Raw genomic sequence first — 72,089 nt, 5'->3', positions numbered from 1 at the left:
AAATACTTTTATCTGCTAATTTTCCCCTACGGATGCGTTGATATGTTGAAAAACAAGGTTTTAGGATGAGTTAATTGGAAGGGGACCGCATACAGTTCCTTCTTGCCCTTTTTTAAAATGTGTTTTTGATTTCTACTGCTGAACGTTCTCCGCCTGAATAACACACGAACACTGTAGTTTTTGTGTACGGCTATTTACAAAGGAGCCGCTCTCGCGATTGTACGTCTTAAACGTTAGTAATGTCATCTATTCAATGATGTTCAAATTCCAAGATCTAATATTTTACACACGTTATATGTCTACATGTACATATAATGATTTCACATGCAGTTGCTTTAACTAAATATATTCTCAACTCATCAGTATGTTTTTTGTTTCGAACAAAACTTGTTTAATTATATTTTTAAATAAAGGAACATTTAAAACTTAAAAATCAGATTTCCAAGGATGGTTTCTTTCACAGTTATAAATATATTTAGTCCGAGTATTTGCTCCCATTTTTCTGACAAGAAAAAATCTGATCTTTCCTTGCTATGTGTAAGTGGCATATTTCATTACCAAGCATAGGTTGAAGGATCAGATTTTCGAATTGTACATTTATATTTATTCTGTTTTGTAAACATATCTGTTAATAAATTACGTCGCTACTCTAATATACGTGTGTATTAAGAATGTGCATACACAATTTATAATGTTCATAATATAGATAGAAAGATTTTATATAACTATGAATAGTAATTCATAACATGGTAAAATAATTTTTTGTTCAAGTGTGACATGACTCTTGAATCTATTCATGTAACACAGCCAATCTATATAATTATATAAAACGAGTTAGTTCTCATCAGCGTCGGCTATATTAATTTACGGAAGAGTGAACATATCAAAGATGGACGATTTTGTAAACTCAGTTATGGTGAAAGTCGCCAGAAACGGTCAATGTATGTTATATTTTACATATCTTCCATCAACAGGGACTCCTCCCTCGGACCTGTTGTACATAATATTTGTTTCAACTTCACGCATTATTTGTAAACTTCACCTATGACTGAATTTCCATAACATCGTCCATATTACAAGCATGAAATTAGCAGTATTTTGTATTCGTCCTAAAATTGTTACATCTTTTTAAAAAACCAAAACAAACAATAATCAGTGCATTTTTAAAAAGTAAAAAACCCGCTTTCATAACTGATATCATGGTAGTAGTAAAACAATAATCCAGTGGTGGTAACTTACATTGTGTGTCCAACACATAGTGCATGTAATGTATAAATGTGCACGATCCACCACTGGCACGCCATTCGACGATTTACATCATGGGGAATTAAAACAAATGATTATTGTGTAAATCGTATCCAGTTTACAGGAAGTGATGGTTTACTAAGATTTTAATAAGGGGGTTACCTTTTACGCTGATTTTTCCAACTGAATGTACAGGATCTCAAAGATTTGACTAGCGATGACTGAAAGACCGTTGCAGGTAGCCAAGCTGCTGAAGGCGATAAAACATGAAATCTTTACTAAAACACTGCCGTTGTGGCATTCATAAATTGTTTTCCACATGATTGGCATTGATTAGTATAATTTTATTTCATATGAAATTTTAGTGGTAGTTAGTAGAAGCTGATCATGAAAGTGCGGACACGCGAATATATGATATGAATATCCTGTAATTCAAAAAGGTAAATTCTGCATTCTTCTGCATGATGGTAGCTGGTTTAAAGCATGTGAATGTTTAGGTACACACGTATATAATATGTGACTATTCGAATCAAAATGAGCTAAAGAAACGGAGTTATTGACGTCTAAGTGGAATGCCTCCATATTCAACATCATAAATATAAAATATTTAAAACATTTGTAGAAAATATATTTTTGCCTTTCCAGGCGTGTTGAAATATCGGTATGATTTATATTTTAGTTTTAATATTTGCTGAAAATTTATATAGTCAAATTATCAGTGAAATATGACAATCTTCGGGATGAAAACTTTCCAGGAGGAAAATGAAGACACTGGCAGAAACGTTATACAATCTATTTGTGTAACTGAAAGATGTAAGATGTTTATTGAGCAAGCGTTCCATGTAGAAACAGTGTCAATATCCTATAAACTATATTTAAGAATTCACAAATATATATGTATATATGTATATAATATTCAGGAAAGTCTACAGATCTAGACTTATTTGAAGTTGAATGGTAGCTGTAAACTGCTCAAGGATATAATTTTGATCAGTCGACACGTGCATAAGATAAGATAAAATAGCATTATAAAAAAAAACAAACCAAAAAAACCAGAAACAAACAACAACAACAAAAAACAAAAACAAACTACAAATATGAACAGAGTAGTTACAAACATATAGCCATATAGATACATAAATGATGTACATTACAACAGTTTACTGTAAGCAGTGTTATCTTATGGAAGCAATATGAGGCAATATACAGAATTCATTTAAAATTGTAAATATCAGGACATATTTTACAAATAGTTTCGGGATTTCTGTTTGAAAGATTGTTAACAATTGTTCTATGAGAAATGTATTTAGGATTTGAACATCTTTAAGTGTTTTGCCTGAGTACTGTTGATGACAGATTCCTAATAAAATGCTCTTTCAAATATTCTGCGTATTGATTTCGGCTCATCTGGTGTTTTGCAAGTGTGGCCAGTTGGTCAGTGTTGGTAACTGTCCGCGAGTTTGACATCCACTTAATTCAATAAACATGTGCCACCGCAGCATCTCTCAAGTCGGCCTTGGTGAGAATGGATTCTTGCTGCCATTCGTGAGGCAGTTTGACACTACATGAATTGCTAGACATTCCAGATGCCATGGTGGGACAGTGCGGAACAGCACAAATACTGATGTGTTCACACTTATATATGAAGTGTGTACTTTGTTCATTTAATAATGACCCAGAAGAAAACGTCTTGGAACATTTTGTCTCATGGACAAATCATCACGTTTCACATATCGCCACAATAAATTAGTTGTGAAAAAATCATCAGTTTGCTAAAATGTCAAACCATGGGCATTTTGTTGGTTGTATCGTAAATGGTTTAAACAAACTGTCGCGGATATAGTTTGTTGGTGGATGTGCTTTAAACATATATTCCTATGCAAATACAGACAACGCGCATGTGTACGGAATCCTAGAAGGAACATCATAGAATGAATCGCTATGTCACACTTGGGTACAATAATATACTTATTTCAAACACCGACAATGCAAGAAATGGCCAACACATCCCGTTGTTGCACTGTCACCTTAGTTAAATTTCACACTTTTCGCTTGTTTGTGTAAGACATTTCTGATCTTGATATTGTTCAAGCTGAACAGTACTCCCCGGTGGCGGAAAATCCAAGATTGCTCTATATATAAATATATAAATAAGTTTGGCGTTTATAATCCAAAAGTGCCTTAACCCAATGTTTTGCCTTAACCGCTCCACTAAAGGGCGACAACCGACAAAGCGACGATGCCTCTGCAAGGATTCCATGCATTTGCTATATAATTATTTGTTTGTATTGTATGTTTTGTTGTGTGCAGATCGGGAACACCATTTTAACACAGTGTACTTAGGTTCAAGCGAACTGAATGTGACGGGCTAGTTTTACTTCGTTTTGGGGATAGATGAATTTCTCATGAATTTTCACCAAGACCTAAAGCAAGTCGCCAATACAAAACACTGTTCGTTATATTTGTGAGTTTGTTATAAACGTGATTGTTATAAAAGAAAGTTTACTGTATACTAAAAGGGAACAACAATGCCGATTTACCTTGCTCTGAGAGGTATGAAATTAAAGCTAACATAGTAACATAAACATAAAGAGCATTTGAGTACTGCATTCTATCCTATAATAAGTAGATTTCTCGGCAGGAATCTAAGAACTGGTTAAGACAATACCATTTCCGTGAATGACTGATAATTTTACGTAGAGTGAATTTATGAATGAAATCAGTTTCGTTCTACCTTCACTGTGAACAAACAAGTATGCCATCGTCCGAGAATCGAGTCGGAACTAACAACTCATTATCGTCATCACTTCGTGATCATTATCAAAGTAATAGTTAAATATTTGTGTCTAAAAGGAGATGTTGCAAAAATGTAGCGAGGCCGACCAGGTGTCCTTTTCAAGTTCTGTGATGTTGGACTTAAAAGGAAATGTTACATTCGCTCATTTTGTCAACCGTCAGTTCTGGTCCCTAGTCCCTTCTGGCTGGCCAGAGGATCCAGAGACTTTAGATTCTACTGCACCACATCAGAACCATCTTTCAGTGCTGATGGAATATGGCAGCTGTGATTGGATGATTCTGGGTAAAAATTTTATTTCTTGTTAATGCACATAAATCCAGGGACTAAAGTTATTAAGCAGGTGACCTTTAGTGAACCGGGGTTGGTATGTTAAGATTCATTTTTACTTAATAGGAACTGATTGATTGATTGTTCTTTCACGGCACACACAATAATATTCCAGCTATAAATAATCGAGTCCGGACCAGACATTTCTCTGTTAGCAACATCATGTGCATCATTGTACGTAATGGGGATACTATGACAGGGAGTAGTCAGCGAGCCTGACAACCCGATCCCGTTAGTCTCCTCGAGTTCTTACCACAGCCATGAGTTTCTGAAGGATACTTCTAACCCGGATCTTCTCGGGTCAGAATGGGAACTGGTAGTCAACAGGGTGTAGTTATTTTGTAATTTATTGATCTTTATAATGTCATTTATTATAAACGTCAGTAAAATTGTCTTTGAATTTGCACTGTTACTAATCCCGTGCACTCTAGTGAGGTACAAATGCATATACATAAATTGACATCGTTATAAATGAAACCCCGCCATTGAAATTACTCATTTCGACATTTAATTACCTCAAATCGACAAACGTGACGTTTCACTGATTAGAGTTGCTTCCTTTGACAGAGCTCGACCGACAGATCTCTGAGAACATTCACTCACAGGGCTGAAATGCATCTGAAAACAGTTGTCGTTTTGCCTAATTAATAGCTGTCTAGAGGGCGAGTTTCAGAAGGATCTAAATTGAATGATGTCACTGGCTGACAAACTTTTTGGCACACAAACTAACATATCTATTTTAACATGTTGGAGACATTTGGATTTTTGCGCAATTTGGTGAGGTCGTAAATATGGGAAACCTTTTAAAAGTAGTAATATTTGATCGACAACATCATGTGCATACTATGGGGTTGTTTATCAAATCGGTTTATCGCATCGTCCATTTTATGATGTTATGACTTTTTTAGACGCATTCGTATCATAATTAGGAATCAATAGAGTTGGCAGTTTTCGTAGAGGATAGATATGACATATGTTTGAAACCCTTAGCGTGTGTCAATATACTGATGAAGTCATCAGTGATCACCTCAAACAATCACCTAGTCTGTCTTACAGCCCCCGAACCACATGTATTTCCTAATGCCGAGTCCATTATGCAATGCTAAAGGTCTTACTGAAGCAAGTCGAATTTTCCTGAATCTCCCAACTCTCTGGGGCTTCTTTCCGATTTAAATGGGTTCATTTGTTACCCTCAAAATCATATATTCATGGACTAAGCGTTAGTCTATCACTGGATTGTCTAGTCCAGACTCGATTAATTTGGGTGAGTGAGTGAGTTTAGTTTTATGCCACACTCAGCAATATTCCAGCTATATGGCCTCAGTCTGTAAATAATCGAGTTTGGACAAGACAATCCAGTGATCAACAACATGAGCATCGACCTGCACAATTGGAAACCGATGACATGTGTCAACCAAGTGAGCGAGCCTGACCACCCGATCCCGTTAGTCGCCTCTTACGACAAGCATAGTCGCCTTTTATGGCAAGCATGGGTTGTTCAAAGCCTATTACACCCCATGACCTTCACGGGTCGATTAATTTGGGACAGTTCTGTAGACTTAATATTGGTGGACATATAATGACATGCATTTACATGATCAGACCCCCAAATACATTTTCAGTATATGTTTGACCATGGTTGAAAAAGAAATGTGGTGTGACACTAATGCGACCGGTTTGAGAAGTGGTGTTTTGTGCAATGATCGCCTGAGTGACCTGTCAAAACCAAATATGTCGAGCCATGTTATCGAATACAATGTGAAACCATGACTAGAATGTTTTCCAAAAAGCCAAGGTCAGAACTGGTCCTCAGTAACCCATACTAGTCGTGAGCGGCGACGAACGGGATCGGGTGGTCAGGCTGAATCGGTTGACATGTCATCGTTTCCCAGTTGACCAGAACGATGCTCATGATGCTGATCACTTGATTGTCCGGACCAGACTCGATTATTTACAGACAGCCGCCATACTGCTGTCTCCAGCATGACCTCCAGTCAGGGGTCATGGAGGTAGCAACAGCTTACTGGCGTAAAACTAAGCGTACTCAATCTCGGTAAGAATTTATTTATAGACGTTACAAGCAAATCAAATGTGTAATATATTTCTTGAAACATGAAAGTAATGCAGCACATTACATGAATGAGAGAGGTGTTAAACAACAAACAAACAAACAAACAAAGAATCTTCTTTGATTCAACAGTTTCAAAAGTACAGCTGAGGAAATGATATTGAAAATCAGTAATTGCACTTATCCAACCTTTATAAATAACGATGAAACTGTTTATATTTGAGTGAACAGTGCAAGTCTGTATGCACAACGGGATACTTTAAGTAAGTCTTAGAATGTGCTTTGATATATGGTTTTTGATGGACGAGTTCACAAAAAATAAATGATCATATGTTTGGAAATTAGTTCACCAGCAATTTCCCACTGCCCCCAAAATGTAACATCTTACTCTGAAAGCAGGTGGCGCGTGTAAATGATAGTCTATTAAAATAATTTGAAATATTTTTTTTCACAGATGTACTTTTCATCGAGCAAAAACATCAAAAGAATCGACTTGAAATTAACCTTCTCTGTACATATCGCAAGATCTTTACACCACTGACATTAGTTGACATAATGGCAACGATGTTGAACATTAGGAATATGGCAAAAGCTCATTTATATGTTTGAATTTTACACGCTATGAACGGTTATGAAAGTGAGATAAATATCGCTGAAGAAACCTTCAAAGGGAGGCGGTTTAGTACTATGATGGTACTATTAACACGGTAAAACTGGAGACGGTAATTTCACCAATATTTTGTGACATTATGTTATCGAAAATTGTAAACATGTTTCTTAATCTGATTGTTTGAAAACATGATCGAATGATTCTATTCCCAGATTGCAAGACTGTTCGCTGCGTATTGACACGTACAAATTAATATCGCACACAACTGTATTGTTGCGTTGTTAGTATTGGTGACGTCATTTAAATCATAATGTGTCGTGAAGTCTGAATGACGTGACAAATGAGAAGTTACTGATGTTACCATGGGAACCAAGGGAAACGGCAAGGTGATCACGCTTTACTGCTGTACCCATACTCGATGAGCGTATGTAAAACCCATTTGAGCCTTTTGGTTTACTTTTGTGTGTACAATGTCGATAAACATCATTTGGTGGCCAATTTACGGGTGTTATTGGGTATTTGAAGCACGGGAATGTTTCATTTGCAACCTGTGACTAATTCCAGTACTTCACATACTCAGTAGCACCCGGAAATTGGCCAACACATGATTTTTATCTCCTAATTGGAAATGTCACAGACAACTGACCATGTCCCACTATCTTCAAAGTTCCAAGGGTCTCACTGAAAGCGAACATCGTAAATAATCTGGGATGAGTATGTTGTAAGCTGCGAAGTTACAATACATTTATCGGTCTTTATAGTTGTTTGTTGTCAACGTTGGTCAAATCACGTTCGTGCCACATACTCGTGGCATACTAGCGACTGGTCATCTATGATTCGGTCCAACGGAATGACACAATCGTTCACTATAACGTTATCGTAAGTTTTATCTATGAACGCACGCCGTTATCTCCTATGGATAAAACAGATACTAAAACAGTACGTAATACAGATAACAGTCACGAATCACTGGGTGGCTGGTTACTAAATTCACTCAGGTATATAACTTTAGAGTCTCCTAGGTCGAGAAATCTTACAATTGCTAGTCCCTATTTGACATCGCTTTCATATTTGTCAGCCTTGGTACTTCCTTCAGGTTGATGCATAACGAAGCATCCTTCCTTATATTCTCATATATTCTGTATTACTGTTCATTATTCAATTTGTTTATTTGATGATGATTATCAGTATGTTGTTTTGTGACTGTTACAGAATATATAGAGTGCGTCAGCTAGTTTAACTATTGTATTACGATGTGAATACTCTGCGTTTTTGTGACTATTATAGACTGTATAGAGTGTGTCGGATTGTTTCACTATTGTATTACGATGTGAATATTCTGCTTTTTGTGACTATTATAGACTGTATTGAGAGTGTCGGATAGTTTAACTATTGTATTACGATGTGAATACTCTGCTTTTTGTGACCATTATAGACTGTATAGAGTGTGTCGGATTGTTTCACTATTGTATTACGATGTGAATATTCTGCTTTTTGTGACTATTATAGACTGTATTGAGAGTGTCGGATAGTTTAACTATTGTATTACGATGTGAATACTCTGCTTTTTGTGACTATTATAGACTGTATAGAGTGTGTCGGATAGTTTAACTATTGTATTACGTTGTGAATATTCTGCTTTTTGTGACTATTATAGACTGTATTGAGAGTGTCGGATAGTTTAACTATTGTATTACGATGTGAGTACTCTGCTTTTTGTGACTATTATAGACTGTATAGAGTGTGTCGGATAGTTTCACTATTGTATTACGATGTGAATATTCTGCTTTTTGTGACTATTATAGACTGTATTCAGAGTGTCGGATAGTTTAACTATTGTATTACGATGTGAATACTCTGCTTTTTGTGACTATTATAGACTGTATAGAGTGTGTCGGATAGTTTCACTATTGTATTACGTTATGAATACTCTGCTTTTTGTGACTATTATAGACTGTATTGAGAGTGTCGGATAGTTTAACTATTGTATTACGATGTGAATACTCTGCTTTTTGTGACCATTATAGACTGTATAGAGTGTGTCGGATAGTTTAACTATTGTATTACGATGTGAATACTCTGCTTTTTGTGACTATTATAGACTGTATAGAGTGTGTCGGATAGTTTAACTATTGTATTACGATGTGAATACTGTGCTTTTTGTGACTGTACCAGAATGCGGATTGTATAAACGCCCATTAATTACATTACGTTATACGACAGACGTATAACGAATGATTGTCTTATGACGAAAAACGTATGTTTCTGATAACTACATGAACATGCTCTGATAATTATTTGTAAACTATTCTATTATTGCCTGATTATCAGAGGATCCTGTGACTGGTGTGCAATAAACTCCTCGTTTATTTACTCAGGTCTTGTATTGTGTGTGGGTTGGTATGGTCACACCTCTTGCCAACAAGCTGATTCTCCAACTCTCGTCTGTTTTTAGTACTATGATTGGATGGTTTGTTGTTTAACACTGCGTGCAGCAGTATTCCAGCTGTACGGGGACGGTCTGTAAATAATCGACTTTGGTCCAGACAAAACAGTGATCAACATCGATCTATGAAATTGGCATACGCGAACGATGGCATGTATCGCCAAAGTCAGCGAAACTGACAAACAATGTTACTGAAGACCAGCCCGGATCTTCAATGGTCAATGCTTCTCTACTCGTGGTAGACCACTATTAAGTTTTAAATATATCTAATTTTGATAATGACAAATAATTTCATTAAAAGTAAAAAAAGAGCACCAGTGAGATCGGAGATTCAGAAACTGAGAAAATCTAGAGTTGCTACATTTAGTGCTTTAGCTTGGTAGTTGGGGGAAAATGTGGATCGGTGACTGAGAGACAGTCAACTCCCCTGAGTACAGCATTGGTTTAGATCTGCATAATGGCACTGCTCATTCTTAACAAATATGTTACTCGGTGTCATTACTGATTTTCAGTGGCCATGCCATGTACTTTGCACAGCCATTTCCATTCTACAGTGTACGGAATTATTTCCTATAACTGATGTTTCGGCGGGTGGACTGAAGTCCTCGGGATGCACCTTTGACAGTAGCATGTTTAACTATGCAGGACAACTGTTTGGTCCGATAATTAGAACTGACCTCCTATGTTTTATTAAACAAATATCTTTGTTTCCAAAACGTTCTTCTTTTATAGTACATCTTAACTTCTACACACCAGTCCTGATTCCAAAATAATGTAACTGGATTTTTTTCGGTTCAGCCATCATTTGATTGTGTGGTGGCGAAAATGTCAGAAGTATTGTCAAACAGTCAATTCCTCAGTATTTTTAGGCATATTTTGTGAACGACGGATGCTTCCGGTAGATCAGCTCATGCTTACCCTTACGGAACAAACCTTACGGATCATATATACAACTACTTTATTTTGTGCTATCCATAAAGTGTCTTCAATATTGTATGTCCTATTTCCACTAAACATGTTAAGTTCTATATCCATAGAACTCTCTCCTTTGTTTATCACCCAACTTCTAAAAATACCACTGAAACAAGTTATGCCTACCATTTTCGCGAACACCTGGTGTCTGTGGCGATTGTCAGTTATCCATTGGTGTAGTTGTTACTGCAGTTTTTGTATTTACTCCAAACGGAGTTTGCATTGTTGCTAGGGTAAGTGGAGGGTGCTTTTGCACGGACGTTCTATATTACATTCCCATTCTGTTCAAACCCGACTTAATCAGTGAGCAACAAGAAATCCCGAGACTTGAACCATAATGTGCAGGCGCTACTGAGATACCTAAACCATGACTGTTCTTTTTTACTCGATGATGTAAACCTGAGGTTCCGGGTATCGAATCCACCCCACTCATTATGAGTATTCGGTGAACATTTTTCAATTTCTGAGACAATGAATACTCGATAGTAGCCACAAATCTCAACATTATAATATTCATGCAAATTTTAAATGCGGGAGGTTTTCGGTATAATTTTCCCGTGCACTCGTTCGACTTTTGTGTAAGAAAGCTTTCTTTTTGTCTCATCTGCGGTGCAGCAAGAACTTGACATTGCACTATTTCGACCCGGTTATTCTGAATCACGTGATCGGACTTTTCTCCTGTTTGTAAATATGCGTGTTTATCCTGAAATCAGAGCTGGCGGGCCCGTGGAGGCTTTCAAGGAGTTTTACAAATTGTTTAGTCGAGTAATACAGATATGCAGGAGCTAGGACCATCACTATATATTTTTTCAAATCAAATTGGTCGCCTATAAGCTCTCAATTGGGCGTCGAAGTTCCCACAAGGGGCGACGAAAACGTTGTTGACCAAAGGATAATTACGCCAATGGAAGTTGTTTATTATCTCAATGAAGTTGATAATTTCACGTTAAATGTTTATCTGTGATTACTTTATCAAAAAAGGACGAACTGCAATAATAGGATGGAGTATTTCTGTACGACGCTGTTGTATAGAGTGAATTGTGCTTTATGCCGTTTCATATAAGATTATATGTCATCAAGGTTGACCGTACGGTAGGGTTTCACATATTGTAGTTATATGTGAATCAAACCCAAATGTTTAGGAACCTACCCTTATTGTAAGAGGTGACTATCGGACCATGTCACGGTGTCCCAAATGTGTAGATCGAGGTTCATGATTGATCACAGGGATGTCTGGTCCGCCGTCATATAACAGGATTAATGTTCAGTGTGGCGCTGAACAACATGACAAACAACTCAAACACATAAGTTCGAAGTACCGAACTAATGCTTTAACCACTGGCCTTCGCATCGCCACAGTTGTACAGAACGAAATCTTAAGAGCCACAAGGACCTACACTGAATTCATCCACATGGTCCTATGACGTGATTTAATGACGCCATAACATACATGGACTCTAAAACTTATTAAAAAGAATCTTTCATCATTTACTATCAATTTCAACGCGATTATCAGTAAAGATTAAGGCTCACAGTTCCCTTATGAAAGCTTACAAATCACCGCAAAGGACTTGACAACACTACGCTGAGATGTCAGAAGCAATATTTTATTGTAAAATGCATAATAAATATGACACAATAACCTTTCATCATAAACACGTTTACTATAATCACACAAGCAAACCTCTTCAACTGTTGTAAGTTCAGTGTCTATACACACGGGCGATATACCAAACAGACAAACAGTTCCAGAGAGGTAGAGACCTTTTAGCGTCTATGGCTGTCCGTGAGATATCTATAACAGTTTGATGCAGTATGCTTGTAACCACCGCGCCAGGTGTATGTCTGGTCGAGATCCACTTCATGTAATCACAGGGCAAGATAGCAGCACTTCTTCGTTTCATTATGACGTAATGTTCTGTTTAGGAATAAATCACAGATTTGTGTCTAGTTGTGTAACAAAAGTGATGTAATTTCAAACATCATCCTTGGGACTTATGTTTCAGAAGCAACAATTGTCAGCATACTTTGGACACTTGATGTTCGTGAAGGCACTGAAGTGCGCCACTGGTCTTCGTTTGCAATCAATCATTGCACCGATCCTTCAATCAATTGTATCAACTGTCCTTTATATGTGACGCTGCAGGGATAGTTCTGTGATGTTCTGTCAGCTATATCACACAACTTACATGTACACCTGAATGTGATCCCCAAGATTTCTCCAGGTAGAACAGTTTGACAAGAAGCTATGAGCTTCAGTCCCTCGTTTTTCACAGACAAGTCAAGAGACACATTGACGTCATCACCGGTTTTCAAAGCCATAGCTCAAGTTGTTCGACCCTGTGTAGATACCCTTGACTCTTGGGGCATATGCTGGTGAGGAATAGTCCATATTTCGTGAATACGGACTCGAGCGGGCCTTGTTTGAGGCCATGTATGGGTCTGTGCTATAAGGGGCATACGCAAAACAGTCTGTGTACATTTGTGTCGGTCTACCGTACTGAATGCCTGTGTGGAGGCTGGGGTTGATTCCTGGAGGCGGAACTACAGAACTGATGTCTTCACTAGCACAGTCTCCTGAAATCGTAAGAAAATAGGTCAATTACTGGACGATTCTATCATCTGAATTTCGGAGTATTTACGTATTTATGTACATTTTTGCTATACCTTGGTACCTTTTGTCTAAACCCTGGTATCCCTTAGCTATATCTTGGCACTTTTTCCTTAAATATTGGTACCTTTTCTCTACATATTGACATCTTTTCGCTATACCTTGGTAACGTTTAGTTGTGCAATGGTTTTAATCAAATGAAATATGTAAGATGTTTAAACATTTTTATACAACCAGTTTAGTTCATTAAAATGTAAATACAAATCTATAATTTAAGCGACAAAACAAATTGTAGAGAACCTAGTTGGTTGGGGAAACTGTAGACTCAATTCACTGACACTGAGAGAGACAAGTATCATTCCGACATGAAAATTCTGTAATATATTTTCCATATATATCAACTTCAAAGGCAATCACAACTCGTAGAAGTAATCTAATCACTTCTCAGTAGGTACTCTTAGTATCTCTACTCCAAAACAGACTTTTAAAATATTGGAATGTGAGCAAACGCACAAAGCATTTAACTATGTTCTTCGAAATACCTTTGTCATCTGGTCCTCTCTTTCTGCCTACTCCACCGAGGACAGTCAGAGGGTTCTGTCTGTGTGTAGTTCTGGTCCTGGAGGAGCAAGGGTTGAGATGAGATAGGACTTCAACCATACTGCAACAGAACGGGCTGATTAACTTATCTGTGATATACTCCCTCACTCACTGATATCCTATATGTGTGGACTAGACAAGTCAGTGGTTGATATTACGAAAATTACACATAGATGAAATATCTGAATAATATCGTATTATGTGTATGATGTTCACGGAACTCGAAAGAAGAAACCGTGATAGTGTATGCTGTGTGTTATGCACTCAACAAAATTCATGCTGTAATTTATCAACATCATGAGCATCGATCTACACAGTTGGGATACGATGACATGTGCCAACCACGTCAGAAAGTCTGACCACCCGATCCTGTTAGTCGGCTCTTACAACAAGCATGGGTTACTGAAGATCAATTCACGAGATCTTCATGGATCAGGAAACATGATGAATCATACGAGTGGGGCTTTCACGGTGTTGTTGTGTTGTTTAACTCCACACACAGCGCCATTGGCCGACCCAGACTATCCAGTGATTGATATTGTGAACGACGATCGTCACCGTCGAGATGGACACAATCATCGAATCCTGGGCATTTCACAATTTCCGCTGATCATGTCTAATCTAAATTACGGACATAGCATCGCAGTATTCATGGTTTGTCATCGAATACATGTCATCTACATTAATTATTGCTAAATGTTGAAGAAAACAATTTGTGGTTAAACCGTTCGCTCTGAAGTCCCGGGTTAAATTCTCAACATGGGTATATGTGCGAAGCCCATTTCATTTATATCCCGCCCCGATATTGCTGGAATGATGCTAGTTAATGCTAAAGATATAGGGGCTAAAATATTGTTTTATTTTTCAACCCAGGTTAGGTGCGTATACAGAAGGGTGATAAGAAGTACCGAACTTATCTATGGATGACAATGACCGTATATACGGAAAGGAAAGGCGTCATAGTAAGGAGGAAAAAGTTGAACATTTCTTTGAATTCCTCGCCAACAGACGCAGATTAGTGCACACTCCTGGCACACTCACCAGTCATTAGGATCACAATCTCTGAACCCCTTGGCAAATGGATTACTGGCAATCTTCAGCTGTGTGATCTGCAGAACAAATAACACATACAAGTGACAATACAAACAGAGAGAACAGAAATAGTCACTGGCTACACAGGGAACCAACACAGAAACTCAATACGTTCACGTAACCAGATACAGAATGCAATGTGTGAACAGACTCGGAAATTACTCCAATGAAGGTCCCCCAGCTGATGCAACGACTCTGCCTACTATTTCAGATGATTTCATCAATGTGATGTCACATATATATCCTTTGTCGTATTATCTCCTGTTTTTGTGTACAGTTGTTTTGATGTTATTTCGCCCGATGGGGAGTCATTAGTAGAAACGTTCCCTAGAAATGGTAGTCTAGTGGTTAAAGCGTTCGGTCGGCATGTCCAAGACCCGGGTTCAGTTCCTACATGGGTAGAATTTATGCGGCACAATTCTGATGTTCCCTAACGTTGCTGGAAAATTGGTAAAATCGGTGTAAAACTAAACTCACTAACTCTTCCAAGAAATCTGTCGACGCTTTCAGAAACGAAAGTTTTAGTTGCGAATACTAATAACTGGATCTCTGACCCAGCTCACTGACTTGCCGGGTTTGCTTCATAATATCAACCACTAGTCCATTATAAATTGTTAGAGACCAGCGCTAAATAGTGTGAACATTACTGAGCATATAGACATGCACTGTTTTTAGGTCAAGCAATGTCCTCTGATAGGGTTATCATGAAGTTGGTCTGCAAGTCGTGTATAACGTTTCAGCACTCTTGTAAAACCGTAGCTGTTCAGGAATTCATTATCAATACTGATAATTTCTCATGTTGTACAAACGCCCTTCAGAGTTTACATTATTGATAAGGGAAATCTGCAGTGATTCAAGGCCTATATACAAATCCTACAACAAACTAGCACGGTGTCGAGGAGGATCTATATGCTGGGTACAATATATATGTATTTCTACAGAAGCAGGTGTTAGTTTTCATTGTGTATTGTGACACTGCAGCCAGACATCACATACAGGTCTCGTGTCTATGACTGACAGAGGACGGCTGTACAGTCTTACAAAATATACAAAAGTCTACATGCGATTAAATTTTCCATTAGTCCACTCTTTCTGACTTAGACCCTACCTGACTGATATGTTGGGAGTGCTTATATTGGTGGAACGGCAATAATGTGATGAGGTCATATAGAGCTATGGTAGTTCATCACGGGTAGGTGTGGTAGGTTAGTGGTTAAAGCGTTCGATCGTCACGCCAAAGGTCTGGGTTCAGTTTCACACATGGGTACAATGTGATAAGCCCATTCTTGTGTCCCCCACCGTGATGTTGTTTGAATGTTGCATAAAGCGGCGCAAAACCACACTCATTCACTCAATATTTACATGTCCTCGGCCAGTAGTGAAAACATTACAGGCATTAAAGGGACACTGCCGCACAAACGCTATGGCGTTTACAGTATGACAGGTTATTTTTGGAAAGCATGCTACCACATGATTTGGCTGTGTAACTGTTTCAACACAATCCAGGCTTACCACATGATTGACTGTGTAACTGTTTCAACACAATCCAGGCTTACTGCTTGAAGACGATGAGTAATAGTGAATTTTCCTCAAGGCGTATCTGATTTAATACAGCCATATAGCAGGAATATTGCCCAGTACGGCGGAAAATTGATGGCTGATTTAATACAGCCATATAGCAGGAATATTGCCCAGTACGGCGGAAAATTGATGGCTGATTTAATACAGCCATATAGAGGAATATTGCAGAGTACGGCGTAAAATTGATGGCTGATTTAGTACAGCCATATAGCAGGAATATTGCAGAGTACGGCGTAAAATTGAACTCACTCTAATTTAATAAGTAAGTGTTTGAAAGGGAGCTGAGTAAGTTTGCAGGATGTCCTTTATGAATCTTTAACTGTTTCTGATCATACAATTTATGACGATCACATTTATCTTTTATGAAAACTGTCCTTACAAATATTACCTTACGAATGCTCCATAGTATCTTGAATGTAGTATGACTGTTAGAGGTGTGTTTTTTGTTTAGCTCGGCTATATTCCAGCTATATGACGGCGGTCTGTGAATAATCGAATCTGGACCAGACAATCCAGTGATCAACGTGATGAGCATGGATCTACGCAAATGGGATGTTATGTGTCAGCGAGCTTGACAACCCGATTGCGGAAGACCAATTCTAACTCGAATGTTCATGGGTATACTCGGAGGTACCTATGGATCCACTATATAGATTAACATTCCGAAGACATAATGCTACACAAGGCTCTCTGATCTAAAGATTATGTTTGAAGTGAGTTTCTAAAACCAGTAACATTCTTCTCTTCACATAAACAGAGATTTGATACACAACTGTCTGATTTCAAACTCTAACATGAACAAAACAAAGCACATTCCCTGTTTAACATACCGCCAGGACACAGAGTGAGCATCGTGAGTGAGTGAATGAGTCAGGTTGTAGGCCGCTGTTAACAACTTTCCCCCAATATCACGGCGGGGGACACCAGAAAAGGGCTTCACACATTGTGAGGAGTCGAACCTGAGTCTTCGGCTGGAGAGGCGAACGATTTAGCTTTGAACTATACCCCATCGACCCGTTAGAACGTAGATAACTAAAAGCAAGCGACATGTTAAACCGCATACCCTGTGGTTCTGATAAGCTGTGACGGCCATGAACTTGGTTTCCTGGAAGATGAACGTCTTGAAGTTCTCCGTGGCTGAAGACTCTTCCGTCTTCGGACTGACGTACACCACGTGGAAGCGAGGTTGGTATTTGTGCATCGAGTTCAGGATTATCTGAAATAAATAACATGTCTGGTAACGTTCACGAATACCCCAAATATAGACGTCGTATGTGATATTTTCGAATCTTGGGGGAAGTGTTGCAAGCCTGTGTTAAATCTGGTAACGTTCACGAATACCTCAAATATATGAAGTCGTATGTGATATTTTCAAAGCTGGAGTGAAATGATGCAATGGTGTTTTCAATCTGGTAAGTCGGGGATGGTGAACATCAACAAAGATTGAAACTGTCCAGTACGGTAACCACTGGTATAAAATGGCGCGGTTAGCCCCGATCCTAGCAGTGTAATGTATCTCAAGTCCACAAGTTAGCCAAGAAGATTTTCTTGCAGCAAAAAATAAAAAGTAGAATGGATGGGGAAGCAATACAACATATATTTGGTAAGAGGCTGAATGAGGCCACCAATCATTCAGTTACATTACGGCACGCCATCATAATTTTACTGTGAGTGAGTGAGTTTTTGCTTTTTGCTTTCGCGGAGACATTATATTTTTGCAAAGTCCGATATGATGCACACCTCATGAGGTAAGAGTGGGCTGACCAAACTTTGAAAGGGGAACTAGAACTGGGATTCAAACCCAGGACACTCCTTGGCGTTCACAGAACGTCACGTTGATCTACGCGTTGCCATGATCTTGCTGTTCAGATCCTAACATTGGAAGCTGTCTAACCCGGCACTCATCGGGACTGAAGAAATAATCCAGTTTATGCAACGTGCCGGAGCTGATGATAAATGTTCAACCCACAGACGGAACTGAGATTTTATGCTGGTGTTGCACCTTGCCTGATTGGACAGATGCCGGTTTTGACAGCTTCCACTGTAGTGAACAGGAAAAGAAACGCAAGTTCCGAAGAAATGAAACCTCATTAAGGTAACTGTTCATGTTTATGTCCTCTGTTTAAAACAAAAATTTAAAAAAATGCGTTTCTTTTGCTGTTCAGTTGTACAGTATATTATTACCATAGTCAGTCATACAATCCCTGAAAGCCCATGCAAGTCGACTAGAAAATGTGTCAGTTCTAAATCTACAGATCACCCCAGTTTCCGAAATGAAGAAAGTCCCTGGGCTCATTATGTTTTATTATATAAATTTATGTTTTTTTCTTCTGTACAATCTGTTTCAAAGACTTGATGTTAGCCTGTTATTTGTGCACAAGAACACTTTGTGCACGTGAACCCAGACCTTAATTTTCTACTAGCGCTGTTGCTCAGTCGATATATTGTAAAACAACAATCAGAGACGGCAACGCTGATGGTTTCCGTCGCCCAGGACACAGACCGCATCAGGCTGAGATGTTGATAGTACTAGATCAGGAGCGATCCTACATATAACACGGAGACGATCCACATCCAGATGTGTAAACAGGCTGAGTGGTCTACATAGTGATGTCGACAAGGATATTACACTTTAGTCGGTGTACGCTCTTCGTCAAGTAGCCCCATGCGGAAATAACACCACCGTGTGTTGATACTACATTAATTAACACTTCTTGAAGTTTGTAATTAGATGTAGCAATCGTACACTGGCTGTAGTGAGGGGATGTGGGTGGTTGAGGGCTGACGGGAACTCGGGTATTCGGATGCGGGTACAGCTGGAATCGAGTCCTGTTTCTAGAAATCGAGTACCCGGAAAGGGAGGGAACTCTCCAATGACAAGGGCAGGTAATACTTTGTCTTTTTCATAATGGACCTAACACACATTTACATCATTGGTATTGTCCGAGTGATGAAGCTTATTGCTGACGACTGCTATTTATCTGCGCATGCGTAGTGAGTAGTCAAGTTACAGTAACAGCAGGAACGAAAGGTTCTGCGCTTTGAGAGGAATATAAGTAACGGTGCTACTCTATATAGTGGTTAAAAAGACGTAAATAAAACATCTTGAGATGTTTCAAGATTTCTATAATAATCTCTGTGAAATCATTCCTCGTATTCCATGCTTGTCGTATGGGACTAGGCGACTAATGGGATCGGGTGGTCAGTCTCGATGACGCATACCATTGTAGCCCAGTTAAGTAGATCGATGCTCATGATGTTGATCACTGGGTCCAGGAAGTCTAGACTTGCTTCATTTGAGGAAACTGCAGAAAAAGGCTGGACAGTAGTGAAAAATAATGTGGTTCAGGGTCCGTGAAGCAGACTAGGGTATTTTCACAAGGATACGCTGCAGGAATTCTACTCTGGCAGTAGTTGGGAGCACCATAATGGAATTTCCTGACTGATCATTATCCCTTACAAGAGGAGTTCTAAAGTTAGTTGACAATCTCAACATTCAAACGTTTGAATCGGAAAGGGAAGCGTATATGCAGTATAGATGGCATATAATTCATTACATCACAAACATTCTGAGAGCTACAGTGGCGATTCGTGATCGAGTCTGGACCAGACAATGCTGTGATCAACAGCATGAGCATCGATCACCACAATTCGGAACTGATGACATCTCCAAGCGAGCCTGACCACCTGATCCCGTTAGTTGCTTCTTAAAAGCAGAGTCGCCTTTTATGACAAGCATGCGTTGCTGAAGACCTTGCTGAAGGCCTATTCTACCCCGGACCTTCACCGGTCCCAATAACAGAGGAATCGGGGAGTTCATGCATTCCTTTGGTTTCCTTATAACTATTTTATCAACCTTATTATCTATTTTGACATAACACAGACTGGTGAAAATTTGGAAGACGGTAAAGTTTGGGAAGAGAAGATGACAGTCCAGAGGAGTCCGAGTTCAAGATTCCGCTTTCTGTCACAACGGCGCTCATAGGCAGACGAACGCTTAGACCTTGAATATATTCGATATTGATAGTAACAGATAAACCGACTTAAATTGAAAGGACCCCCAAGGAGACGAGAGGTTTAAAACCTAGGGAACTTTAGCATTGCAGGGATGGATAGGGTGTAAGGAGAATAGTATAGATCAGGGTCTGTGAGACTATGCTCATTGACAATAGTCAAGGGACCGCCCTGTAGGCACTGCTACAAGAAGGGGAAGAACAATATGTGATTGATGTCATTATCTTACCAGTTATAGCGTCTCACTATCACAGGACTCGTTCAACATAGGGTATATGATGTATTTCTTGATATATTTAAAGGAAGGAAAAGAAGAATCCATGAAGATGTTCAACTGCTAAAAATATCAGTGACCTCGCTTACCGTACCTTGTCATGGGATTCTACATTTTTACACGGAAAGTTTTGACATTGTTCCGAAATGAAATATCATCAAACAGGTACGTCGACGAGTAAAACCGACAGCCAAAACGTGTTCATCGTGCCATTTGAATTAGACATTCACAGCTTTCAAACAAGTTGTCATAGATCTATTGGGAGGAATTCTTGACATTCTTCCCAAATGAAACATAATCAACAGGTACGTAGAACAGTAAAACCGATAGCCAAAACGCAACGCATACTTCCGCCCAGATGCAGTATACATATATCATAAGAGTATCCGTGTTCATAGAACACAACAGGATTGTCATAGTTCATATTTACTTTGATCCACATGCTAGAACAATGACCGAGTTGCCCTTTGCGGGTCTGCCAATCAGCTCGGTGCAATCTATATCCCCATGGACGTGTCTGATGATGGATGCGGATACACCATGATATTGGAAAACTTCGGTGTTTGGAGTTTGTGCAAGTTAAGCTTTGTACGTAGTGTATCTGTGTCAGTTAAACGGCAGTGGTCACGTCCAAGCGTAAGATCTGAGACGAGTTTTGTTTACCTACAGGCGTGGAATAACAAAGGCTGGTATCACACACTGCAGAGTTGTGTCAGATTTTCCCTGAGTAATTAGCACTGGGTCGGGGGTTCTACACCACGTGCGACACAAGGGAATGTTTCATGCATGCGATAAGCGAGCGTGCGGAGAGTCAGCCGGCTCTCGCTTACTTCCTCTCACAAATTAACGAGCTGTATAAACAACTAAACGAAATCTAAACATTCCAAGTTGAATAAAAGTAGCGACCTGGCACTCAGCTATCTAACAAACGGCTACGGCTGACCTCGCGAGACCTTTCGAGATTCTACGAGACTTGGCAAATGGAGGACCACTCTCCTGGAGAAGAAGATAAGAAAGTGATCGTTGATCATCTCCCCTACGTGGCCGCGTGTCATCAAACCGAGTAGTAGAAACAGTCGAGCAGATTTATAAGGCAGTATTCAAGAGGGGCCTGTCACCACTATACCTTCATCTATCAGTACAAGGCTAACAATTACCACCTTTCTGCCTCCCAGCTGGAACTAACCTACATGCTGCAATCAGTTACCATGTCTTCCTGTCTAGCGTCAGCTAAATTAACTCACGATAGATTAGGTTTAAACAAATAAATTAGCGCAATGCCTTCGAGAATACAGCGGCAGAATAAGTTCGTCTACGGGTACAGTTAAGAATGGAATGTTGCAACCTCGATTTAGGTTGCCTTTGATGACTTTATTTGTTTGGTAAACACTAACAGGAAAGGTGTTTTAATTACCTTGATATATTTCTGGTCAGGGAAAGGGGAAAAATGCGTCAGTAAATTAAATGGGAAAGTATCAGAATGCTCCTTAATTCGAATTCTTATGAGGAATGCTATATTGTCACGTACCCTACTCATGTACAGATCAAATGTGTGCTATCACAATAAAATACATTCCATATAAAACTGAACATAGATGTTTGAAAATATTTTCGTCTCCTTTTACCAAGCTCGCTACCTACATAGAGAGATAGGTAGATCAAACAGACAGACAGACAGACATCAGATATATGTATGTTCTTGTCGGTGATATTCGTCTTCAGAGTCAAGGAACTGAGAGCTAATATCGCTTGAGTGAGCTAGTGGGGGTTGCAATTTTACATCGCGACCCAAGAGCTAAACATACATATGACACAGCGAGTAACGATGACATTTACCGTGGACAGCCCAGCGGTTGATATCACGAGCATCGAGCCACACGTATTGGGTCACAGTGACATGCATCGATATATATCGACATGACAATGAGTATTGTTTCGGTTACAACCTCTATATACATTCTCAGCGCTATAAGGCTATTTCTTGTCCGCTTTGGGGGTAGTGGGGTAGCATGATGCTTGAAGCGGGACCCGGGTTTGATTCTCATTGGGTACAATGTGTGAAGCTGGTGTCTCCTTTTTGCAAACGTGGCATAAAACCATACACATCCACTCTTGACAGCTTTATCTGTTGAATGACAGGGCTAAGCAGACAGATGAAGCCACAAATATACGCCTGAAATAATCGAGTGAGGACCAGAAAATCCAGTGATAAATAATCAGTCTACGCAAATGGGACAAGATGACACGCATCTACCAAGTCAACGAGCCTGTCGATCCGATCCTGTTAGCTGCCTTTTCGGACAACGACGTGTTAATGAAGATCAATTCTGATTGCACCTAGCCTATTCATTTTCGTTAGTAATGGGGTTTTTTTGCATACTGTGATTCTTAAACAAATCATATGACCTCTTTACTGGTTCTCCAACAAATCATATGACCTCTTTACTGGTTCTCCAACAACGCTTATGACCTCTTTACCAACCCACGTTCTCCTCTATCTGACAGTACCTGTTCACAAAACAAGTTCTTCAGTACTTAACACTACGTCTTTACCAACAAACATTCTCCAATACCTTATATTCCATATTTACCAATACACTTTCTCCAACACTCGACATTTCGTCTATACCACCACACGTTCTCCTGTACCTGACATTATCGCTTTACTAACACAAAGTCTCTAATACACGACAACGATACCTCTTTACCAATACTGGTTCTCCAATACCTGACTATACCCCTTTCTTCACCACCACAGGTTCAATAACTCCAATGATCTGTTAACCAGTATCGGTCCGCCAACACCAGGGATGATCTCAGCCATCACTTGTACTACAACTTCTGTGATATCTTTATCACTAGTTCTCGTATCATACACGCGGCACTTCACGACACCTTTATTCCTTTCATCGGTATTTGTTCTTCCGGGACTTAACAGCTGAAATATACCATATCTACCGATAATAGTTAGATTTCTCTTTGATCTTTGATTACTTGGAGGCTACATCCAGATGAAGCTGGGGAGGGCTTAGGCTTGGGAGGATTCCTCTGTGAGTTACAATGCGGATAATATATATCCGTAACGTAAGCTAGGCCTTATGAAGTGCTCTAATGTATATGATAACATCCTCATCATGACGAATGACAGGTGGACCTGACTGTAAATCAGTCTTGGTTGTTGTATGATGATATGGTCATGTGTTTCTTTCATCCGTACTTCCGTAATGTCCAAAAGTACATTTATCTGGCATGCTGTTTCCCAACAAACGTCTCGCCCTTAGCGCACATTTGAAACTCAATCATTTGTTTTCGATTTCCACCCATCGCTGCCAAACTACCAAAGACTGAATTGTATCCAATCACCTTAAACGTCCGAAATCAAAGTGTGCTCCAGACCATGTACGTGTAGTTGTATAGTTATATTTAGATCGAAATTTAGTGCTTTCTGTCTTTCGTATGATATTTTACAATATGGACGAAAATTGAATATTTGAATATTATCACACTATTGTGAGTGTCAGATACGTTATCTTGTGTTAGTGACCCATTCATGTGTCATTTCCATGATTGTTTGGTCACTGCCAATTGAATCTGTTTAGGATGTAATCAAGACCGATATTTTCTACCACTGAGGTTAATTTCACCAGCGTGTACCTCATCAACAGGTACACCATCGCATATTTCAGCCTCATCAACACTTACATGTCCGTTGTCATCCAGGAGGTTGTTGGTCAGCTTCAGTTTGTCAAATGACACAATCTGCTTCATCCACTGGGAACCTTTGGCTGGGGAGTCAGGGTGAACATGGATCCGCCCCGGCATGTGGGGGTCAGCCTTGCCGGCCACCACCCAGCTGGAACTATGGAAGGAGTACCTGTACCTCTTGTCGTCCACGGGGACAAAGTCCATCATCACCATGAAATCTGACATAGGGTCAAGGCCGAACAGACGGACTTGGAATGTGGGGAACATCCGTCTGGAACAGAACAAGAGGTCAAGCTATTAATGGCGTCGGGAATGACTTGAGGTATTTGTACTTGTGTTAGTTCCTGTCTGGAAGGAAATAGATTAGACAGTTATACCTGACCCACTCCCAGAAAACATTTTGCTCTCAGCAAATTAATATGACTTTTGTCAAACGTCAACACAGAGAGAATTTTGCTTGGTCTGTTTGGTTTAAGCTAAAATTCGCTGTGATTGAGCACGAGACTTTATCAGTCATCGAATCTTGGCCATGGATACCTGTTGTTGTTCATAGGATGATCAACCTATCAACACTAGACAAATACCGAGTGCCGATTCTTTAACACCTCTAATGTGATTATACTACAGGCACTAACGTATTCGGACTTTCCGGTACAGACTCCATTCTGGACATGAAGCAGCAACTGTCGGTTCGAGAAAAACCGTCCTTGACAACTGCCATAACAAACAGTGTCATTCGACGTGTCATTCTCCTTGACACGCATCAACGTAATTAGCATAAGAACCACCTGGTCCTTTCAGATCATTCTTACGACAAGGCCCCACGTCTTACTGACCGTGTCTATGTTTAACAAAATATTTCAAGATGCACGATCGAAGAAATAATCTGTGTTGTCAACATCAGAGACACATTTTATATATTTTCGGTCATTCAACATGATATATCAGTGAGTATTACGCATTTTAGAAAAAATCCAACAATATCACGACGGGGGATACCGAGAACTGACTTCACACACCGTACCCATGTGAGTACCTTTATTATAGAAGCAACATTCCAGCTATATGGTGGCGGTCTGTAAATAATCGTGTCTGGACCAGACAACCCAGTGACCAACAGCATGTGCATCGATCTGCGCAATTGGGAACCGATGACATGAGTCAACCAAGTCAGCGAGCCTGACCACCCGATTCCGTTAGTAGCCTCTTACGACATGCACAGTGGCCTTCTATACCCCGTGACCTTCACGGGTCTTGTACCCATGTGGGACACCCAAGTCTTCGTCGTGACGAAAGGACACGTTAACCTCTAGGCTACGCTACCACTCCTTACGGCACATCATGGACGAAGTGAAAACAAGCACATGGAAGTTTGTGTAATGATGGCTCTTGATGAGGTAATAGTCATTGGTTTTATATCAGCTGGAGAAGTTGTATCTGACGTCATGCTCGCTTCAGAGTACCCGATATTACATTTCCTGAGGACAGCGATTTATTCCGTTGCGGCACCCACAAGGAAAACGTGAATGCAATGTAATATTGATGAAACCGTGAAATAATGATCACACCTTAATTAACGTCGTCACGACAGTATCGAATATTATTCGCATGACAACATCTCATGTTGACACTCATATTAGCCCATTCCTACCGAATACCCGTGAAGGTCATGGGGTAGAATAGGCCTTCAGCAGCCCATGGTTGCCATAAAAGGAAACTATGCTTGTCGTAAAAGGCGACTAACGGGATCGGGTGGTCAGGGTTGCTGACATGGTTGGCACTTGTCATCGGTTCCCAGTTGCGCAGATCGATGCTCATGTTGTTGATCACTGGATTGTCTGGTCCAGACTCGATTATTTTTTACAGACCGCCCCCACATGGCTGTAATATTGCTGAGTGCGGTGTAAAACTAAACTAACTCACTCACTCTCTATTCCTACCGAAAGCTGAGTAGTATGATAAACACTGTACATTCCCGTGCAAGGCTATCCGTAGTTTACGCGCTTCCAGTTGTGCAATTGTCCGCTCGTTATAACATCCCATAAAAGTGATGAAGAGATTAATTCTGCTTCAGTCTAGACGCGAGAACCAAGAGCGCTGAGCATGTGAATGTATAGTAATTGTATCCTTCAAAGAGTCGAGTCTAGACAAGCGGACAGTACAAGGATGCCAGTTTGTTAAAGGGAAAACTTCTTGAAAGGCATTTGGAATACATGAATACATGACATGCTTTCTGCATAGCAAAAACCTTTCATTCTTTATACAACGTTTCAAGAATTAGCACTGAAAAATCGTATGAAGAATGAAAAGGATCCATAAAACGTCACATGTATTTAGGGTGCACTTGTTTTCTCTTTATAGTTATTTTCTAGACATTATAATTATGAATCCATAAATATAAACTAAATAGGGCAACAGTGGCCTGTCTCATTAAAATGTACACTGACAACAAAATTAATTGCCATTTGCAATTGAATCTAACCCTCATATATTCCCACCCACACCGATAACGCCAACCCTGGCCACCTCAATTCCCAACCGTTCACCCCCGGGTTGCACAATGACACTGTAAGCACGTGATGGATTGTCTGAGATTATCACCCTTGGTTCACACGCACGTGCACACAGGTGGCGCTGTGATGGAAGGCAGCCCTGTAGCGGGCGATAACTGCCTTGTCTTCAAGGCTTAATTAGGACTGAGAGGCGAGATAGCTCGAGACAAGACTGATCATTGACCACGGCTCGGCCACATGTAGGGAATTAATGACTGACCAGGATGGTTGGTGTATGATAAAGCAGTAACGTTACGTAGCGGCGGTGGTCTACAGCAGTAAAACGTGACTTTTACATTGATACGGTTGCAATAAAGTTAGGATCCGTTACATGTTTCGTGGTGACATTTCTACATAAAAACCAACTGCAAGAACACTGTGCTGCAACACGATTCCACGAAGGGAAATCTAAATGGTTGACTATCTGGCTACGATTTAACGGTTCGAGGCTAATTCATTGTTCAAAGGGGACAGACCATGAAAATGGATTTTTTATCACAAATATACGACATACTTAGCTTGGTGTTGCCTGTGAGATGTTGGTTTTTGTCAAGACTTGGAATCGGAGTGATAACATGTTTTCAGTAATAAACACAAAAAGGACACTGACAGATCGAGGTCAGTGTTGATTCTTTCATCTCGGTAAACTCCAACCAAGGAAACCCGTATGCCTTTATATTTAATATATCGACATGACAATGAGTATTGCTTCGAATACAACTTCTATGTACATGCTTAACGCTATAAGGCTATTTCTTGTCAGCTCTGTGGGGAGTGGGTTAACATGATGTTTGGACCGTCGCTCGTCAAGCTGAAGACTCGGGTTTGATTCCCACTGGGTACAACGTGTGAAGCTGGTGTCTCCTACCGTGGCATTGCTGCAATATTGCAAAAGCGTCCATACACATTAACTCTTGCCAGCTTTATCAGGTGAATGACAGGGCGGAGTAGGTCAGGTTAGGCCACTAATATGCGTCTGAAATAATCGACCAGACAAGCCAGTGATCAGTAATCAACAGCCAGTATCAACACACACATGGGATAAGATGACATAAGTCAACCAAGTCAGGGAAGCTGACCACCCCATCCCGTTAGTCACCTCTTACGTCAAGCATGGGTTTCTGAAGATCTAACCCGATCTTCTTGGATGACGTTTCAATGAACAATTGCTCACAGGGGCTTCTGTTTGTAAAACAAACCACGTGCTTATATATGATTGTTGCTGAAAAGGTTGGACAAGCCCACAATACTATCGAAATATATAGCTTTGCAACCTATCGCGATTAAATGAAAATAACTGGCTCGCTTCGCGCCTGATTGAAACCTCGATCGTTACCCATACTTAGAGAGTGCACGTTTTTGATTTGATTTAAACATATTTTATTCACATATGAACATAGGGATCAGGGACAAGTGATTCAACTTAGGTAACCATCTCTTGAGTATGTACAACATGCTGCAAGAACATACAAGTAATATAGAAAAAACATAGTACAGAAATAGTAGACGTATGTACAGAGATAGGTGTTAACATACAGTCGAACCTCATTTACTCGGACCCCACATATCCGGAAAACCCCGCCTTCCGGACGATTTTTATGTGAAACGAAACTTACGTTCATTAATTGTACTCGCAATGTATGCAGATATTTACACCATTCTAGAAATGTATGCAGATATTTACACCATTCTAGAAACACACTTGCATGCAGTGTGATATACACTGCTGAACTGCTTTAAATATTGCCTGGTTTAGAGAATATGAGTTCTTGTTGCCACTTAATAATAAACCTAAATCTAAATCATCATCATGTAATTTTAAGGGGTTAAACGTTTTCGTTCTGTGTTCATTATATCGGACACTCAAGCACGAAGTGAACATTTTCACAGAAATAACCACACATGCATTTTGAATGCACGCTTTAAATGTATCACCACATAAAATCCATGTCAGTATGCGTTATGATCCTGTACTCAACCCGCACCAACACTCGAGAAAATGTGGTAATCATGCTGATCTTATTAACAAATAACTGTTTCCTTACAGCGAATTTGCTAACATGCACATAAAAGTCATATAAAGCTGCCATGTAATGTACACTAGCTGATAATGCCCCGTCTGTTTCCGGACCGCTAACATGGCTGGTAATGTCCTCGCAGTCCAGTCGTGAAGACTGGTGGTTTGTGGGTCCAGTCGTTGCACACGTTTAATGTACACCGAACTGCAATTTGCAAACCGGAAAGGCGGGTTTGTACAAAAATGACACACTGTGACAAAACGAAACGAAACCAATATAATAGCGATGATCTTTAAAATACACTAGAATAATTCTATAGAGTTTCTACAAAAATGACACCTTGTGGATATATCAAAACAGAACGAAATCTATTTAATGGTGACGTCCCTTAAACCAAAGTGTTCGCGGAAGGTTTCTACAAATTGAAATGTTCTGAAAATTCGAAAACAGAACAAAATAAATTTTACGGCCATGGTCATCCTAAAGTTATTCGTCCATCAATGAGAATCTAGCTCTCGACATTGCTTCTTCGTTTCATATGTCTTGGACGTCATAACAAGAGAGGCCCTGGCTAGTTAGACATAGTTTATAGAAGGAGACGTCAGGACGTAAACTGCTGGCAGGGTTTGATACAACACCCATCAATCTGAGAGGCTCATCAATCTTATGCTGTAACCTGCCGTGACGCGCTCAGCTTTCAAGTGTACGGAGCTGGAACAGAGCGGAACTGTCGCTGTCAGGAGCTGTGACGAACGGCTGATGTTAGCGGGGTGATAAAGACACAAGTGCTGTGGAGGAGTTCTTGATCTGGCGCTTGGGAGGGTGATGATAACGTGCGAGATGTCGTTACTGTTGATGAACAGTAGTCAAGTACTGTGTAGACGCTAATGTGCAAGCTGGTTCTCTTCACAATAATCTAGTACGAGAACTGAAAACTTGAAATCTAACATTGCAGATTTCTCATGGGAAATATTTAAAAACTACACTTTGGACACTTGCGATTTTCCAGACAAACGAAGACCGGTAGTGTACCCAAGTGGTTAAAGCGTCGCTCGTCACGCTAAAGACTCTGGTTCGATTCCCACATGGGTACTATGTATGAAGCCAATTTCTGGTGTCCCCGTCGCGATATTTCTGGAATACTGCAGAAAGTGACGTAAAACCAAACTCACTCACTTACTCCAGACTAACATGTAGTCTCTAAAGGAATATCTGTGACACATAAATAATAAAAAAGATTACGTAGATTTTCTTCATTTTCATTTTTCAGTCGCCACACACTCCAGACTTTCATCGCCTGGATTAAGTACATGTGTTTGTTGCATCCTCTGTATGTTAGACAGTAAAAGTCTCTGATGAGAATCATGAACGCTTTGTCACGCGGACGGTGGGATAACCTAATGTATAAAGCGTTCGCTCGTCACACCGAAAACCCGAGTTCGATTCCACATAATGCGAAGCCTATTTTTGGTATTCCTCTCCGTGATATTTCTGAAATAGTGCTAAATGCGGCGTAAAACCATACTCACTCACTCATCCTAAATATAAAGTAGGCAGTGATCATGTACTCTACAGGTTCATCTGGTGTATACCAGTAAGACATCTATCACTGTCGCTCTCATTGACAGAACAGATGCTGCTATCGGCACTACAGGCTTAAACTTCTGGATTATCGCAAACCCTCCCCAATACCTGATACCAACCCTGCACGGAGCTTTATCTTGTAACACAATACCCGGAGTTGCAGCGCGCGTTGTGATAAGATTAATAGAGAAATTAAACTGACAAAAGTCAAAACGGAAACACTAGGGAAATACAGATACAGAGCCGCTAGAAGATAGGGATGACAAAAAATGACGACAGATGGTTTTTGTATATTTAGGTTAAAATGAAAAAGATTATTTTCTGGGGAGGCCTCGATAAGACGGTTGAGCATGGAATGTATCAATCTCTTGCAAACTTGATATGGTCGGTCGTTTTTGTGAACAACGTGATATGGAGTCTCACTTTAAGCTCAGACAGGTTTCTAAATTACATAATTAATGATATCTTAGAGCTGTCAGAGCCTTGTACCGCTGAGAAGTAGCATGGTAGGTTCGAGTGATTTAATACCATTTGATACCATTGATATAGCGGGAGACTTGGAGTGGTTTGTAAATATCATAATTAATGATATCGCAGATCTGTCACAGCATCGTACTTGTTAATGGTAGAATGATGAGTGTGTTCCTCGCCATATAAACAAATGACAAGACCGTGGCTCATACAAAACACAATGAGATGCGGTTGAATATAAATTGTTAACGGAACACACTAGTGAGTGATTTAATTCTTAAAGACAATATTTCAGCCTTATCGTGACCCCACTGGCTAGTCTAAATGGCCCCTGACACATCGCTTAAAAGTATACGAATGGATCAACGAAACCACCACCGACGACACCCGGTGTTCACGAAGGGGTGAGCATGTCCCACCTTATCAATATCACCTGTCTCTCACCTCTTTCAAGACTATTTTAATAATGTAATGACGTTTCTGCTTGTATGTGGAAGAAAACGAGGTCAAAGTTTTACTTTATGGCAACGTGAAACTGAGCTTCCGAAAACCAATGATCATTATACGAACTTGACTGACTCTAGTATTCGAATCCATAATTATCTGATTTGGTCTTAGTTAAGCCTCAGAGTGCTAACGGCAGCATCCTACGTTCCTTGCCACTTTGTCACTTTTAGAAGAAAGAATATGCCGCACTATACCATGTTGCTGCCATGGTGGTGGTCTAGATTGGTAGTTAAAGCTTCAACCCGGGGCATGCTCCAGACCAGGGTTCGATTCCGTACACGGGTACAATGTATGGCGCCCATTTCCGGTGTACAAGGTCATGATATTGTTGGCATATTGCTTTAAAAACCGGCGTTAAACAAAACTCACTCATTTTTTCTATAGGATATTTTCCTTCTGTCCATGACACTTGAAGCGGAATTTCGTTACACGTATTATTAAATAGAATGACGCTATCTGATTATCCCCGTCAAAAATGAAATAGTGTAGATATATAGTTTGTCATACAGAACAAGCGAATGTTACAGGCGTAGCAAGCTGTGTGTAACCGGAAGCAGACAAGCGATTACATTATCAGTCCAATCATACACTGTTTTCGAGCAAATAGAACACGTCAACGCCAGACAATACCCAGTCTCGATTATCTGCCGATACTAACTGCACTGGGCGTAAAATGTCAAATAATCGTGAAAATTATATAAATGGATACTAGGTGTTGGAGACAAGTGTAAGCATGTCCAAACTAACAGATTTACCCGTCACTCAAAAAAGTTCGTCTGTCTCCGCCATAGAGATTGACTGTTGAGAAGAGTGAGTGAGCTTAGTTTTAAACCGCTTTAAACATTATTTCAGCAAAATTATTTCGAGGCAGGAGAAATGGCTTCACAAATTGTACCATGTGGGGATTCGAACCCGGATCTTGGGTTTAAAGAGGCAACGCTTTCACTGCTAGACCTTCCATCGCCTCGAATTTTGAAAGCTGCATGAATGTTTGAATGAGAGGGTAAGTCTAGATTGTCTAGCTCTGGAAGTATGCATTCTGGGCACCTTTCGGAGTTTTTAGAATATGTCTATAAACAAAATAACTTTTTGTGGCACTACATGTCAGTGTAACACAACGCATATAAACAATCAATCTTGAACCGGAAAATCCACTGACACGACGAAACAGTTTAAGATTGTATCACCATTAGAAAATAGAGATCATCCTTGATCTGCCACAATGAGATGTGCCAGTATCACCTTGAATGCCATTTGTACGAGCAGTTAACTTCGTGATACCCACTTTTTTCTATTGAGGGAGTGTCTTACTGGTTTTGAAGCACTATTTCTTGCAATATCAAAGCGATTAATTGCTGTATAAATAGAAACGGAAGGAGGACTTGAATCTTGGTATATAGGTAACGAATGAGTTCATAGTTTTATTCTTCAAAACAATGAAGCAGCTACACTGTGGTTGAAGTCTGAAGAGCAGAGAAGAAGACCCCTCGTCACTGGGACAATGCAATAATAACAATTTCCCCTCGGAGCGGATATTAAACGATGTGTTTAGATTCTCAAGGATCCTCAGTGGCGCTCGGTGCCATCGACCCTTATGGTTCTAAACGATGGATTCATTATCTTCTTCCGCTGGAAGACATTCGCCACTGCCAGTGTTTTTAGTTTGGTGAAAATAACTTTAAGTACGACTTTTTATTACCTGCACTTCAAACAGGCACCTTACCAGAAGCGGAAATTGAAGGACAAACAGATAATCTTCGTATTGCATGTGTCAAACGTCGTAAATATATCAATCCAAAATGAAAGTGAAAATCATGTTCGAACCTGGTTTGTCTGGTCCAGGCTCGACTACCTATAGATCGCCATGCCCTGACTGGAATCAAACATTCATGTATCTTTAGGATTAACGTGTTTTGGTTGGCAGTTTTAACCCTTTGCTGACTGCAAGGAATTCAGGAAAGCCATTTGTCGGTGCTGTGGACCAAATAAATGTGTTTCTTCCCTTCTATACACCTTTGCAAATGGCTTGTTGAACTCCTTATACATCTTTGCCTGAGCAGCGGAGTTTCTGGACAGTTCATTGTCAGCATTAAAACGGAAAGTGCAACTATAAAATCTGCAGCCAACTCTTCTAATAAAGGGCTGTAGGGGTAGAATATTGCTGAGAGCGGCATATAACCATACTCCTCCATCTAACTTTTTTGATTTGCTGTTCATGATGATTCATCGTATCCTGACACACCATACGGGACAGGGTGCTGTTTAACTCTACCATGGTTTCTGTAGTCCAGACCTTACAAATCATCTACACTCTCAATGTAGCAGGAATACAGCTGATTGTGACGAACAGCAATATAAACTCTCTCAGATGACGATGCCAGGCTCAGAAATCTACGAAAGTGACAATAGTGAAATAGCTACACCGCATTCACCATCAGTTCCCCCTCTTCATCAATCCCTGCCTAATAACGCTCCCCAGACCTCGCGCCACCGCTGTCGACAGAGCTCTCGCCGTACCTATGTCGGTACACGCAAAGGCGGCGAAGCGCTTGTAAACACGGTATCCCGTGATGCACCTGTTCTCCCAACACTTGAATAGTTTCAATTTCCACAGAAGTTTTTCCAATTACCGGAGTCCCGAGTTTCTTCTCGCGAAGCCTGCCTGCACTTTGTTTTCCTTGCTTTGTTTAGCCTGAGCTTCCTGCCGCCCGCACTAAATACACGCGAACGTTGAAATCCAGCTCGTTTCAGCGCCATATTTTGACGGCACGGGAATCAAGTGTTTACTTGCGATACATAATGGCTCTGCAGGCCACTAAACTCATTCTCACTGCTATAAACTTCTCTTGACACGGAAACTGTGTAAATTACAGAGCGCTAAGGTTCCCTCACCGTTACATACCGATGTCGAATTCAATCTCACCGATTCCAAACTACCGGTGCACGGGTTCTATGAAATATTCATCATCGTAAATGAAAACGTTCCATCTGTTATATGACATGGACACGTGGGATTATGTTATTCTTAGGTTACAATTTAAAAAATATTTTAATGTGTTGTTCTTAGAACCGCTACTGTGAAAACCTTAAGCACGCAGGAGCGAGCGAGTGAGTATGGTTTTACGCCGCTATTCCAGAAATATCACCGGGGGACCCTAGAAATAGGCTTCACACATTGCACACATGTTGGGAATCGAACACAGGTCTTCGGCGTGAAGAACGAACGCATAAACCACTAGCATATCCCACTTCCATGTACGCACTTATAAACTAATGTTATCAGTTTCCGCCGCCTTATGCAATATTCTAAAACTTTCTACGTGGTAACGGTCACAAACACATGCACGGGCAAAACAGTTTTGAAAGGCACGGGAAAATATGGTAAAAATCAAGGGAAGTGTATTGTCCGAATTTCGTCAGTAATTAGGACATTTTGGAATGGTCTTCTGTGCGTCCTTTTTAAAGGAATCATTAGGATCTTGAGGAAAAGGTTTATAAACACTTGCACATTAAGATGATAATCTCATCAGTGAATGGTTCTGACAGCAGTCATGGATGAATATGTATTGTTACAGAATATTGGAACACACCTTTCTATCGATCTACACCAATTGGAATGTTGTGGTTTTATCTCATAGGTTTTCATAAACAACTATAAATTTAATATTCACGTCTGATACTTGATACGATTGATACTTAGGTCCGGTTCGATGAAGGCTAGAAAAGTGGACTTAAATGAGCGTATTTTGGAGGGTGAAACCGTTGCTATAAATGCTCACCTTTTCACACATACCTTGTACCTTCACTTACTAATAGCAATTTATCAACGCATGCTCATTAAAAGGTAGAATGTATTTAGATTTCAGCCTCTAAGTTGGGGGTTTTATATTTATTTATATATCTTTCCTCTCCTAAAACACAAATATAGGAATAAACAGTTACATAACATTTCCGCAAACACCTTTTGTCACTACTGCTTTCCAGCAAACGGAATTGGTTTCAGAAAACAGTAAAGACTGGACAATACTTCGCACTGACGTTCTTTACTAACACAAGTTTCAAACTAATACATACAATAGACACAGACAAACATCTCAGACATATGTCAGTAGCCATTTGCCATAATCCAGTTTTTAACAATTTAGAGTGTTTAGCATTTTTAAAACCGAGGACCAAAACACACATATACCTATCTACACTTCGCTTAATTGTAAGTCTTTCAGCAGGGTATCCTTATGTTCCCGTTTGTCACTAAAGAAAATAACGTTTGCAGTTCTCAGTGACTAACTTTTCACCATGGCCATAAAATGCTTTTTCGTCACGAACAGTAACATAAAAACTGCACATCGTCTCGGCAGGATTCCAAAGACTATTTTTACCAAAGAATATCCCCCAAGTAGTGGAGTAATAGAAAATACTTGAAACGAACTTCTTTCTTTGAATATATCCGCGTTCCAAATATGTTAGAACGAGCATGGGTAGACGTTTTTCTCGTCAGTTTCTAGCTATGAAAGATCTCTCAATCTATAACCTTAGATAAATAAAGAATTCTTGCCATCGGTGCAGGAAATGGCAGTGTAAAATTATTTATGTTGTTGTCTTGTTGAAAACAGATCAGTTATCCTTTCTTGTTCCAAATCGTTTTTCACAATATCCGTTGTGGCACAAGCTGGAGCCCCACTCAGATATGTACATATGAACCCAGAGTAGTCGTAAGTCTCTGAGACACGATTTCCTTTGAAGCAAAAGACGCCATTTCTATCGCAAATTTGTCCCAGTGTGATGGACTTAAAATCGACGAAAATACTTTACCCGTAGTATTTGCATTACGGTAGGATAAAAAGTATTGTTCAAAGACCGCGAGACAGACTTCTATGGATGAAGTGTTGGCAATGAATACTTCATAATGATGTATAACATGTGATGTAGTCCATATTCACATCTTCATGATATATGTTCTGGACCTATTAACAAGAAAACGTCAATTTCGTCACCATCTCATAACACTAACTTTGCACGAAATATCTCTCTCTCATGGGATTTTTTCCATTGGCTGTTATCACTGAATCAGGATGAAGGATGAGCTTTGTAAAGGAATGGGTAAAGGTATTCTTCATTCTAGAATAAAGAAACACGTGATGCCCTAGATCCTGAAGGAGTCATTAAGTTACCTGGACAAGAATTATTGATTTTATAGAAAATGCTATTATTTGTGTGCTGTATGTTAATTTACGTATTGCTTATGGCCAAAATGGGACATGCACAGATTCTAATCATGGGTAAAGTTTTAATTTTCTTTAAAAATGCAAGCATATGGTAACAATATTCTTTAATAACACCATTGTTTAATTATCATTATCTAGCTATTAATTATAGCTATATGAAAGGTTCGGATACCATTTTTGTGCACTGTACATAACATCACTTTATTAAACGTTTCTGTTCTTTAAAATACCGCCAGTCATTGCGAACTGTTTCGATATTTTTCAGCAACAAAAAATTCTTTGATATCACTATTGTAACGGGGTGGCATGACTGATTAACTACAGCAATATGACAGGATCGGATACATTGAGAATTATATATAATTATACCGTATTAGCTCAAGTACTTTTGTTCGTTACAGTACTACCTATCATCAGGAGATATTCTTTTCGTATTTCGTTATATTTCTGTTACAAGAAACCAGACGTGATGTGGAGGGATTCTTCTTCAGACTATTTTCGAACAACGTGATTCATGAAGTAAATATCCCTGCTACTAGCCCCCTCTACATCACGTATCGTACAGCTGTCGCTACAGTGTACAGGATAAATATTCATGATACTATATTAATGTACTGACAGCAAAAGAAACGCAACTCCGCTTTTTTCAAGTTTATAAATCGAAGACTTAAACATGAACTGTTTCTCAAGACTTCCTTACATCGGAACTTGCTTTCCCTTGCTGTTCCGTATATATACTCTATTACACACACTGCTTTCCTATATTATATTATAATTGAAACAATAATACAACACTGGTAGTTACAATTACTTTACAGCCAGGGTTCAGCTGCACAACGTTTTGTATAGTTGTTGTTTATTTTGCACGATGTGCTTACCGTCGGTTTTAGCAATATCGCAGCAATATGGTATGGCGGACACCAGAACTTCGCATAACACGTTGTGTAGATACACATGGGGAATCAAACTGCGTCTTAGTCGTGACGAGCGAACGGTTTAACCACAGGACTACCTCGCCACCCCCACAAATAGACCTACTGAAAGTGCTATTACCTATTAATAACATACAGTCTTCCTTCTTGAAAGCGGAGATAGTTATGCAAAGACTACATAGATGGTCTATTCTACGCTCAATAGTTCTATCACCTGGGTTAAGCCTGTCTTATGTGTTGAGGTACTACAGTGTCTATAGATGAACCAGAAACGCTTCACAGTATCATTGCAGACAGAAAGAAATGCAAAAGACATTCTCCTCCATATTGCCAACACATGACCTAAAGCCAATAAAAATCCGAAAAGCCCAAATCAGCAGAAAAAAACAGTGTTACTGATATGTTTACTACGTCAAAGCCAGATAAAAGACTACATTTATTCACTCACTCCACTGGGTTTAACTAACAATTTAGGGGCAAACATATACCACTAAACGTAGGTTTGGATCTACGTGATTGATTAAATCAACTGATGAAGCCAGGAAGGGAATAGAGGAGGAAGAGAAATTAAGAGAAAACGTGACAATTTATTCCATTCCTTCGGAAATGTTTCATCTGTATGGATATATGTTACTTTTCACATGCACTGGCATTGACTGGTTGTATCCTTGCAAAATGTCCCCTACTTTTTTAAAGGTATTTTATAAATGGGTCGCTAAAAACAGTGGGTGAGTGAGTGTAGTTTTAAGATGATTTTAGGAATATTCCAGCAATATCTCGACAGGGGACACCAGAAATAGGCTTCACACACTGCACCGACGTGAGTAATGTGTGTGACGAGCTAACGCTTTACTGACAAGGCTACAACACCGCCCCGAAAAAATGACCACATCGGATTTTCAGGAAAACGTTGAAATCATGTTTCGTCGAAAATTCTATGCGCGCATTTCTGGAGTGTATTTTAAGATATATAAATATATGAGACCACAGACAATAACATTTCCACTACAGAGAAAAATGTGAATCTATGCTCATCCTAGAATTTCGCCAAGTCCCTGAATGATATTATTTTAGTTGTCATTTCACTGTAATACTATATCTCCACATGGAGCAAGTCATTGGTTTAGATTTTCATATGCCAGTGGCTCTCATTTAGTAATTTACTGCCTATTGTTTGATGCAGTCAAAATTATACATTTCAGTAGAGATCGATTTATCCTCTGCCCAGTCACGCATGGCCTTAAAGAATACGTTATACCATTTCAGTAGAGAACGATTTATCCTCTGCCCAGTCACGCATGGCCTTAAAGAATGCGTTATACCGTTAGTGTATATGCATTTCTTATACAGATGACATGACGAGAATACCGCGACTTGCATCTTATTAAGAGTTGAGAGAGTGGCTGTAAGTCCCGAAGATATGGTTCCGCTGATAGTTCAAGTCATCAAAAATTAAGCACAAGCAAATATATATTAACAAGAAAGTGGTATCGCCATTTGATATGACGCCTTATCGCAGAGCATTTTCGATCATTAAGATCAAACAGACTTTTTACGTGATGAGGAAGTTATAAAAGGAATAACCAGACATTTAAGAATCTAACTTCTGAAGTCTTTACAACTGTAGTATGGTGGAGGTCGAATATTTGCAATAAATGAAACGTTTCGAATGTTTTCTACTTTAAAGAAGGTGGGGAGCGCCCTATGAGGAAAGATAGTATATCGTGGCTAGAGAACCACAATAAACACAGAGTAAACATAGAACAAGCGAAAACACCACCTACAGAGGCCGTCAAACCGTGTTTACATACAAAGCACGGGCCGCAATAAATTTCCGCAAATGACAAATGAAACTTAAATTAACATTCCAGAGCAGGTCGAATCGAAAAATGAAACATAGATAAATGTTTTTCTGTTCAACTTGACTTGATTTACTAGCAGAGATTGCAAGATAAAATATATCCATCCTGCTCTTTTAACTTTGGATGCTCTCTGGTCGAAGTCCTTCCCGACGCGCCCATGTGCTTCTTTGAAAGCGTGGTCCCCCGGGTTTTAGAAGGCAGATCGCGTTTGTTTCCCGAGGTTTTAGTTGCAATGTGAAATTGATTGATATTGAAACCACATGTGTTAACCAAATGTTCCGCCTCATTTTAAGATTTGGCCGATTCTAAACAGATCATTTCGAGAAATCGACGACAATTAGCGCCCAGCATGTGCATCAACACCCAGGAGAATTTCGTGGACCAAGGGTCGGAGGCAGGGAAGCCGGGGGTGGCTCATGGCGGCGCCTAAGGGAAAAGTATGTGCTGGCTTTCACGTATCAGCTAACAGAATTCACGAAGCTTCAAGACTCTTGACGGATCGTATGTGATGTAATTGTATTAAACACCCAGTAAAGTGATGTCATGTTTCATTAAGATCAAGTTCTACTGTTTTCTTTGTCAGAAATATGGAAATGAAAAGACTTGGAACAATAGGATATCCTCGTGAAAAGTTTTGTTATGTCATTTTTATGAACAGTTAACGAAGAACATTTATTTACGTAGTAACTGATAAGCAAAATGCCAGTATATATATTTAACTTCCAAATACCCGTGACATGCAACAGACAACAGACAATATTCAGTATCTGGACGTACAATTTCTGGGTCTACACTTGGTCATAATTAGAGTCAAATATGCCCAAGTTGACCGGGTAATGTTTTATATGGCATTATGTATCACGTCTGTTGCTTGTATCGCTTGATACTTATGTGAAATATTTCTCTTCTTCGTCATATGCCTGTTTTGTTGTAGGCTTGTTCGTTGAAACATGGTACAGGTAACTGCGGTAACAACGAACCCAATTGAATCCCACTAGAAATGTTTATTGGTTAATTTACTAATAAATAATCATAACCTTACCCAAATGATGTATGATATATAAATAAAGGTATTCACGCTATGAATGGCAGCAACTGTTGAAGTATGTAAGGTACTCGAGCATAGTTATAAATGGGAATGGTTTGTATTTAATTTTGACGTATACACTGACATGAGGCCAGAACACTGACCCAAGTCAAACAGAGCTACAAAGAAACTCCTTATTGCTCAATCAATTCCTGTGTCAACAGCATCAGCATGTGTGAAATCGTAACATTGTATCACATGCCAGACCCCCGGGATGGCGCAGGGATGGGGCAGGGTTCCATCCTCCCACCTTGCTCATTCTCAGTTTCCAGAATCCTGGCACGTGGCCCCCGGGGGGTAATTAACGCAAAGAGTAATTACAGGTGCAGACACGTCATAAACGAACGGGAGCTCCCGTGCAGGGTGCAGCCGTGTTATTATCTGTTTGATTACGTGACTTATATGTAATGAGCGAAAAGAAAACAATATCATGACCTTTTGATACTGAAACCGTTATCCAGACACTTGGAGAGATCATTGAGGTACAGTACTGTTATTGTTAAGCATCGAGCCAAGTATGTGCCCGAATGGTGCCAAAATTCATGATGGATGGAAAAGCAATGTCGGGTCAGGGGGTGTGAGCGGATGAATTGTTATATTTTCGTCAAATTATGCAAAAAATTACTGACTGACGAAAACAGTTCCAGTACAAGCTGTTTTGTTTCGCAAGGTTAACAGGGCATGCGAAAAAAGGCGCGTATTTCAGCATAAAAACTATTAATTTTAGTTGGATACTAGTACAGTTCAGTCATGAAAACTGATGATCAAATTTTGCACGGTAATCTGATGAAAGGTTATGTGTTCATTGTCAAAATTTTCAGAACAAGTAAAAACAAAAATAGCCAGAGCTGATCTTATTTCTCGTTTCATATTTTCACCTCAATTCTTGTAGAACTTGCTGTGTTGAGGTATTAAGCCCATAAATCGTAGAAACAGCAAATCACTTTTACATGTTTAATACAGAAAATATATTTAAGTTAGCACTGTGTTTATGTGAAGGCGTATGGTTGTGCGCTGATATAACCAATATTCAAGCAAAATCACCCACGGCAGTGGTACTAAATATCAATACAGACAATTTGCTTCAAGTACATAAACCACAACGGCAGAATAATAAAGAAAACTTCTTTCTCGAACCAGCATTGAAAAAAACCCCGTGCAATTACGCCTGTCTACTAACCATGCACGCCCAACTTAGCAATGTTGTGGTAATTGCGACAGCACCTACCTCCCTGCCTTGGTGACGATCATCTCGGTGCCGAGTTCATCAAATTCGTCCCATAAAGCCTTCATCTCCAGTTGAACGGAAACATTGGCTAACTTGGGGTGTAGAGGTTTCTTAGGGGATTCGGACTTCAAGGATGTTGGGCTGTTACCTTTGTCCGAGTTCGAATCCAGTTCAGGTTTGTTAAGGTCCGTATCTTGAGAAGAGAGACGACAGCCTGGATGTTCCTGCTGCGAGTCGTACCTGGCGACATCATATAACGCTCTGCCGGCGTTTGTGTTGAGGAGACATGCTGAAACGTATGGATTGGGTCAATATTCAGGAATGTCTATCATGCGGGTGTACATACATGACTAATGTACATAGTACAACGTATTTCTCAGTCAGTTGTGCACAATCTGGTTTTTAGCTCTCTGTTGCTTTGACATGGAACACACGCGGTACTCGTGGGTATTAATTAAAGAACATGTTCATCCTTCAATCCCAGAACGATATTATTTATCCTTCTTCGCAGTCTTTATTGTCATGATCTATTTCGAAGTCAAGATATTCGGCACCGCGCCAGAAGATTCCTTTCCGAATTTATTGGAACTTTTCTTTTATGACAACAACTACTGACTGAACGTTAGTCTACTTAAACATGAGTGATCATAGCAATATATTGATGAACATCTTTCTAATTGCCGTGAGAGCCCCGTTACGAGGCAGGTTCTAACACCCTTATGAAACAAGTGAACTTAATTTGTGCATCGCTATATTACCATTGAATACACCTTTCGTACTGTCCCAAGGTCCCAATACCTCCCACAGAAGTTGTCAAAAACATTCCTTGTCTTTTCCCCAACCATCCCCGATTCCACCACACACACTCATTTGTGGAACCAACTTAAAAAAATGTATTGTTTTGCCTCAAAATCTAAATACCTATTCCTGCCGTACAATGCAATTTAGGATAATTATTTTTTATTAGCATCAGATAACTAGGTTTCTTTGGAACTATATTTTTCCAGAACTGATTACCCGAGCAGACAATGCACTATTCTGCACTTAGGATACTATACACTGTCATTGCCTGAGTGATGAATGCGCATGTACACACCAACAGGAATGCTACTATACATTCTCATCTCATTAGCTAACACCTGGTGTCATAATTACAATGATTCATGACTAGTTGTTTACCAATATGTCATTTTTCTTGTTGCTGTTTCTTAACATATTGGGGATTCATGCATACTGAAAAACAGGTTGATGTTTTTATGGCATTACATGCGTTTGATAACTTTTATAATAGTAAAGACACATGTCCTGCAATGAGCTGTATATACATGCGTTTGCACTAGTAAATCTAACATTGCAATTTTGAACATGTATTAAGAGTAATGGTGTTGTAATCCCACAGTAGAGAATAATGAGCAGTCAACCATATCTAAAAAAACCCTATCGTTTTTAATGTGTTTTTGAATAACCAAGTTTGAAGAATGATTCAAAGAACCTAATTATGTAATTTCATAGTTAGCCTATATGCAAATGTGAGAACCTGAATGTCTTTCAGATTCATTCTCCACGGTGAAAAAGTCTTCATACGTCCTACCACAACATACTGATGACACTCCCACATGGTTTACAGATTGTGATATAAATAACCACTGATCTCAAGATAAAATTTGTTTTGGGTAGACAAGCGTGTTCAATTTTGAAGAAGCAGTCAGTGCTGATGAACTGACTGATCAGAGCCCAGGATTGTATTTTAGACAAATATTGTGGCTAACATCGCAAAGCAGAACATAACAGCAAGTGAATCATTTGTGTTCAGTATTACTGAACCTGACAGCTCTTTCTTTGCGTTTTGGAGGGTATTGTTTGTTTGTTTGTTTGTTTAACACAGCAGTAAGCAATATTCCAGCCTGCAATTCTATACCAGACAAACGGGCCACGATGTGACGCAATGAAGTCATGGAACCTCGTCTCCCGTGCTTTTTACCCTTGCGTTATCGGCATCTAACTTCGTGCGAAGAATGATAGCATGCTAGGTCGTAGACAGACCTTTGTTACCCCATGTGGAGCATAGTAATTTTTATTATTGATCCACCTTGGATAACACTCCTATACTCCCCATGGAGCAGAGATATAGCCTGAACGGCGTGAAGCAAGTTTCCTCTGATTGATGATAACGAATGGCAATTACAATGTAGTATTATCATTATTGCTATTCATTTTAACAATGAAAATAATCGATTTGACATCAATGTGCTTCAAACTGTCTACATCGGATATAAACTCATTCTTTGTACTCAGGTAATTCAGAGGACATGTACGTACTCGAACAATAAAAAAACTGATCCCAAATATGTTTCCTTTATATTTAGTATGTTTAACTGCAGATGTTAAGCACAAATAAACCTTGCAGTGCACACTATGGCGTTGAAAGACACACATTAAAATTAATACGTTGTGTCATGGGGGATATTTACTTAACATTGACATCAGCGCCAGTATAGGCCAATTTGTGTCGCCATTACTCGCTCTGGGGCAATTTGTTTCATAAATGTGCTCCGTAAGTGTTGACTCTGTTAACGTTAACAGGAACACAGAGTACCTCTCACATAATATATGCACGTTCGAACAGATTCTGTGTTGTCCCTGTTGTTTTACTTGGTGAAATATTTACAGTTATATATTTAACCTTGTTACATTAGTAAAACGATGGGCCATACAAAAATATGGGTTTATATAGATAATCCGTTGCATCTGTGTATCATCATAACTGTGTGGATTGGTTGAACGTGTAACTTGCAACCTACAAAACATCTTCACAGTGTGTTTTCTCCGTCCCCTTGTTTCTTGTCGTTGTCCATACCTTTTCATCACCTGTCTCACATGATGCAAATCTCAGAATATGCATGCCTACTAGATATCAATAGCCACATTGCAATAGATTTCTGTCGATTAAATCATATTTCTGTCCTCATATACTGCAAAGGAAAATTATGCACTATTCGTTTCTTTTATGCAACCATGATTAATCTGAAATGGCATGATGTAATCTGAAATGGTATATGTGTAGGCATAAGATAACGCATAATGCATTATTGTCATTCTCACCTAAATTTTAGCGGGTACGTTTGAAGTGATTAGTACTTCCACCAATTTAAACACAGAATAACAACAAAAATTGTTATCGGTCAATGAACCAGTTTCATATTCATTCTCTGCACAACTTACGTCGTTCCACGTACGAAATTGCAAGAAAACAATAGCATTTAATTAAAACGTGACTGCATTCACATATGCTAGACCAAGGGTGTCAAACCTGGGCATCAGTAGCTGGAACTCTATCGTCACTCGTTAAAACATGGTCTGTTAATCGCTATCGGCATCGTCTTTGTTCAATCTGTTCTCGCTTTAAAGTGATAAGCCTGAAAAAGTATATTCTTATCTGAGCAGGTCAAAGACAGGAAACTCTAAGTGTGTATGCCTATTCTGAATGGCCTCACAGCTTGTCCTAAAGAAAGTTACACGGAACTGTTTTTAGAGTCCATGATTTCATCATTTGATGAATGAAACATTTATCTGGAAGGCTTTTTGTAATATCATTTACGTTAACATATAAAAGCACTGTTGAATTTTTAAATTTAGAGTTTGTAGGTAACCTTATTTGAGCGCATGTTACATTTGTGTATTCATTCTATAAAAGTACACTGTGTGCAACGATCCATTAAGTAAATTTCGTACCATCAAATATATCATAAGGAACAATGTAGTGCGTTTCAGTTTTCATTAATTATACATCCTTATATTGATGCAACGTATTTAGTATTTGTTGTCCATTATTTTGTTGCATGTTTGAACATGATAACATTTTCGATTTCGTATTTCGTATTCTTATGACATTACGCTAAAAGAAAATCTCTAGACTGCCGTGATCAGTTTTTGGTGCCTTAAAAATTAATAATAGTTTCAATACGAACCGCTATACTGTCAAACTTCATGTGTTCAAAGACAGTGATATGTATACTGTGATTGACCTGATTTATAAATGAAACCAAGAGGGTTCTAAATACATTCCAGATATTAACATTTCTCGTTCATAGATAGTGGTAATTAGACGTTAAAAATTTATCTGAAATAATTCTTGCCATATTTGTTCTCTCTTTTCAAAATAGATACAATTTCACAGACAAAAAAAACCCCACAACTACATTCAGTTCAAAATAAACGTTTTACTTTTCCAGCATTTTAAATAAACAGATTGCAGCAGATTTGAGTAAGGGCATTCCTTAGAAGCAAATGTAGATTTGTGGACATAAATATCCGCGTATCAGAATTCTGTCACCCCTACTTACTGTCACTGTCCGAGATTGTGATTATTCCGCTGGCCTGGGGAACAGAGTGCAAGACACATGTACTAACTGATTAGCGCCTCGTACTTAACACTACTACAGGAAGCATTAAGAGAATCTTCTGTCAGAAATTGCGTTCTTCATGACATCATACTGAAGTTTTACTTTTGCTTTAATTTACGAAATAAGTAGTTACGTTTCTCAATTCACGCAGTATATACAATTGTATCAAAGTGCAAGGAAGGCTATTATTGTCTCAGGATATTGTCTGATAAATGACATTTTAAAAAGCGTAATTCAGACTGAAACCAATTTAAACATTCTACACCTCGATTGAGACTTTATTGATGATCAACTTCTTTAGTTTGACAACGGCGACGTTTCGGTGTAGATTTTTATACCGATTTCAGGTTCTTTATGAGTTTAAGAATCTACACCCAAACGTCCCAAAATAAAGAAGTTGTCATTTCTATACCACCAACTTCTGAAACACCTCGATTTTCTGTCGAAACAGATTCCATTCGGTGTAAAATGCTCAATAGTCGTCACATGTATAAAACGGGTTTGCATGTACTGCTCTACAATTTCAACTTTTATACACATAAATGAACGTTTCTTGCTTAACGCCGACCTCAGCAAAATTCCAGCTATAAGGCAGCAGTCATAAACGAACAAACAAGCAGAAAATTGTGATCTGCAATAAAACAGTTACGTCATGTGCAATATGTATTCCTGTGCCTTTGTGTATACCACCAATCACTAATCCTATTTTGGTAATTGTTGAAAATGTTGAAAATATAACCCGCAATACGCAATATGCTATAATCGATAATTGTTGTTACAAATTATACCAAAAGATAAATATGATTCAGGGATGTTGTGAAGAATTTGACACATATTCATCATGATTCTGTTGACCTGCAGACATTACTTAGTTATAAATGTATGTTTCATGATGTGAAGTAATTTGTGACACGTACACATACATTTTATATAGTACATACTTATCATTGTGACAGTTTTACAGGCATTTGGTCCCTCATTACGTCCAGGATTTGATTTCTTTGAAACGCGTACATCCTGCCTAATGTCACGTTAGTGTAGAATACCTGGCCGTCCACTGATGATATAGTTGGTTAATAATTGATACCTTGGGCATCATTGTTCTTAACAGTCCATAAAATGCAATGATAGGAATATGATCACAACCTTAATATTTCACTATATCCACCAGAGTATCAACGCATAGTTACTAATCGGACTTCCTATATCTATATATTTGAAATATAAGTTAATTGTAACAGAGCACGCGACCAGTTCCCCGTATTTATATGTTTGGAGGCGTCAGTCCCGATTCTATTCATATCTAAGAAAAATATTCAAGTATTATGCTGTGACAACAATGTTAAATACAATAACGAAACTGAACTGTAAACAGGAAATATCCACGCATATGGCCTTTCATACTTTCAGATAAAGTATCAACAAATGTATAAACGATAGTTTCACAATTCGCAAAGGACTGATACATTTACTTGGATCCCTGAGGATACAATGTAACATTCAAGTTATAGTTTGAGCAAAGATAAACGGATGAACTTGTATAGGTATTTCATCTGTCAAATACATTGCACTGCTATGTCTCTTATACTGTTTCCCAGGACAACTGTTTCATCTCTGAGGTTGACTTATACTTATTTATTGATTATATATGTAACAAAATAGCATGCGGAAAAGTAAATAACTACTTTGTTTGCTTTACAATCTGTACTTCATTTGCTAATTTTAAAATGTACAAAATGACGTAAATGAAACAATTAAATTGTCCAGCTGTCCTAAATGTATTATGAAATTCATGTTTGTTTTGAGTGTGCTCAAAGAACGTTTCATAGAAACAAATAACATATCTTTATCTCGATGTATTTGTTTGGTTACAAAAGATTATGCATTTACGAAAACGCATGTGTTTGATAGAACTTGATGATGAAAAGTTAAAGATACTAATCTTCAAGACAGTAACGCTGATGTAAAGGCAACAAATGTTATGACAATGTGTCCATTTCATTTGTTGTACAGAAAAATATTCAGACAACTCATCAATAATCGTCGTTAGTATGAACAATTTTCAAAAACCAAATACCTCTATAAGATACGTAACACTCGTGTTTTCAAGAATCAGTATTATGCGGACGAAGTACGTTTCAAATCAGAAAATGACTGATAACAGCACAAATACAAATTTGTATTTACACTATATCACCATCATTTCCTTGTAAATCTTCTGATGTGATTTTTATTTAAACTGCATCATAACCATGTACGAGTACATCATCGACAGTAATCTTCTGTTCTGTTTTTTACAAATGTGTCAACTCATCCTTACTCGTAACATCATTCACTCAACCATACCTAAATTTGCGTGTGCACATCACTGTCATAATATGCTCCCTTATGTTAAAACGTGTGTGTACCTTATCTGAAGTAATCTTAAAATCAGTTCTTTACTACAAAATTTACTTTACTTTTTACTTTCAACAATTTGCAACCGCACATAACCAAACAATACCATACAAAACACTTCTATGATATCTGTCTTTATATTTTGAATATACTAGCATTAAAAATCATCTGAAGAAATGATATACTCCGACTCTTACTGAAAGCAGCCACAGTAACTTTAAAGAGTTTATAATAATTCCAAAGCAGGTTGTTTTTCCATGTTAACATATCTAATTCTAAAATATTTGTCGTCTCCAGAAGGCTTTTGGTTTTCCCCCGAAGCAGATGCTGCGGATCGTCACCTTATATTCCTAAACATTTATGTTCCGTTACATTATACGCTCAATTTGAAACAGAGCTTTTAAATTGGATCTCCTTCTGCCCGTAAAGGCTTACATGCGATGGTTCGCTAGTTTGCAGATAGTTTTTAGTTTCTTGGGGGAGATGGGATTCTTATTTGAAGTGATGAATGGTTTGTGTGTTTTGCAGATGAATAAATTTGGAGACACTTCATTACACATTGCAAGAAGATTACTAGGACACTTTTCCATTCGCGAACACGTTGTCTCATCACTATTAGATAATGCGTAATACACACCAATATATGATATAGTCGGAATCGTACAATGGACTCCTATTTTACTGGCATTATTTTAACTTATGAAAAGATATGGTTGTGTTGTAAAATTAAGAAACATAAGGATATACTGATCATAAAAAAACAAAACAAAACAAACCAGGCAGCCTTAAAAGGGAAGTTGATATTACAATCTTCAATAATTATTCGATACAGGCGATAAAATATATGTAAAGCGACAAATTATACTTAATTATAATCAATAGTAATCAATAAAGCGGATCAAAACGTCAACCTTTACAGGTGTTACTACTGATACTGACATAAGCCAAGTCTGTGGGTTAGATAATGTTAGTAAATGTTTCCTAATCTTTCCTAATGAAGTTTGTAGTAAACTGAACATCATTATTAAACTGCTGAAAAATGATGTCAAAGCATTTACAAACACTCCACAAAAGCATAATTGTAATGGGCACATCCTTTGAGCGGGGATGACGCAAATCACAGGACACCCACCTTCCATTGTCTTGACAGTCGGGTATGTTCCTCCTTGACTCCAGTCAAAGTAACAGTCTGTACTCCTCTGTGGTGGGACAAGAGGGGGTATTCCCATGAACATTGCTTCCGCACCGGGTCCTGACATGAGCGAAGCGATGGAGAACGCGTTAGCTCTTGGAGACAGAGGGTTCGTCACGTCCATTAGCATGGGGACAAGCAAGGAGAAGACTTCACTCTGCCAGATAAATGTTCCTAGGGTACCGTCTTTGGCTATACCGGCCAATTGAAGCGATAAAGAGGCAATAAAGTTGACAAATGAGAGATTTAAACTCCTTTCTGCTTCCTGGGTTTGCCTAAGCTTCACCTGACTGCTGATTGGTCGGGATAGGATTCTGCCTGACAGTTCTGGGAGGAGCGGAGTTCTAGGGAGGGTTGTGCCAGGGTTGTCTACTAACCCCGCAGCTCTCATCACATGGAAGTGATGTCGAGTGATTCTATCCACCACCCTCGGCCTACTGTTGACTGGTGACATAAGATTTCTTCTGATTAAGTCCCCCTCCCCCTCCATTGGAAAAGAATTACCTATCTACATACTGGATTCTCCTTGTACCCCTGCAGTGTTAGGCATCTTTACAAGTGGATATGGCACGGCTCCTGGGGTTGGGGAATACCTGCCACAGTGCAAGGTGCATACCGGTGTCAGGGAGAGCTGGTAGATGGATCATCATGCATACTTTATGCAGGGGAATACTTAAGGGGCCGACAAAGGATGCACAGGGTCGGGATATTAATATGCTGCAGACGAGAGAGCACATTTTGTATTGATCATAATTGTCATCCCGTTGTGGATTGGATATTTAAGTTACCCCTTTGAATTTGAAATGTTATATTTTTATCAAACCTTATACACATTATATCCAGTGTAAAAGGGAAAAACATTTTGGTTGAAGGCGTATACTAGGACACAATAGAATAGTACATGATCCCCAAAGTGAAGTTACGGTTTCAATACAATAATGTAACACACGTGAAAGCTCACGTATCAAGGAATCATCATGTCTCCCAAGAACTGTAAAATGGATCAGAACACGATGGGCTCGTTGAGGGGGAGAGTAAACGGAATGGAGGTGATTGTTTTAAACGTATGTAAGTCTGTACAACAGACTATGGTGTCCCTCTGACTGTTGGTAGAGTACACAGGAGCAGTCAGCTGATTATTTACTTGGGGGTAGATAAGGAACGTGACTTGCATAACTGAGAACTCTGGAATGGTTAGCAGATCATTAGAGGGGTCAATCGGTCTTTTTAGCATTATCTTCCAATGCATCATTTCTGGAACATATTCTGTCTGTAGACAGCAATGATGAGGTTAAAATATCCAGTGCTATATATCGTTCACGCACCGTGATAGAGTTACAGACGAAGTTAAACATCATATTGACAGATGACGATTTCATTAGTAAATCATACCGTTTATTTGTTAAGCAGAGATAACGGAAGTATATTTTCACAAATGTGACAGTGAGTCCGGAATTTCAAGACATTTGTATGGACGATGGTCAATATGGCAGATTTAAATCTATTGGTGCCATTAAATGATTTTCATTCAGTTGATTGTTGTTAAGGACGTCTTCACATCACAACACGATTTTTATCAGACGTTGATAGACAAAAAGTTTTGTGTTACCACCCGACACAGTTGTATTCTTATTTCCTGGCATTATATTTACAGAAGGTCTTTCTTCATTTCCCAGTATATGATTATTTAGTGCCATATGACATTTGACATGACAGAAAGAGTTGCCTTATCATGTATAGAGACCACACGGCCATACAGACAATGCTTGGCTGCATGTATTAGGATATCATTTCAACGAAATCTAGCATTGTTATCTTCGGCCGTCTATCCCCTGGTAAAACAATCACGACAGTAAATATACCACGGGGCAAGAAGAACAAATAATTAGTCAGCATCCCCGCCGAGGTTGTTAATTGGAATCATGCAACAGGTAGACTCCTCCTGACCTTCCTCATGGGGAGCCCCCTCCTCCCAGTCCTCATCTATCACCGTCACGGGGTGTCAGTAATGACAGCTAGCGATGACCATATTGCTGCTGTCGGTGTTTGTGTATGTCTGTATCCTCGCCAACAGTGTAGCGGGGAATTGCTGACATTCCCCATGTGCACGGAGTTGCTATACATTGGTAGATGGTCCAGCCTAATGAGGGTATCAGGTAACCCATACCGTCATATCATATACGGAGTTCATTGTCCACTGTCTGGCACTGACACTGATTGTGTCCTGAATATACGACACTTGAACTGTTTAACGGACAAAAACGTTGTGGATGTATATTTCGTCTGGATATTTGATTTATGTGTAAATCAATACAATGTATTTCATATGTTTTTCTTCGAACAATGTAAATATTATTTTGGTGTTTGTTACTTTGGGGGATTTATCTGAAGTGATTAGTTTCAAAATAAGCCCAAGATGACTGAAATTACGGATTATATTCCCTATATTGCTTTAATCTTTATGCAACGAGGGGAAGACATTTCGTCAAGACAGTTATTCTGAATAGATAGATTTGTTCATAAATATTCCATATCGAAACAGTGACGACAATATTATATCACTACCACTGGTATTACTATATATCAGTCACAGTATTTCAGATACCACTGCAGAATTATGAATATCATAGTCCATCATGATCCGAGAACGACATTATTAAGCATATCGTTAATCACGTCGATATTATATCACATTGGTATTAGAAACACGAACAAGCAAAGGGCTTGAAAAATCCCTCTGAAGGACAGGTGCGATGCTTATGATTACTGGACAGAATTTCACTTCTATTCCTTTCACTAACTCTATATTAATTTTACAGTACGCGTACCCACTTCATAATGAACAATGGATGAACAATAATGTATTCAAAATATTTTGCTTTTGTGCTATCTTTGGTCTTCTATATTTGTTGTATTCTTCGCTATGACATTGAAACCCCCGATCCGGTTACAATTGGTCTGCAGTTATTCCCGCTTGGCGGCTAACGGGATCGGATAGTGGTGGGATGCGCATGTCATCAGATACCAGTTTCAAAGCTCAAAACTGTTCACAATGTCCTACTATATCTCGTTTTCAGGTGATGCAATCGAAATAATTTAGTTTGTTTTACGGACTTACATTTTTACACGACACTCAAAACATCAGGATAGCCAGTAATCTTTATTGTGGAGTCAGCAACAGAATAGATCTAAATGGTCTCAAGAGAAGAGTTTGCTTTTATCTTATCGAAGAAAATATTTATGAAATGTATCTATGTCAATTGCTTTCATCACTATAAGAACGTTTTCTTGATGAAGTTATTTAGATTTCACAAAGGGAGATAATCTATGTTCTGTAACTGTGTGTACGTTTGCTCTACATATTGATAATATTAATTAATAACACCAAATGGTAAAAAATCTCTTTAGGTACCCCAGTGTGTACATAATTTAAGATATTTGCAAACCTTTTAAGTAATCAAATGTTTTGATGTGGTAATTAATCAATCTTGCACACTGCAACACTTATATCACGTAATGTATATCAATGTTCTTAGAAAATGTCATGGAACGTTTTCTAATATTCGTATGTAAAGTTTTTGACATTAGTAGATTTTTTTCTCGGATATTGAGTGACATTATTTTCCCGTATAACCCCGTCAAGCGTCAAACGAACAGGCGTAAATGCTGTACAGCCAAACGGAAGTACAACAGTGCCTGCCACAATGGTTTTCACTTATAGATAGATAGATAGATAGATAGATAGATAGATAGATAGATAGATATTGTTACGGTTAAAGGTTACTATATATATATATAAATAAAAGTTGTGTTATGTATGTATGTATGTATGTATGTATGTATGTATGTATGTATGTATGTATGTATGTATGTATGTATGTATGTATGTATGTATGTATGTATGTATGTATGTATGTCTGTATGTGTGTGTGTTTGTGTGTGTGATACAACATTCTCTCTCACACACACACACACACACACATATATATATATATATATGCAATGTTCGGATCATATATCTCCTGTATGTATATCATTTTAGCTTTACCTGTAAGGCACGAATAATTAATAGAATAGCTAAACATAAATTAATCTGGATTACAATGAAAAGTATGCTAAGTTTTCACATGAAAGGGTATGATCAATGATCACATACGCACGCACGCTCGCAAACACACATACACACATAATTCTCAAGTGTACTAGGTCTAATTCTATTGGAAAGAAACTATATTATATATCTTTCAAAATGTAGTCTGGGCTGATAAATATAATAAAATAAAGCAAACTTTTGAAATAATGAACACAACTAAATTAAATGGTCAAGTGTCATCCATAAATCTTGAGAATTATCTGTTTCAGTGTAGAAACACACATTTTTCAAAACTACGACTAAGTACACATAAACTCAAAACTGAAACTGAAAGATATACAAAACCTTTCACACCACTAGAACGTCATGTCTGTGAAATGTGCACTGTCTAAGAAGATGAACAACACTATATAATATCTTGTACCAAGAATAGCAAAGAAAGGGAGTCACTATTACAAACATTGCTTTTTAATGATTAAATATTTGCTACACTTTCAAGAGAAGAACAACTTATAACATTTTTTTTCAAACAGAAACTATTTCTAAAATATGTCCTGATGTTTACAATTGTAAATGAATTCTGTGTAGTGCCTCATATTGCATCTATGTGGTCGTACTGCATATGACAAACTGTTGTTATTTATGTACTCTATGTTTCTATATGTTATGAACTACTTAACTTACTATGAACTTACTGGAATGCTATGCAATAAATATTTTATCTCATCTTACCTTTTTGGGAGAACAAACATCCCACTATATTGATTTCGAACAGAATAACAAAACTGATAAGACGATAACAAACTTAATACTGTTTACAGAATTAATATTTCTTCGGTGAAAACGTATATCAGCAATAATTTTGAATAACTTCGACACAATACGGAAGCATGCGGATGAAGAAAATGCAATACTATCTAAGAAAAAGACAATGCAATGATGCTGGATATGAATACGGGTTCATTTCTCACAAAGAAGTGTTTGAAAAGTTCATGTACATGCATGATATAGTCAGGAGTCATTAAAAAAAATCTGAATAACGACCTATATAAAATGGTTCCCATGAGAGCTGAACCTGCCCGGGACACCCGATCCTAACTCCCCATCCTTAGTTCCTGATAGAACACACGTACACGACTGTTCAGGAAAATTCGGGGAGAACGCACCAGTAAACACATCGCAGCAGGAAAGGCCAAACTTACTTGAAATTATTGACCTCATCAGACTATAATGTCACATTGTCTTACAACTCCCTAACATACACATGACTTGAAGTATAACAACATAGGAGAGTAATAACGTTGAATAATACACCCTCACCTATAAATAGACTATTGTGATGTACACGGGTCTTACATTCGACGTCAACTGTAACCCTTACATTGGTCATAAAATTAATTCCTAGTACAAACAAGCTTTTTGCATGCGCATTTACGATTCTAATATTGCCGTTATTACATACTGTAACAAATATGGATTATTGTCAGTCATATTCGAATATAAATATATATCACTCTTATGATCATACAGACAGTGGATGGTACAAACTATAAGCATTGGCGATTCTAATATTGTCGATAATGTTTACTGTATAAAATGTGGATTGATGTCAATGTTGTTCAAGGATAAATATATACAGCCTTTATATATGGTAACAAAATGAGCTGATGGTGCAATTCAGAGTATAAGCATTTGCAATATAATACTGTCGTTATTACCTATTGTAACAAATATGGGTTGTTGTCAGAGTTTTCGACGATAAATATATCACCCTTACCATGATAATAAAAAAGAGTGGATAGTACAAACAGACTATGCGAATGTGCAATTTTGACACTGCCGTTAACTCATGTGGATTATTGTCAATGTCATACGATGTGTGGAATCTGGGAATATTCCGACTTATATGAAAGAACACTCTTAATCATTTTCTCGTGATGAAACAAGTAAGGACGGATGTTTATTTACTCAGTCAAGATTTGTAAGTGAATACGGACAGCTGCCTTAATTTTGAGCACCAAGCAAGTAGAGTGTAACGTTATTTGCATCCATAATATTGAATTATCGCTTGAAACATTCCCGAAAGTGTCACGGTATTTTCACTTTCTAAATCTTCCAGATTTAGAGATTTACTGCAACGCAATGAAGTTTTATGTAGATGGTGAGAGCACTTAAAGTAAGACATGTTTGTCATAGAAAGATTGCTAAAGAGATAATGAAATTATACAGAAAAGAAAATTATGTGTCATTTGCATGTATACGGGAAAAACTAAAGAAAATATACATATCTTTTCAAGTAATTTCCTCATTTTTATCATCGATGAATATATATGTTTTTCAAATAATGAAATATATATTTCAATATTCTATGTTTGTTTACATAGTGGGTGATTCCGGTCCACAATAGTAATTCATACAGATTATGTTAGAAAAAAACTGATTATGTTACATCAATTTAGGAACATTTCTACTTGTGTATATTTTTATCTCCGAGAACAGTATTCAACTTTCCTTCCATTTGAAAGAGGTTATTTGAAACAAATAGCGTTACTTGCTGTATACAGCAGTTGTCCATTTTCTTCTTATTCCTTTGAGGAGCAGGTCGCCATTAAAAGTGTGAGGGAGACTACATATTTGCTTGCAAGCAGATTAATGATGAAAATATACCCAGCAATAATATAGTATGTGCGTAGCACATATTTGATTTGAATTTTGTGTGAAAAAGTAGAAGTTTATTGTACATTAACATCAACATGGAGCAGACTGCATGGTATTTATGTCATGTTGTGGTCTTATTGTGTGATGAAGAATGAAAATATGTACAGGTAACGAGTACGTATATTGTTATTACAAACATGCAGGAACATATACACGAACAAGTATGTTAGGCTGCATAAAAAAATTAAATGTTTCTCGGGTACATTTTTTTACAAATGTGACCAAGGCGGTAGGACTTTATTTTATTTTTTAATAGAAAAAGTGACGCTGGAGGAACACATTTTATTAATTTTTTTTTGAGGTTCAGCAAGTTACAATAAGAAGTAGATTCAGTCACACTCGTTCTTACAAACACTCATTCTTATAGTGGACAAATAGATGACGCGGCCAAGTCAAAGCTATTTTTCTAAATGGTAACAAAACATTGTTACACGTACAACTAAAAGTGACGCGTCGGTGCCCGAGAAACATTTCACCTTTTGTATTTAGGCTTACTTTTCTTGTACAAGAAAGAGACAGAAGCCACAATATTGTTCACACCAAATCTAAGACAGGAGAACTCTGCATCATGTTCAGAAATCACTCTGAAAGAATCATGAAACGTGGTGTGCGCGATAGTTTAGCATGGCGTATTCAATATATTCATGTACGAGGAATGTGGGCATGAATTGGAGAATCGCGTTTTGATAATCATTTAAGATTTTGTAGACTTATTATCATAGTGAATCATTCGGTTTTGGTGTGGCAGAATTGCCCTCCATTTGTCAAAAGAAACAGGAAAATTAGATACTTTGAGGGCAATGAACATCCATGTAAACTTATTTTTGGTGTTAAATACCATGTGACATCATCCTGAATCGAACGAACCTATCACATTCCGTTCAAAAAAACGTCACTTCGAAGCTTATCGGTATTATGCAAGTTACCTATACTGACGCTTATGACTGAGAGCAACAACCATTGACAGAACTGTGGTATATGATCAGAACATCAAAAAGGGTTGTTTGTGTAACTTCACATGGAAAAAGTTTCTCTTCTCTGTAATATGTATCAATCTCACAGTTGAAACATATGTGTATCTAATACAAAGCAATTATGTCCCTCTTTCGGTTGAACATTTAAGCTATATTAAAATTTCCTTCTTTGTTATGATTGTATATAGTATGTCTCTACATATGATGAAAGGACGCACGTTCTTTCTGCAGCTACAGAGAGAGAGAGAGACAGAGAGAGAGAGAGAGACAACACATAATATTTTATTTACGTCTCCCTTCTGTTCATACAAATTATATTTACAAGCATTTAAAAAAGTAAAATTTGAAGAACCATTTTAAAAGAGAATTATGAGAAACAAAGCAAAAACAAAATCTCAACATTTTAAAAACTTAAAGAACTTAAAAATTCGTAGCACACATTTCTCTTCAGTTGTGTTTTTACCCGTCATTTAGAATTGTTTTGCTTTGTTTTGTTTGCGAAAAAACAGTGCTCAGTGTAATGCTTTCATATGTTAGTCAAAATCGGATTAAAGCTTATGCAATGGTTTCATATATTTTATGTTTATGTAATTCACTGAACTTACCTTGTATAACATCACATAGTAATACATAAATTACATACTTTAAAGTATGATTTAACATGTTAATATATGTCTCCATAACATAAGACTCCCGTGAGACGCCACGTCATCCAGGTTTGAAGAGACTATTGTGTGCCCATGTACCCCTAAGTTTCCCATGTTATACAGTATGGTTCAAAATTATTGAGAATAGCTAAAGCATTTCATATTATTAAACGAGAACAAATCAGATAAAATTGAATGTATTGTAAAAGTGAACTGACCTTTTCATGTTGTGTAGGTAACAATTTAATATTTTATCAAGTCTCCTTGAGCTTCACGGCACAGTCTAAGACGGGTAGGCATACTTCCTATCAGAGAGGTTAGTGTCTCGTGAGTTATGCTGTCCCAGTATCGGACCACTTCTCTCTTCATGTCTTCAATTTTTGTCAACCCCTTTTGATTCACACATTCCTTCATCATCCCCCAAATGTTCTCAATGGGATTTAAGTCAGGACTATATGCAGGAAATGGTAATGCAGTCACATTTTTCTCCTGAAACCACTGCTTGGCATGTTTTGCGGTGTGTTTAGGATCATTATCTTGCTGCAAAATCCAGTCATTTCCATAAAACACATGTGCACTTGGAAGGAGAAAATTATCTAATATGTTAGTGTACCGTTGACTTGTCAGATTTCCCTCAAACACACACAGCGGGGTCGTTCCTAATAAGGATATCCCTCCCCATACATGAAACTTTGGGCTGTATTTAGGTCGTCGATACAACGGTGCTGACGCAGACTTTGTCCATATTTTCACATTATTGGGATATACCCATATTGAGCTTTCATCAGTAAAAATCACATTTTCCCAGTCAAAGTTTTCATGTGCCAAACACCACTCAACACGCCTGTCTTTATGTTCTTGTTTCATGAGAGGAGAAGGAATTCCAGTCTTTTTCTCCCATCCAAGATCAATCAAATTTCTTCTAACTGTAGATTTTGATACAACTGTTGATCCCCTTTCTATCATTTCATACTTGATGTTGGAGATGCTTGCCCTTTGCTTTTTAGACGCTAAAATTCCCAGCCGGACGCGATCTGAGAAGTCCAATTTTCTGGGTCTCCCTGCTCCTTTCTGGTGCCCCAAATCCTTTCCCTCTTTAAAATTCTTCCTAATCCTATACACAGTAGAAAGAGGAGTTCCTGTTCTCTCTGCCAATGTATTTACATCATCAATTCCTTGATTACACAACTCAAAAATCAACCTTGTTTTATCTTCAGCAGACATTGTTGACAGTGCTGAGGAAAATGACGTCTGCTACAAATTCAGGGGAAGTAACTCTAATTGCACTATACTCAGTAGGCCAAGATGAGTTACCTCCCTTATACCATTACTTAGTTTTAAGTATCAGTGAATCAGTTGAGATGTTAGGATAGCTCAAAGTAAGAAGAAAAATTCTCAATAATTATGAACCAGACTATATATGAACATATTGTCAGGTCCTGATTACATGATCTTCGTAATGTAACTCATTTTGCTCAGTCTCGCTTTGAACGACAAGTACTGGACACGTTTTTTATAAACGTATTAATGAAAACGGTTTGAAATCATGAAATGGACAAAGGCTTGTTTTGCAATAACACGGCACTGTTTTTTTAGAAATGCATTATTTTACGAAAATAAGAGATCTATTTTTGTATGTGTAATGCAGTTTAAAAAAATAGAAACTGAACCATTCCTCCTTGTAACTACTGCGATTTTGCTCCGTTGTCAATGACTGAGCAGTGATACGAATTGGTTTCTCCAAAGCTCTTGGAGGTGATGTACGTTTTCCGAATTCAGTGTTTAGTGTATAATAACTTGTTCAATCATATATTCAAAAGACTACAAACAGATTTTAATTTATTAATAATGCTAAATGTGATAGGAAAATATTAATTTTGCTAACAGGAAAAATATGTTTTGTGTTGAAAAACATGAAAGGTCGGTGCAAGGCTGTGTTGTTCTCTCCAGCCAAGCTATTGTGTAAGCCCTGAGATGCAGCTACTGTTGCTGATCACTTTGCCATACGCGTTGCCCGCACCGGGGGGTAGGAGGCTGAGCTCTATCAAAATACGATTTGATCCGGGCCATGGCGAGTGTTTACATTGCCGGAGGGTGTCAGTAGCACCCAAGTGTAACAATATTTCTGTAAAGGCAACGGGGCGTGTTGGCCCCACCACCTACGGCACCATCGTCCTCATGCTCGGGTAGTTGGTGACATTGACTGGAAGTTAAATGATGTCAGTTTAAGATTTAAATGATTAGTTCGATACTGCCTGGTCTCTGCCTGAAACCAGAATGGGAAAAAACAACCGAAAATTTATTTATTTATTTATTGATGATAAAGAATTAACTGGAAATAAGTTACGAACACGAAACATTTTCAAACATAAGCTGAAAACGAATTTGTGTTTCGTGTTTTAAATATCTGTAATTTTAGATGTTTCTTTCGCAGTAGTGGGTGAGTGAGATGTCAAGAATTTCTCAGGCATAATACGACTGTGGGCAAAATAAGCTGACTGATAAATTAAATATGTTGGATAAAGAGCAATATTACAACACTTCAGGTACGCCCTAGATGTGTACCATTTTCATGTATGTGTGTATGTATGTATGTATGTATGTATGTATGTATGTATGTATGTATGTGTGTATGTATGTATGTATGTATGTATGTGTGTGTGTGTGTGTGTGTGTGTATGTGTGTATGTATGCGTGCGTGTGTGTGTGTATGTGTGTATGTGTGTGTGTGTGTGTATGTATGCGTGTGTGTGTGTGTGTGTGTATGTGTGTATGTGTGTGTGTGTGTGTGTATGTGTGTATGTATGCGTGTGTGTGTGTATGCATGCATGTACGACCTCTCTCGCACACATGTGGACATGTGCTTTCGCTGTTTCTTGTCTCGCCAGGCCAGCATACTGCTCCTACCTATCCCAACCGCCACCTCCTCCACGAAAATATCACAAGGTCTATCCCTTAATTGGCAGGTTAGTTGTTTATTGGGTAGGTAGATGAGTAGGAATAGACTTTTGCGCATTGGAAACAGGCAGATTCGGAGAAGTAATATTTGGAAGGCACGCCGATTTACCTAAAAGATGAAAAAATATATTTGCCTGGTGAGGCGAACATGAGTTTTGCCAGGAGTTCCGCAAATTCGGTATGCTGCACATGCATATAAAAGGGTACGTTATTTATCCATATGACTTTAATGGTTCGAAACTTGCCAAACGTTTACCATGTTCCGCTCCATAAGAAGATGAAGCATTTATGTATGCATGATTACCCTGGTGCAAAGTATGTGGCCGTCCCAGGGATGCAGTGTTTAATTATTGCCACACGGATGAATTGAACTTTCTCGTATATAATTTGTTTTTGTTCCTTGGAATACAATTAAATTGCTATCGTAATTGCTTCAAGAGGATTTTATGACTACGCGTCTCAAACGAGGCAAGTTTAAAACAAAATAGCAGTAGGGGTTCACAATAACTGTGACAGGGAGGGTCGAAAGGCAGGCACAGAAAGCAAGGAATGGAAGAAAGAATGAATCACGGGAATGAGAGAAAGAGAGAGATAGTTAGATAGATATATAGAGAGATTACAAATGTATCTCGAGAAGTACATTCAGCTATAACTGTTTTATCTGTTTCAGTTTGACTGAATGAGATGAAAGCTGTATTTATTACGATAATATTAACATCCCCATAGAGGCGAGGATAACATATGTAAAAAAATATCCCAACGTTTCTTGATTTATCCGCAATTTAAAGTATCTAAAATACATAGAAAACAAACTTGCGTTTGTTTGGATAACACTTGTCATCATGCATGTTCTTTATGCAGCCTTTATTAATATTATTCGTAAATATGTGCTCATTCATGCTCAATATTCTTATATCTCTGTGTAACGGAAAGCCTTTGTTCCTTCTCCTGCAGGTACAGCTGATCAATTTTCTGTGTGACTTTGCGTCTCTGAAATGAAGAATATGCAGGTTTCAGGAGGAAACCATTAAAAAACCTGTTATGAACATCGTTGTATTTATCTCTGTATGGGTACCAGGAATCTTGACCTTTCACCGAACCGAACTTGTCCAATATCTTCCCAGACTCATTTCCAGGGCTTCTGAGTGGCATATTCCAGAAACTAGCGGTATATAAATGTTTATAATGTATGCATGTTTGTATCTCTAACTTCCTGGAGAAGCCTCTGGAAGTCTCCTTTAGGGTACACTGTATGGATGACCAACTTAAGCGGAATGAAGCTGACTTTTGTTGTCGGTTCAAATGATTTTATCCGTGTGGATGAGAGGCACTCGGGAATTATCAGTGCGTGGTTTTGCCCATAATTATATTACAATTTTCAACAATTACAGTGGGGTTCAACATGCCGGAAACACAGGTCAAAATATAACGGGTGGTCAGGCTCGCTGACTTGGTATGGGTTCCCACTTGCGCAGATCGATGTTCATGCTGTTGGGCGCTGGATTGTCAGGTCCAGATCCGATTATTTACAGTCTGTTTTCATAAAGCTGGAATACTGCCATATTCCGACGGAAAACTAAACTCACTCACTAAAAATATATCATCATATTATACTGGCAAAATACACAGTTAACTGTAGTGAGCAACAAATAAATAATAAACAAATAAAATAAAATAAATAAAAAAAAAACAAAACAAAAAAGAAACAACTAAACAATGACACTACTCACTATTTATTTAACTGGAGATAGAAAACAACATCGCCTTAAACAATACAAAAACACATTTTTCATCTCGCATTTTCTGTCAGGGACTGACAGATACTGAGGGAGAGAATATTACATGCTGATCTAAATAATCAGTTAAATGATCACGACTTGACATAACATACTACTCATCCACTATGACAGGCTGTCGTAGATGCAATCAATGCAATTATTGCCCTTTTCGACATCGACAGAGATAAATCTGACATGCCGCTTTCTGGTAACCGGTCAGAGAATCATCAGTTTGAATTACCTACCGAACCTGAACCAATATGACGTGAAAACGACTTTAGCGGTGACAATGAAGAACCTAGATCAGTGAAAAGCATTGGTGACAAGCGAAGTGACTAACGATATCCTCTTTAGAGGTAAGACCGGCCATCACACAATCTGTTCACAAAGGCAAGAGTTGCTTAAACAAGGATTATTCATTATACATGTCTGTGAAGTACCATGGGCACTGAAGTGAAACACTGCTTATGCAGCCGAAATATTTCCTTTTAAACTCATCTGGATAATGATATGTCTGGTTTGAGAAGCTTGATTTCGTTATCGTTGTCTGGGAAATAGGCACTCCAGCGCTCATTGCCAAATTCTCGAGCCTAGGTGGAATTTATTTATTTACAATCAGTCTCGATTATCTACGGATCGATTCCATCGAACGTAATTTGCAAAATAGAATGTAGTTCAATATTTCTCGTGAAGGCACCTGAAAGTCTATGATGATAAGCAAACGAGGATGCGTATGTTCTGCCTTTTTTTTGTTCCATCCGCCACTCACGCAATCATGGATACAAAGGTAAGTGGTTTTGTGACGGGAATCATCAACTATGCATGGCTGCAATACTAAATCAGGTTTGTGATCCTGAGCGGCAGTGGGATAGATTAGCGGTTAAAGTGTTCGCCCGATGGCCTGGGTTCGATTCTCAACATGGTGTGAAGCACTTCTATAGCACCATATGTGGCATAATGCTGACAGCGTCGTCCTTGAAAAGATCCTTCTCTTTCAAAGTGATATACGATTGATTATATCACAGTTTCACCAGCCTTTTAACAGCGTTGATAATGGAGTTTATTGCACGTTTATCAGACGTGCTTGTTGTTGCGACGAAGAACACTTATGACTTGGTGTTTAGAAGATGTTACAGTGATGTTTATGTCCCAGACAAGAACAAGGAAAGATGAAACCATTACAATCTCGTGTACATCAACTAGAAAATACATATCAGTTTGTCTGGTGTTCTTTTGCTTCTTAAACACATGCTATTATGTAGGGTTGGACCAATGAAAACTGCGTAGGAACCATTTGTATATAACACACAGACACTTGGAATGAAAACTGTGTAGCCAACACGCGTTGGTGCCATGTCAACTTAGAATTCATTAAGCAAAGGGAATAGGATAATGAATGTAATGATATGAACTGTTAACGCTTTCATAAAAACGAAGACCTCATAATGCTTTGTTGTGACGTGTTCTCCCCACAAAAAGGTGCATGCGTTTTTGCATTGTTTGCGACCACACATACAGGTTATTATGACTTTCATTCTACTATGACGTCCACAGCAAACAATGTGATGATGGCCATCGGGGATGTTTTGTTGAAAACAGGATACAGCTGAAAGAATGACAGCTAGTGAGGAATACCTAGCTTCAATGTAACCGTTGTAACTGCCATCCATTTCTTTGAGATAGATGCGACATAAACATTATTTGCGGTTGTTATTGAGTATTTGACGCCTGAAGGTTCATCTGGGAACGACAAAAAAATCCCAAAACTAGAGGTTCCAAGTAGTTTTCTTTATCCTCCAATCAAATACTCATTTGCACTGAAGTAAAGGAGGGTTTTTGATGCCACAAGAAACATAGTAATTATAAAAATACATTTCGAATAATATGTCCATAATAGCGCTAAGGTGCATGTGTGACCTGTAAACAATACCTCCCAGTTGAAAGGAAAAACAGGTACATCTTTATATACATGAATGTATTGATGTTGCAGAGTGGGAACAACAATAGAAATAAACAAAAAACAAAAACAAATGTCCGTAAAACCAGTGTCCAAACCGAACACCAAAATGTTGAAATTTGGAAGTTGGGAAGCAACTTTATCTTAAAAGTACAACAGCAAGAAATATATTGTAATATGTAAATTGCAGTAGTAAGTCTCTTTGTTTCTCCATCCATGATGACATTTGTAGGATTAGGGATTGATTGCTTGATTATGCGTGACTACAAAACGGTTATCATTACAACACAGGTTATGATATCGACAATAACTATCAGAAACAAGGTAGATGAAACCATAATGAGAACAATTGCAGTTCATTCCTGTTTTCTTAAAGTCAAGTAGTCTTTCTGCACCAATTTCTACGCGAGTATAATCCACACTGATTAATTTCTGGTGTTGAGCGAGTATTTCAGGTCGATTTTATGCATAATTCCAGCAATATCACGACAGGGGACACCAGAAATGGGCTTCACATATTGTACCCATGTGGGGAATCGAACCCGGGTCTTCTGTGTGGCAAGCCACCAGGCTGCCCACATTCTTTCCTGGCGTTGACGTGTGATTTGTTAACGAATATTTCAGGAAAAAGAACCGATTCTTCACAATCCTCAAAATGCTTTCTGTTAGGAATTAAATTTAATCAAAATTTAATCAAATTGCTATGAAATTGGTAAAAATGACATTCAGTGATGACACCATGTGTTTGCAAAAACAATGAAGGTTAGAAAATGCATCACATAGTTCTTTTACGTAAATATTTTTTTATACTGAAAATAGGGTGAAGTCACAGGAGTCATTGGCGATTGGATTATTCTAACATTTATCGTTGCATTTCAACAAGGATATACAGTTCTGATCTTCCATTTGCCTGTTCCATGAAGAGCATTGGTGTGTGAACGTTAACAATAAACGAAACATTGAGCGGAACAGGATAAAACAGGGAAGAATACAAAATGGAAGAGAACATAACAAAAGAGAATACAGAAGAGAAACTAAATGATCAGACGCCGAGAAAACAAGAAAACAGAAGGAAACACTGGAGAGAAAAATAGAAGAGAAATGACAGAAGTATGTCTACCTTATAAGAATTAAAATGCATTTTAAAAACAAACTTACACAGAGGAACAGGCGTCTCCCAAATGCAAATGATAGAAGGAAGACGGTAGAAATGATCGTCAGGAGGGGAGTGAAAACTGACTGAGTCTGGTTTTACTGCGTTTTGAGCAATGTCACAGCGGGGACACCAAAAAAAATGGACTTCACATAAAGAAAAAAACATCAGATGAGAAGAGAAGAAAACATGAACATAATTATATTTACACTGTGGCTGCTAGCCACGGCTTTTTAGAATCTAAATATATACGAAAAATGTGCATACACATGCAAGACGATGTGCGATGGTTACAGACTAGGCTCCACTTATCATGAACCACAACACACAGGCTCCAGCTATCGTCCTCCAGCACCGAGGTGTAGAGTTCCCGCTTTGTGTGCCTGTTGCTGACGTGTGGTCATGTTTGTATGTGGATGTCAACATCGCCACGCTCCAGCGACTATGTACCCATACCCCTTTATCCGGTGTACTCCAGAACATTGCGTAAAGTCAATATTGACATCTTTTGATCTGCTGCTTATATAATACGTAGAGACAGAAGGTCCCGAGGTAGAATAGGACTTCAGCAACCCATGCTTGCCATAAAAGGCGACTATGCTTGTAGGAGGCGACTAACGGGATCGGGTGGTCAGACTCGCTCACTTGGTTGACACATGACATCGGTTCCCAATTGCGCAGATCGATGCTCATGTTGTTGATCACTGGATTGTCTGGGGCAGACTCGATTATTTACAGACCGCCGCCATATAGTTGGAATATTGCGGAGTGCGTCGTAAAACTAAACTCACTCACGCACTATAATACCTAAATCTGCATACTATGAACGCTGACCATGATACATTACCTGAACTAGAAATACTGTAGAAAGGGCTGATATCTTTGGGATTTGATGTCAATGCATAAAGATTCGAAGGGACATAAACATTCACAAGGATGTATGGCAAGAGGGTTGACTTAAACGTTCCAATAATCAACTTTCATTGTAAGCCGAGCTGTATTCCACAGCTGCCTTATCATTTACAGCCAGCGTTGCGGTATAATCTAGAACGTTCCTCCCATGAATCTTTCAAAGAGTGTCATAAACGGTGTTTGGTTAGGCTTTCAGCATCTAAGATCTTAGTCATCCTTTAAATGATCTTAACGGTTTAGGCAGGAAGTTTGCATCGTGAATACTAAGTTAGGGATATTGGTATTTTTATGATTGATATTTCCTCAGCGTGTCAATGAATCAATAGATCATTATAATTCATAATTTCAAAATTTACATATACCCCTAACTATTTTTGTCCAGTGTATTATAAGTACTTGGTTAACACATGCCATCGTATCCCAATCGCGTAAATCGACGCTGATGTTGTAGATCACTCGATTGTTAGGTCCAGACACGTCTATATACAGGCAGCCGTCATACAAATGGAATATTGCTGAATAAAACAACACTCACTGACTCCCATCCACATCATCCAAGAATAACCATATTACCTTTCAACATTATTTATGGATGTTTATAGACACAACTGTGCAGGGCGGTCACTGGCAGCTAGTTCATATCTGCAGTAGGTGATATAATGATTGATGTTGTCTGTTTAATCGGTTTTAATATTTATGCAATAACTTTCTACACGGAGTATCTATAATTCCTTTTAAGTCGAAATATTCAATTGCTGCAGATCCTGCTGTGACAAAGCGCGGCAAATGACCTGATTACTGTAAAGATAACCGCCTCAGATGAGAACCATGAACTCTTTATCATGGGGCACTGGGGTAGCCTAGTGGTTAAAGCGTTCGCTCGTCACACTAAAGACCTGGGTTTGATTCCCCGTATGAGTACATTTCTGGTGTTCCTCGCCGTGATATTGATGGAATATTGCTAAAAGCGGCGTTAAACGTACCTCACTCACTCGCTCTTTGTCATCACCTATGTTGTTCCGTCCCATGTTTCCAGTGTGCAGTGATTTGTTTTAGTTGAAATCTGCAGCCATACCCAACGTGTAGGTGCCCGGCTTTGATTATGAAAACGTGTTTTTCTGTAGATGTCATTTTTCGACATAATTCGTTGTGCCATAGTAATAGTTTCAAGTGAGTGAATGAGTTTAGTTTTACGCCGCACTCAGCAATATTACAGCTATATGGCGACGGTCTGTAAATAATCGAGTCTGGACCAGACAATCCAGTGATCAACAACATGAGCATGATCTGCGCAATTGGGAACCGATGACACGCGTCAACCAAGTCAGCGAGCCTGACCACCCGATCCCGTTAGTCGCTTCTTACGACAAGCTGAGTCGCCTTTTATGGCAAGCGTGGGTTGCTGAAGGCCTATTCTACCCCGGGACCTTCACGGGTTAGTAATAGTTTCAAAATATAGGTCATAAAGTCATTTACAAGTACAGCAATACAATCCATGTCAATAATGGTTTACGCAGAGTTGTACTCAGCCTGATCAACCGACTGAAAATCGCAAACCCTGAATCTCTAAACCATGAGATAAGATTGCCATGGAGTCGTTCATATCATCATTATTATCATCAGTCAACAGATGAATACTTAGCTGGATCGTTACTATACAAAGTACAACGATAAACGGTAGAAATAACAAAACAGTAAATAAGAAAAGAACAATAAAACAGATCGACTGAGCAATAAAGGTATTATAAAAACGAGGATTGGGGAATCAGCTTGCTTGATTGAGGTACCAATGTACAACAACAACACAAGACTTGAGTAAACGAGGAGTTTATTAGTCAGTCACAGTTATCTTGTTAGGCGTCTTTGAAATATACCGGGGCAAACAAATAAAGGAAAATATGAAAGCACAAGTGCCCCTTTATACTTTCTTCACTAGCCGTAAATTGCAATGTAGGTGAAAATTTCAGAATAAACAAAAGAACACTGCTATGAACTGGTGTTCCCTTATTTGTTTCTGTCAGTATTTACACTCACGTATTGTAGCATGGAACGATCATTTACACCAGGAACGGCTTTGATACACTATACATTAGTCACCATACATATCAAGGTACACAATCTCATACAACAGAATTGTTGTTCAAAGCACCCCCGACACAGTATAATACATCACAATCATTGTACATATTCAGAACAGCAACGTGTTAATCAGTACTGACATGAACTATCAAAAACAGAATATTCTAAGGTTGTGTATTGGCACAAATAATTGTATTGCAACATATTGCGATATCGTGGGACATAAAGTGTTTGACAGTGAGTAGCACTAATTGTGCATGTGAATTTTCTACATATTAATTTTCTACATATTAGTCCCTAAACATACATGTTAAGGTTCTGATAAGAACAATCTCAAAATTAGGTTGCATAGTCATGAATACACTTTTCCTTTTTCATACAACTTATAGCATTACAGTTTTCAGTTTTGTTATTGAAAAATGAAGTAAAATATGTTGGGAATGAAGGCATGCAGATTTTGTCTTTAAACCACAAAGATAATCAGAAAACTTCATGTATGTTATTTACCAAATAGTCCTGTTCTCAGAAAAAATATTGCAATACGCATTGTTTGAAAATCGTAACATATAGTTAAGGTACTAGATATTAAACTTGTGACATAGGGCGTAAAGCATAAGAAAGTTTAGTTTCTTCACGTGAGTGGGTCGTGAATTTTCATGGGGTCATTTTGTAAATATATCACTTTCTCCGACTTTTTAAGTTATAATAAACTTTTCTCATCTGTTTTGGGGTAATCTCGTACTTATTTTCCACGTTCAGATATCGGACTAGTAAATATTTTTGCTAGCTAGTAACCTTCAGGCATAGCTAACCCGACTAGCTAACGAAATCGGTAAACCATTTCGCATTAGGCAATGTGGAATATACGTTACAGATAAGTGCATTGCAAATAGAATCTGTCAGCTTTAAAATGGGCGAGTGAGATCAGTTGTACTTCGCGCACAACGATATTCCAGCTATATGGCGGAGGCCAGTCTACAATCGAATCTGGACCAGACAATCCAGTGATCACCAGCATGAGCATCAATCTGCGCAATAGGGAACCGATGCCATCTGTCATCCAAGTCAGCGAACCACTCAATCCCGTTAGTCGCCTCTTATGAAAAGTATGTGTTACTGAAGGTCAATATTCTAACCCAGAACTTCACGGGTCCGTTAGCTTGACAGGTACTGGTCTTGACTTATGTCCAATGCTGGTTATAAGTTGTGCCTCCTGGCGAGTTGAAGATACTGGACCGTGGTCGGGTTGTCTGTAATAGTTACAATTTCTAATCGCACATAATCTGAACAATATTTCTCAAACTCATTTTCCCAATAAAAGATGAATACACACGGCACAAGGTTTACGCGCATTTCGATAAAATCCATCATCATCAAACTACACTGACATTAGGAAAATACTTTTCCATTATTATTTTTATCTTAGGTGAATGGAAATCGAATTTTGTCTGTCGCAATGGTTGTAAATCGACTAGACATTATCTTACCTCACACATAAATGTCGATTGGCGGAGCGCTCTTCTATTATTTTCAGTGTACAAGCGAGGTGAAATGCGAAACACCCGCTGCCAATAGCAACTCATTCGGTACTTCGTGATAGTTACTCGTTTTTATCACGAATAACATTAAATGACGCACGATGCACGGAAATTACCGATGTTTTCGCGATTGGAAATCGATGGAAGGGAGAACACGCTAAATCTGTCTTTCTTGTGCCAAATCTAGCGATGGCCACGAAAAGATTTGACTGTCTTTCCAAAAATTAATTTTCACAAAACGTTCAAATGTAGTCCCTGTGAATATTAAGAAGGGGAATTACATATCTATGTGAAAAACAGCAAGATGCAAGATTCGACTTCACACAGGTTGACTGAAGGATACGATACCCATGCTTCGAAAATTTCAAAATTAACATTGTGGTCTTCGGTAAGACAAATACGTTGTTCACAGGTCCTTCGGGGACCATGGGTTGGGGTACCCTCAATGTTTACCTATGTTCCCTTTGCCTTTCGCCCATGGTTCCCTCCTTACCAACTTATAATATTTAGAGATAATGGGTTTTCCGACATTTTATGGGACGTAATATTATCCTCCCACATCCCAAAATATCAATAACAAGATCAGTCCCCAACACAAGCAAAAATGACGTAGACACCACATTGGCTATTTTAGGATGTGTTTCCACAGGAAACGTGTTGTTTTGTTCCAGGAATATGGTCATGGGTATTACCCACACACCAACACCAGTTACAAACACCATATAGATCTGTTTCCTGTGTTTGTACACACACTTCCGGTAGTATGTTCTTGGTGCAGTGATATATAGCATGAATATTACCACCCGTATGTGATAGTAAGTCACTAAGGTAACCTTGTCGATGAATGGGTGTTAGTGTTAACCAAGACAAAGGCTGCTTTGTGAAAGGAGCCCCTGGAAAATATATCACCTTTACTCTAAGTTTGCAAAGACAGGTTGATTAAGAAACTGTTGGCCATTTCCTTCGTTATTAAACTACATCTTGTGTAGAAATAAATACTTGTAAATTTTCGAAGCCCCTCATAAAAGCGTACATCAGGATAAATCGAATTCCGTTTAACATGTAAACATATATGTTAGATTTCTTTTAAATATATTCAACGCAACTGTTGTGAACAGACAAACTGGCTTATATTGTACAAAGTTATGATAGAAATAATGTTTTCAACTCATGTTTTCACGTGTTTCACTTAAAAAAAAACATTTGGTGTAGTCAGTTTGTCCCTTTCAGCCATCACTGTTATTGCTTTGAAATTATTTTGAAACCATATTATATGGCACATCTTTCCTCAGAAAAGTTGAAGCATTTCACAAGTGGTAAATATTTAGCATATTGCCAAGTTTGTCTGATGACATGCATCAAAGAAGTACAATGGTGGCGGCACGTTTTGTAGAGAGAAAACGTCATCAGCGGGGAGGAGGAAGGGGTTTGGGTTTTCAGCGGGTTCCCCAGGGAGCTGAGAATGTCCCCGTGTCATCGAAA

At 38.5% G+C, this 72,089-nt stretch overlaps 1 protein-coding gene across 1 annotated transcript; it reads right to left on the bottom strand.

The window, feature by feature from the left end:
• Positions 1-12,051: 12,051 nt before the first annotated feature.
• LOC137284411 (T-box transcription factor TBX10-like) lies at positions 12,052-50,020 on the bottom strand. Its single transcript, XM_067816209.1, has 7 exons — positions 49,741-50,020; positions 41,809-42,097; positions 24,340-24,613; positions 17,413-17,565; positions 14,718-14,785; positions 13,619-13,737; positions 12,052-13,042 (listed from the first exon to the last, which is right to left on the bottom strand). The coding sequence occupies exons 1-7, from the start codon at positions 49,928-49,930 to the stop codon at positions 12,768-12,770; spliced, it is 1,368 nt and encodes a 455-aa protein (XP_067672310.1). The 5' UTR covers positions 49,931-50,020; the 3' UTR covers positions 12,052-12,767.
• Positions 50,021-72,089: the final 22,069 nt, after the last annotated feature.

Source organism: Haliotis asinina, chromosome 1 (assembly GCF_037392515.1).
Source record: "Haliotis asinina isolate JCU_RB_2024 chromosome 1, JCU_Hal_asi_v2, whole genome shotgun sequence".
NCBI classification, from domain to species: domain Eukaryota; kingdom Metazoa; phylum Mollusca; class Gastropoda; order Lepetellida; family Haliotidae; genus Haliotis; species Haliotis asinina.
The sequence above is the reverse complement of the archived record's forward strand: the minus strand, read 5'-3'. Positions and strand labels throughout refer to the sequence as shown.

Excerpts from the sequence above, each read along its gene's own strand:
- LOC137284411 (XM_067816209.1), bottom strand. The coding sequence starts at position 49,930 with ATGCTAATGGACGTGACGAACCCTCTGTCTCCAAGAGCTAACGCGTTC. Across the intron at positions 24,614-41,808 it reads ATCGTCACCAAGGCAGGGAG|ACGGATGTTCCCCACATTCC; the intron begins GTAGGTGCTGTC and ends GTTCTGTTCCAG. Across the intron at positions 17,566-24,339 it reads TCCTGGATGACAACGGACAT|ATAATCCTGAACTCGATGCA; the intron begins GTAAGTGTTGAT and ends TATTTATTTCAG.